The 72,089-nt window shown below is 37.3% G+C and overlaps 2 protein-coding genes across 3 annotated transcripts in view; one reads left to right on the plus strand and one right to left on the minus strand.

The window, feature by feature from the left end:
* Positions 1-1,735: 1,735 nt before the first annotated feature.
* On the minus strand, positions 1,736-46,233 carry LOC117306763. Of its 2 annotated transcripts, XM_033791261.1 has the most exons (23): positions 45,867-46,233; positions 45,675-45,830; positions 32,286-32,540; positions 28,419-28,556; positions 26,890-27,038; positions 26,297-26,413; positions 24,726-25,044; positions 22,915-23,101; positions 20,157-20,218; positions 19,087-19,728; positions 18,006-18,287; positions 15,894-16,003; positions 14,655-14,874; positions 13,661-13,774; positions 12,349-12,476; positions 10,736-10,894; positions 9,191-9,563; positions 8,420-8,619; positions 7,584-7,751; positions 6,559-6,668; positions 5,189-5,451; positions 3,928-3,994; positions 1,736-3,484 (listed from the first exon to the last, which is right to left on the minus strand). In XM_033791261.1, exons 1-23 carry the CDS (start codon positions 45,973-45,975, stop codon positions 2,995-2,997), a joined length of 4,818 nt encoding a protein of 1,605 aa, XP_033647152.1. In that variant the 5' UTR covers positions 45,976-46,233; the 3' UTR covers positions 1,736-2,994. The 2 variants fall into 2 exon arrangements, with proteins under 2 accessions (XP_033647152.1, XP_033647151.1); XM_033791260.1 differs by having other exon boundaries at positions 45,675-46,233.
* A 17,071-nt stretch (positions 46,234-63,304) lies between these two features.
* LOC117307164 overlaps positions 63,305-72,089 on the plus strand; it is a 13,976-nt gene continuing 5,191 nt past the window's right edge. Inside the window, exon 1 of the mRNA XM_033791835.1 lies at positions 63,305-63,486. Within this exon, the coding sequence (XP_033647726.1) occupies positions 63,367-63,486 (120 nt within the window). The 5' untranslated portion in view covers positions 63,305-63,366. The remainder of the gene's footprint in view (positions 63,487-72,089) is intronic.

Genomic DNA, 72,089 nt, shown 5'->3' on the forward strand with positions numbered 1-72,089 from the left:
GGAGACTTTGGAACACAAGGTGGCAGCAGACTTGCCAGCAAAATGTCCATTCTTTAACATAGGGTGCGCTCGTTTAACTTCCCTGGGTCTACCCCGCGGTGCTCACTCGGCTAAGCCCCTGACAAGAGCTAAACGAACGACCACTCACCGCTCTCATAGTGACGTCATGCACCTGGGGCCAGCCCCCAAGTGATCCACTCTACAAGCAGGGCACTGGGGGCTGTCCTGGGTGAGCCCCTGGAATGACGTCAAAGCTATTCGAACACAGCGGGGCAGACCGGGGATGACCCAGGGAGGCTAAACGAACGCACCCATAGTTCTGAGCTTGCGCAAAATTCTGAGACCAACGGGTTTACCTGGTCTGCTGTCCCTAAAAGTATCCCATTAACGTATTTAGTGTCGGCCTCTCGTTCGAGTCGGAAGTAAATGACAAAAAGGTGGTCGCCACTTAAATAAGTGGTGGTTGCCACATACTCATCATTATATAGCCGTCGACCTCCACGTGGCGGCCGCCTCTTACTAGCCACTTCACAAACCGGCGGTCGAGTGGAAGAGAAACGTACCAGTGTGAAAGAGAAACACTGAGGCTTTAGCTAACGTGAAAGAGATGTTCTACATTAACTTCGTACATGAAAAGTACCTTCTTTCACAATGTCATTCACACCCCAAGTTTTTGCCAGCTGAGGATTGAAAAGCAATAAATGCAAATCAAAAACAGATGGCCACAATTTTTAGAAATGTTAAACAAACATTTAAAAATATGTTGAATTCGTTGGAAACAAATCAAGAGATATTTCAGATCAGAAATTTTACAGTAAATATTTGGTCACAATTAATTGTGTTAAAAAACTATTGCAATTGTTTTTTAACACGACCAATCGGTCAGCCATGCCAACCGACACACTATCAACAGCGAAAAGGTCTATAAAGCGGTTTGGTATTTTAGTTAACTAGAAGTCACATTCTAGAGGGGGTGGGGGTGGGGAATTTCACTCTGAAACCTCAGAAATAAAAATGCATTTTTTGGAACTTTCAAAAGGACCTTTTCTATCGGAAACTGACTGTATGACAAAACTGAGTTTACGATTTCATGGTTTTATTTCACCTTACCATATATATGTAAGTTCTCATGTGTTTGAATTAGTATAAATTAATCGTATAGGTAAACATTTCAGGAAAAGTACATAATTCGCACACTATGGTTAAACTATAAAACAAACAGGACATGCAGGAGTACAAAGTTATACAAAATACACTTACCATGAAAATATCTCCTATAAAATATATGTTACTTTAACTATATGAACATGATAAATATGGCAAAAATACAATGATCCTGATAATACTACCATGAGTATACTTATGTGATCTTAACTACAATACTGATAAGAATATTAATGATATAGAACCTATATGAAAAAAAAAAAACATTTAAAAATACACTGTAACTGATTATACTAGATCAGAAGTATACTGCTGTGATCAGGCCCCAATTTCATAGAGCTGCTGGTAGTTGTCAAAGACCAGTCTTCTAACTTGATGTATCTCAACGTATGCATAAAATAACAAACCTATGAAAATTTTGACTCAATTGGTCGTCGAACGTGCGAAAGAATAATGGAAGAAACAACACCCTTGTCGTTCAGATGCCTTGAATTCGAGACCTCAGTAGCCGAGGTCTCGAATTCAATTCAAGTATTTCAGTGAGAAATTACTTCTTTCTCAAAAACTATGTTACTTCAGAGAGAGCCGTTTCTCACAATGCCTTATACTATCAACAGCTCTCCATTGCTCGTTACCAAGTATGTTTGAATGCTTACCTGCTAACCGTTATTTTGAGTAATTACCATTAGTGTACAGTGCCTTCAAGTACAAAAGTAGCTACGTAAGCACAAAATAATTATGTTTATTAGAATAAGGTTACCAGCCTTTACTATGTCACATGTACAATTTATGACCGGTGTCCTTCTCCTTTTTAACTAAGCAGAAAATTGTTAAGCAATATTTTCTGCTTAAGCAGCTCTATGAGATTGAGCCCTGGTGCTACTGTCTTTCACTGTACAGCCGTCTCAGGGCAACTGTGACATAACTTCTAATTCTTAATTTTGTTCACTTAGATTGAAAGACATATCAGTTCTATCTTTTTTTACTAAAATTAAAAGACATTTCTCCTATTTTTTTTCTTTACTCAGATTAAAAGACATAACTGCTATTTCTTTTTTCTTTCACTCAGATTAAAATATATAAGTTTTATTTCCCTTTTTTCATTCAGATTGAAAGACATAAGGTCTATTTCTCTTTTTTTTACTCAGATTAAAAAACATAAGTTCTACATCTTTTTTTCTTTAAGATTAAATGACATGTTCTAGTTTTTCTCGGGCATGCTTTAAATTGAGGATGGAGTACAATAGGGAAAAAAGAGTAGTTTAAGGAAAAGAGATTTTTAGATGAGACAATTTAATTGAGTGATGTGGAAAGGAAGGAGGGGAGCAGAGGCACAAGGGTGTGACTATTATTGGAGATGGGGGTGAGGGCAGGCAAAGTCATAATTAATACATCAGTCATAATTGCCCCAAAAGACCCTCTCCTTTTGTTCACCATTAGCACACAATACAATTGTTCATAATTACAATTGTAAAGTAGTTCAGTGGGAAATAGGGGAGTGGTGCAAAAAAGTACATTTTCAAAGGTGGGAAATGTGGGGGTATGATATCCACACCCCACGATTGGGAATGGAAATGGGGGAGTTAGGTGGCGTTGGGGATGAGTAAATTCAGAGTGAGGGATAGGGATGCAGTTGAGATGGGGAGAGCTTTGAGGTGAGGGGTAACAGGCACTTGTGTTCTGGTCCGCACAATAGAAACCGAAAGAGACAAAACCTCCAACTGAAACTGCACCCTGTCATGTCATTGCCAAGGAGACACAAGGGGTAGCAAATCAATCAACTACCAGAAAAAGGTTCCTGGCCCTATATTTGTGACCACTGTTTTGTATTTAACTGGTGCTCTTGGTGCTTTGATTGGTCAATGGTATGGTACCTTGGGTATTAGTCTCTGTATTGCCCCTGCTTTTAACGCCTGCTGTATTACTGTACTTGGCTTTGCGATCATCTCCGCATTTAAAGAATGCCATCCAAGCTTTGCGAATCTCTTGCTGTCTCAGACAGAACAAGATGAAGATCATTAACCCCTGGAGGGAATTGAAGATGCAGAAGAAGATCTGGAAGACAAAGTTGGCTGTCTCGATGAGAGACAAGAGTCCGAAGACCCAGGTCAGACCAAGGAGGACCGAGATAGCCATGGCGTTCTGGAGGCGTCGCAGTGTCTCCTGCCGCTTTCCCCTGTCTGAGGTAGAGTTGAGGCCCTTGCGGGCACAGGTCAATGTGCGCATGACCAAAGTGAAGATGACAAAGTTGAATAGCAGTACAAGTCCAATGATGAGGATCTGGCCAAAGTAAAATGCGTTACCGGGTTTCAGGAAGCAACTGTAAAAAATAAAGAAGATGGATTTGTTTTGATCAAAACATTCATTTCAAATTTTTGTGGGTCTCTCTCATGTTTCCAACCTTGAGGCTTCAATTTGGTAACGCAATTACAAAAACAACCGTGAAAAGATTTCATCCTCTACAAAATAGAGAACATAAACACACAAAAATAATCACGACGAAAGCTGTCCGATGATTTCTAGATACAGTCGAGTGAATTTCCATGGCGCGCTGAGGAGTGAATGACGCTATGTTTAATATTGCGTGAGTGCTAGAAAGGGTTAAACACTTGTGGGTGGTTTCCAGGTACTCAACTTCTTTTCTTTTACAACCATTGGAATTTAATCTGCTAATAAAGTGCGTATGCAATGTGGCTTCATTTACTGTGTCTTTATCCTGTCTAATAGAGGTGAAAAAAAGCCAAAACCCTGTCATGAACTTACTAATCGGCAGTTCCGTAATTGGTGTGGTCTACAGCAAGGATGATGACTACAATCAGAAGTGGCAAACCTGCAACCAAGAAAACACCAGAAAGTAGAATAAACAAAATATACAGTTTCTTTTCCACATTACAACCTAGAAATTTGGCATCCACTGGATGGTTTTAAAACACATACAATACAAAATGTTTAAGTAGCTACAAGACACAATTTCCAATTCTATGATATTTGGCAAGGTCTAAATAGGGAACTCCGAGTTCTTAAAATTTTGCAGACCACTTTTGTTGTTGGTTATTTTGGCAAAGTACATTGTACGGCATCATTGAGCGTTTACCCACTCTGGTTCGAAATCAGTGCTCCACTATCGTTTTTTTTGTTCATCCCCAAATTATTTAAAATTTACCCAGTGAGTTTTCCTTGTGGTTATAACAACTTGATATTTTGAAAAATATTGACGCAAGTTAGCCGTTGGCTACAAATCAAGTTAAACTTTACAAAACATTAATAATATTGTATTAATATTCTGCTGCTGTTGTTCATTGCTGTTGTTCATTGCTGTTGCTACTGCTTGGTAATCTGCTTAATGCTGCTGCTGCTTTCGCTTCTGATGTTGCTTAAAGGCAGTGGACACTATTGGTAATTACTAAAAATAATTATTAGCATAAAACCTTACTTGGTTTAAAAAAAAAGAAGGTGTGGGCTACAATTGTTTTTTTTCCAGAGGCCATTGCCACCTACTCCTAGGGCTAAAACAGGGTTACCTCTTTTAAGGTCCATACGGATGTAGGGTTGGGTTTATCAGTCCTAAGCCTGGCCGGTAGAGCAGAAAATACCTTCCCAATTTGAACTCAATTGGTCGTCGAAGTGGTATATACGAGTAATTGGGAGCTATTGATGGTTTAAAACATTGTGAGAAACGGCTCCCTCTGAAGTAACATAGTTTTTGGAAGAGAAGTAATTTTCCACGTTTGATTATGAGACCTCAGATTTAGATTTTTAGGTCTTGAAATCAAGCATCTGAAAGCACACAACTTCGTGTGATAAGGGTGTTTTTTTCTTTCATTATTATCTCGCAACTTCAACGACCAATTGAGATCAAAGTTTCACAGCTTTGTTGTTTTGTGCAAACGTTGAGATACACCAAGTGAGAAGACTTGATGGTCTTTAACAACTGCCAATAGTGTCAAGTGCCGTTGAGCTCCTGTTGCTAATAGGACCCATACATAATGTAAGTCTGCAAATCCAATAATGTTTGGATCCTTACCCCAGGCAGTGGCACACGCTATCAGCATGAAGTGTGACACATTGGCGTTGAGTACTTTGACAAAGAGAAAATACATATTCGTGGCTTCTACGGCCATCCAAGCCACTGAAGCTAGAGTGAAGAAATGAATCAACACCGCCACGATGGTACAGCCGACTGCAGGCTCTGTAGCTTCGATACCGGTCAGAAAGACGAGGTAAAGCCCCAAGAGGGAGAAGGAGAAGCAGATCAAGATCTGCTGAGGGCGCTTAGTGCGAAGTTTCCTGGGAGATAAAAGTGAAACAGAAAAATAATATTTGAACAAATCTCCATTAAAGCTGAATAGTTTTTAAGTTTAGATTATAGGAGTGGGGTTGACAGATAACTGAAAATGCACGCAGGTGAAGGACACGGCGTGGGAAAGACAGATCGTGAGTAAACACCCAAGTCCTTGATCTAATACTTTCCTCATTGCAATCTGGAATCCAACCACTGTAAGCTTGGGTATAATGTGGGCCACTTTGAGACAAAACTAATAGGCCTACTTTATAACAAGTCTTGAGTGTTGTTGTGTGTAATTTTAGAAAACTTAAAGGAACGTTACAGAATTGGTGGGAAACAAAAATCTTGATGATCACAGATTTACATAAAACTTACACGGTCTAATGATGACGACAGTAGAAAACATCCCTTGAAATATTTCTGTCTGAAATGTCATATTTGTTGAGAAATAAATAATCTAATTTCACGTTTGGAGTTTATCGCTCAGTGAGCAGTTTTATTCATGTTAGGTTGGGCATTGATGCAATGCAAAACTTGTAATCGGTTTTTCCTTATTCTCTTGTGATCTAGATGGCCGATCAGTCTCAAACTTCAACAGGTTTGTCAGTTAATGTATAGGGTGGATTACATAAAGTGCTTACACTGCCAGTGACTGTAATGTTCTGTAATGTCCTTTAAGTTTCTGTTGGGCCTCAAGCAGGGTACAGTGCATAGTTGACTTCAAAAGTTCCAATAGACCCTTCCCACATGAAGAATGTAAAGTGCACATAGCGCATGCGCACGACCATTTTGGTTGGCAAAATGAGGGAATAACGCGCTGTTTTGTAAATGGCTAATGGCTGCGCGCAGAGGCGATTGCGCGCCTGCTTAGTGCAAAACTCTATGGCGTTTGCAAACCAATAGGGTCTTACGCATGCAGTATATTTCATGGGAAGGGTCTATTATAGGGCTCAAGAAGGATAACACACAGTTGACTAAAGTTGCCATTGGGGCTCAAGCAGATCGTATCAGTGCTTGAGTCATCATTGGGGCTGAAGGGTGCAAAGTGTGAAAAAGGCACCAGACTTACACAGTTTCCTGTATGAGAGGAAGCCATTACCGGTACTTACTTGATGTAGAGGTACGTGATGATGGTGATAAGGAGGGCAATGACAGACACAGCACATCCAATTTTACTGATGATACTTAAAACAGTATTCTCCTGGTTGCCATAGATATCCTAGAAAAACAATAGCAGAAATTACATCAATAATCACAAGTGTTTGGTACCTCTCACTTGTCAGCAGCACCAAAATATGGTATACTTTTTCCATCAAGATCAAAGCTGGAAAAAGTTGAGACTATTAACAATCAAGGTAGGGCAATGAACTTTCCTGAATGATGGGGTAATAGTGTTCCCTCAAGGGTGTGTAACATACCAAACGGACAGCACAACCAACAATAATTTCAAAAGTTACTCAGTAAGTTACTCATTAGTTTCCTTTGTGGTTTATAACTTCAAAAGTTACTCAGTAACATAAAAGTTACTCATCAGTTTCCTTTGTGGTTTATTACTTCAAAAGTTACTCAGTAATATAAAAGTAACTCATTGATTTCCTTTGTGGTTTATTACTTCAAAAGTTACTCAGTAACATAAAAGTTACTCATCAGTTTCCTTTGTGGTTTATTACTTCAAAAGTTACTCAGTAACATAAAAGTTACTCATCGGTTTCCTTTGTGGTTTATTACTTCAAAAGTTACTCAGTTAAACATAAAAGTTACTCATCGGTTTCCTTTGTGATTATTACTTCAAAAGTTACTCAGTAACATAAAAGTTATTCATCAGTTTCCTTTGTGGTTTATTACTTCAAAAGTTACTCAGTAACATAAAAGTAACTCATCAGTTTCCTTTGTGGTTTATTACTTCAAAAGTTACTCATCAGTAACATAAATGTTACTCATCAGTTTCCTTTGTGGTTTATTACTTCAAAAGTTACTCAGTAACATAAAAGTTATTCATCAGTTTCCTTTGTGGTTTATTACTTCAAAAGTTACTCAGTAACATAACAGTTACTCACCAGTTTCCCTTGTGGTGTATTACCTGATATTAAAATAGAAAGTTACAAATAAAAGATAAGTTGAGCAATGTCCTTACCACAATCACAGCAAAACTCGTCAAGTGGTCACAGTGACACACCGTCCTGCTGTTGTTGACTAGGGCTTTACTGCAGCCCTCGCTTGACCAATCTCCAAAACCATCGTTCAACGAGAAATCCCAGAAGACGCACTGGGACCCATTGATCATCTCATCGGGGCCACTGACCTGAGGGTTGCACGGTGCAAGGGCAGGGTATGACAATAAGTAAATTGACAATGATAACTAGTTCTTGTGTATCACGTTACAAGGGTGAATCAATAGGTTTTACATTAGTGTCAGCCCGTCAATTTCATCAAAACTCTTCCTAACTTAGGATTATACATGTAACCTTAGGTTCGGACAGATAGATAGATAGATAGATAAAAGGTTTATTGACAATAGCCATCACAGCATAAAAACTGAATTGCAACTATGATACAATATTTTAAAAAGATTAAAAGGACATCATTAAGAGAACAACAACGAGTCCATACCTAATGCACTGTAGCTAATGCACTGTAGCATGTAAACCTTAGATTAATCCTAAGTTAGGACAATACTTGTCCTAGTGTTTTGTGAAATCGGCTACTGGTCGACATTGGGCCTATAACTTTCCTGTAATCTTTCTCAGCTCCCGGGGGAGTATACACAACCTGGGAAATGCATGATGCCTGTAAAGCGGCACGCACAGGAAAACTCACTCCCACAATGGTGCACGTAAGATATTGTGTACAGCCGTCAGGTAAATTGGGTCAACACAAAAATTAGTTTTGATTTCAATTGTTTTCTAAGTAGCCATGTAGGTCTATTGTTTTAAAATTCCAATTCATAAATAACTGTGAGGGAAGTCTTACATTCAGGGGGAGAAAAGCGCTGATGACAGGCTGATCCATTGGGAGATTCTCAATCTTAATGCCCTCAACGGTGGCAGCAATGACGCGACTGCCGACAGCACGACGAAACAACTTTGCCGGGTCCTTTGCCTCCTGTAGAGAGGGGGAACGGAACAGCTTGCTGGTCTGGTACAGGAAGAAGCTAATGGGTACCGTCTCGCCTGGACATCAGGAACAAACAAACAAACAATATTTGATTTACATTTATATATATATATGCAAATCAAACAATTAGCGCAATAACTGGATGAATAGAAATTTATTTTTTTATTATTTCTTTCTTTCCAGGTGAAACCTTTTAGTGAGAACACTAATATTCTTAGGTGCCAAGCACATCCATTAAAACGTTTTATAAATATAGCTAAAAAAAGAAACACTAGAAAAATAACTAAAGTCACACAAACGAAGTTGCAAGAACATAACGGAAGAAAAAAACACCAGATTCAGATGCTTGAAGTCGAGACCTCAAAATCTAATTCTGAGGTCTCTAAATCAAATTCAAATATTGAAGTGGAAAGTTACTTCTTTCTTGAAAACTATGTTATCAGAGGTAGCTGTTTCTTACAATGTTTTATACTATCAACAGCTCTGTATTGTGTGTTACCAATTAAGTTTTTATGCTAACAATTAACTTTGAGTGATTCCAGTAGGGTACAGTGTCTTTATTATGCTTTAAAACACAAAACCATTGCAATGAGGATTAATTAAAAGTCATCTTTAGAATACACGTACCTGGTGTGACGTAATCTAATACTGCAGCAGGCACCAAGATTGACGATTTCACCTCTGCAACTGGGATGCTATTGGGCTCATAATAAATTGAGATATCCTCCGTCTTCAGAGACCCCAGCCCGGATCCCTGAGTGATGGAGGCAAACCCCAGTCCAGTTTGGAGGGATTGCTGGGGTATAACGACTGCCACAACAGCGATGTTATCCTGTATTTCAGTAATGTTGGCTGGGTAGTCGCTCATCTGTAGCGCGGTGATGTAGGTTTCCAGGGCTAGTATGATGAGGGAAGGTGAGGTGTCATCGCCGAGATTGTCAAATGTCTCCTGGTCTACTTCCTGGACGTTGCTTACAATTTCAACAATGTCTGCTGCAATCTGTGGTGTACATGAAATCAGAAGTAACCATTAAAACAGCAAAAGATTATTTTCGAGTGTTACATAAAAGCCGGGAATTTCCAGAGGGCAAGTCCATTTTCATTTTGCAAAGGGAACTTACATTGAAAATCTAAACTTTGTTATATTAATCTTTCGTTAACCATTTTTTAAACTTTAATTAATTTTTGTTTGTATTATTGCATTTCAAAAACTTTTACTATTATAAATTTATCATTGTGTACCTTAAATTGTTACCATTATAACTATTATTACCATAATTTGTTTTCATTCCTTTTTTCTTCTCATTTTTAAACTAATTTCATTATATTTTTACTTTATTTTAGTTCTTATTTATTTAATAACTAATTTTTTTTATTTATAATCTGTTACTATTTATTGACTTATTTATTTATTTAATTATTCATGATTTTGTTTTCTTTATGTCCTCATACAATTTTCAGAAAAGGTATTTTTCGCTCTTGATAAAAAAAACTGCTTTTGCTCACCATGAATCGGCTAAATATTTTGCCATAAGCCAAGATCCACAATGCAAAGGGCAAAGCAAATTTTGCTCAAGAATGCAATTGAAAAAAATCAAAATAAACATACGATCGAGTCGAGTCAGGTACAACAATAAATGCAGGGCAAGAGTCCACTTCAATAAAGCTGTTCAGCCGAGAATTCTGCTTAGCAAATTTTTTGGCTAAGCAAGAAATGACTGGGGTACTAGTTGCAGCAATATGGTTCATGATAAAAATAATAACTTTTGATTTGTATAGAGCACAATAATTAACACTTAATTCTCTAAGCACTTTACAATAAAGGAGTACGCTAAACAATCTACATGTACATCAATGCATATAATGTGACAGGTAATACAACTACACTATAATAATAATAATAAAAGAACATTCATAAAGCACCTTATATGCAACTTCTCAAAGCGCTGTACACAAATAAAAAAAAAACTTACAATAAGCAGATAAGCACAATACATACTAATAACAAAAAAAAAGAATTTAAAAAGAGATGATAAAAAATCACAACGAGAATAGTTTGTTAACCGTTTGGCTTTCTGGCTGGTAAGCTATTTTTGCAAAGCCAACATTTGTTTGTGCTTAGCAAGTTTTTGTGCTTTACAGGCTTTATGAAGATGGGCCCTGGTGGCGTACCTCAGGTGAAGGGCTCTTTGAGACCGTCTCAACCGTGACGATGTTGTTCAAGATTTCAGCGATTGCCTTGATGCCAGTCTCGTCGATATCGGAGTAATTTGACGACAGACTGAGAGTCTCCATGGCTATCTCAATAACATTCTCAGGAGTGACCTCAACCTGGGGAAGGAAGAGCAGAAGTTTATTAAAGCCACTGGACACTGTGAACATTTGGACGCAGTTGGTCATCAAAGTTGCAAGAGCATTATGAACGAAAAAACACCCTTGTTGCACAAAATAATGTGTGTGCTTTCAGATGCCTGCAACAAATTCTTTGCTCGTTACGTAGTAAGTTTTTATGCTTACATTTATTTGGAGTAATTACCAATAGTGTCCAGTGCCTTTAAGACAAAACCAAAGAAAGGTGATGGCAAAAACTTTACATTGCAAAAAATGTTTAAAGACTGGCCGTGAAATATTTTAAGTTTGTAGAGACCAACAAAATGTAAGAAGAAAACAAAATGCAAAAAATAGTTAATGGCCTGACGTTTCGACCCTAGCAGAGTCTTTCTCGAAGGCTAAATGACAACACAACAAACATGAACAACTAACTAAGTGACCTGTTCATGTTTGTTGTGTTGTCATTTAGCCTTCGAGAAAGACTCTGCTAGGGTCGAAACGTCAGGCCATTAACTATTTTTTACTTTTATACCCTCGGTCCATTTGGTTGTTTGCAACAGCTAATTTTATTTTCTCAAAAAAGAAACATGTAAAAACAATTTAAAAAGTAAAAACAAATACACAGAGAAAATAAAACAAAAATTCTAAGTAGAAATTGAAACTCTGCATTGTGGAAGTTTATAACTAAGAGAGGTTTGCAGTAATACCATGTGAATATCTCTTGTTGATCAGAGAATACTGATTGAAACGTTGAGTCGTTAACCACTGATTATTTTAAGAACCAACACTACTCAAAAGAGATATTAAAGTAAAACTCACTTCACAAAGTTATATGAAATAATAAAGTTGTTTTTAACCATTTGTGGTATAAACCAGCCCCTTCCCCCCTCTGCCCCTTTTATTGTTCAGCCCTTGTTTTTTCTGTGTTATCTATCTATATCTATCTCTCTTTTCATTTTTTGTCCACTTGACTCTTCATGGTATACCAGTGGACCTTTGTTTGTGTGGTTGTCATCATTCAAGAGAGACTCTGCTATAAAATCTTTCAGTGCCAAAGTCGTACATGTCTGTTTTTTTTTTGTATGTAATCCAAAAGTGCTGATATCATACATGTACGATCTATTTTTGTTTTCATGTACTAAAAAAAGTGTCATCAATTATACAATACATGTTGTAACACAGGAAAACACTATTGGCAGTCCAAGACAACACAACAACCAGCTAGATACAACTTGTTCGGTGAGAAAGATTTTTCACTCCTTTTTTTGATACAGAAGCTTGAAAAACAAACTCAAAAAGCTGGGCAGTTTAGGTTCGAAGTGGGCACTGAAAGAGTTTAAGTAGGTTGAAAAACCAAGCCATTAACCATTCTTTGCATTTAAACAGAAATATAGAGATATACACATATATAAATATACAATTTATATTTTGTATAAATGACAACAATGACTTACATTAGCCAAGCCATCCAGAAGATTATTTACATCTCCGCCTTCAGAACAATCAATGATGACTGGTTCAAGCCACTCTGCCTCAGTCATCAGATCTCCGACACATTCTCTTGTTGCAAGAGGCTTCCCAGCTGAAACAAACAAACAAACAAACAAATAACACCATCCATGAAAGTACCCCGCAAGAAAATTCTAAACTTTTAAAATTGGTTTAATCACTGTTTAAAGGCACTGAACACATTTGTAATTAATTTTTGTCAAAGACATTCTCACCTGGTGTATCCCAACTGCCAATATGCATGATCAATTGGTCAACGAAGTTGCAAGAAAATAATGAACAAAAATAATACCCTTGATGCACACCATTGTGAATGTGTGCTTTCAGATGCATAGTCAAATACTTCATCTGAACACTTCTGTTATTTGATTGAGAAAATACCTCTTTCCCCAAAACATCATTACTTCAGAGGGAGTCGTTTCTCATAATGTTTTACACTATCAACAGCTCTCCGCGTATTTTTTCTGTTCCGAAAGTGTCCAATGGCTTTAAAGGAACATTACATAATTGTTTTTGGGTAACAAAACCATTGCTGGCAGTGTAAGCACTTTATGTAATCAACCATTTACATAAACTGACAAACCTGTAACAGTTTGAGATTGATCGGCCTCTGGGTCACGAGAAAATGGTGAAAACTAATTAAACATTTTGCATGACGTTGATTTAAAAAACAATTTGATAAAACGCTCACTGTGTGAAAATAACTCCAAATGGGAAATAAGTTTTATTTATTTCTCATCAAATATTACAATTCAGACAGAAACATTTCAAGGGATCTAGACTGTGTAAGGTTTATGTTAATCTTTGATCTTAAGACATGTTTTTTTCTCACCAATTCTGTTTAATGTTCCTTTATCACTCGAATGGATTTGAAGTTTGTGTGAAGATAGATACCGTGATCACTTGTTTGCTGTTCTACTCTCATTTGTGTACAGGGATATTTTGGTTCATCCCGGACTTTTGATAATATTTAGTCAAAATGGCCTTGAACTTTACCCTTTTGAATGACAAAAAATCCACTTAACTATGTTTCACTCTGAAAAAGTTGTAAATGAACCAAAAATACATAAATTTAGAGACCCATTTTTCGCAGAACGATGTTATCTGATTTTTTTGGGAAGTTGACAAAACCTTTTCTTAACGTGTAGTAAGAGACTTGTAATTGTTTTCCCACTCTCATGAGGACTCTATCTATTGGAAAAAATGAGTAAATCACAAAGTTGAGTTAATAATTTCCCTTCCTCTTCAAACACTTACCCCTAAATGAGAGCGACGAGCACTGCTCGACAGTTTGGGCTGTTTGTTCGATTCTAGTCTGTGGGAAAGTCAGGTTTCTACTTCCTGCAACGACTGACGACTGCACACAGGAACCTGTGGTGAGGAAGATCAGCATTCATGTTTTTTTTTTTTTTTTTTTTTTTTGGGGGGGGGGGGTTTCAATCATGATCAAAAATATTTTCAGCTCACATCAACATTTGTCTTTAGTGTCAGGCAACAATTTTCTTTTATTTGGGTTGAACAATGGAAAGTTGAAGCACACCTTGTGCCCTCCAGCAACTGAGCTATCTAACACTAATGTTATTACTATTATCATTTAATTTGGCAGTTCACATAAAAATTCAAATAATTTATTTGAAAAGAATAAAACTCTTTTTACGATTAGTGATCTCCCTGTTGTATCATCTTTGTTCAGGGTGTGTCAGAAGCCAAACAACCATAAGCTGGCATATAGCCAGGGATCACACCAAAGTTTACAATACAACCTATTGGAATTGGAAGCGATAGATAGGACAGGCATCAACTTAAGGATGCAACTTTTTATTTCAAATTTCAAGTAATAACCAGTAGGGAAACTGACTGGGCATATTTTAATCTATTTTGCGTCGAACAGTGAATGATTTAAATCTTTGACCAATCAGGTTGGAATTTTGATCAAGCCAAAATAATGCTTTACTTCACGCAAAGGCAGAGAGACTCGATCACTTTGCACAGCTTTTACCACTGCATGCTTTACATCAAAAAGTCAACCAATTTTGTTTATCTATTTGAACTCATCGACTATAATATTTGTTTTATAGACCTTTATCACGGTGCGGCCATCTTGATTTTACTCAATTCCAACTCATTGTAACCAAACTAAGGCTGGACAAAATAATAGTCTGGTGCCATGTTTGCGCAGTGAAAGTTAGCATTCATTACTGTTTTGAAAACAGGAAACATAACCAAGATGGTGACAGCATAACACGCTTACCTATGTTCAACACTGTAGTGTTTTCAGGAACAAGGGAGAGTCGAAATAGGGAGTTATTGGCCTGTGCTAACGCTAAGTAGATTTGATTCCCAAGTTCGGAATCTTGGAGGTTGGATTGCTGGAAGTACATGATGAGGTCTGTGATCACACTGCCTGGACGGAAGGCTATCACTTCAATGTTTGGAATCCCGGTCGGGCTCTCCAAAAACTGCCTCATAAACTAAGCAGGGAGACAGGTAGAAATGCCAGTGTTATATTCAAGCCAGTTTGCTTCAGGGTTTAACAAAATTCACAGAAATACAAAAACCAGTAATTACAAAACATCCGGTTTTTTACACAATGTGGAACATTTATCCCTCGAGCCACTGCTTTCCTTTTTGCAGAAAAATTCAAAAGCTTTAGAAGATTTTAAATAAATCTTGAAATTGAAATAAGAAAAATTCCTGAAATATGAAACGCCTTGGTTTAACCTTTTTAACTATTGGCGTGTCATTAATTTGAAGAATCATTATACATTCGATAAGGACTGTGAAAATTAATGGCAAAATACAAACTAACATTGTGAGAAGTACAGCAACTACAATTATACTATACATGTAAAGCATTTTGAGAAACATTTCACTTCAAAGTCTTATGATTATGGAAAAAGATATCACTTTTACGCCCCCAAATTTGACTATAAAGCTGTACTGCTAATCACTGTACCGTATTCCTCTGTAAAGATTACACTTCCTGCATGGACATACTGGTCTCTGGAGTTTCAAAGATTTTTTTTTTAAAACGCGACCAACTTAAATTTCACAGGTCACCTTTATTGTAACAAAGTATATTTATTTAGAATTAAAACAATTAAACAGTTCCAAAAACCGAAGGTATAGACCGTATTAAATAACCCCTTTTTGCCATGAAAAGTCACCATTTCGTAGGGCAAACCATATGCGCGTCCAAACGCGTACATCATCGAAGTACGCAGCACGCAACATTCCCGGTTTGATTTCTACGGCACATGCATGCACACACGCACGCACACGCACAGACGCCAGCTTGTAGGTCAGATATTTGAGCCGCTTGATGTCATATTCATAGTCTACTCTATACAATGCCTTGAAAGACACTATCTAACTCAAATTAGATCAAGAACAATTTCCTTTTAGGTTTTTTTTTTTGTGTACAAATGTTTAAGGTAAGCATTTTCAAATAGAAACATGAAGTGAAATTTGAAAAGTAAATGACTGTTACCTGCTCCTGCAGTATCACTTTATTATCCCTGAAAGCTCTGCTGTCTTGATCCAGCAAATCAGCTGTGAAGTTCATCACAAGACGCACTGTTACCTTAAAGATTGAAGCACCTTCCAGGAGAAAACACAAACATTGTAAACTTATGGGAAAATAATTTCTGACAGTTTCTGGCTTTCCTTTTATTTGAAGATGAAATTTTATATATTTTTTTATAGAAATGATAGTATATAAATTAGTCTCATAAATAAAACACTTCAAATAAACATGTGTTAAAAGTGTTTCTCTTATTACCAGTGCCAATAGAGTGCCTTATTGGTAGATATGTGCGCTCTACAAGACTCCAGCAGAATCATTACTCCAGGAAAGACAAAAAAAAAGCCATTCTCTCTGAACATTGGTCTGCTAGCCTTATACCAAACCAATTGAGCATTTTGAGAAACATTTCACTTAGATGTAACCTGATGATGTCCAAGACTACTGTACATCCGTATGTACTGTAAAAAGGGTAACAACCCTATTTCAGCCCTACGAGTAGGTAGCAACAGCCTCTGGAAAAAAAATCAATTGCAGCCCACACCTTGCAGTGGCCTTCAGGCATTGTGTGAAAAAAAAATGTAAACCTATAAAATGTGAAAATATATCAGTTTTGATAGATTGTGTATTTCTATTCCTACGTGCACTCATTCCCTGCGGATTTTTTAGTGCTATATCTCAACAATGCGATTTACATTTTGAAATACAATTTTCACAGGTTAGCTTGGTTGTATACATGCAAATCTACATTCTTAAAGGAATAAAACAATCACACAGTTCCAAAACCGAAGGTTAAACTAAGAGGAAACCTTAGAATTTATGGCCGAGTGCAAAAGCTGATTGACTAGTGAAATATTAAAGCCATTATACACTTTCGGAACAGAAAAGAGAAAAAAAATTCACAGATTTACAAATAACTTACAGGGTTTACAGAAGGTAATGGTAAAAGACTTCTCTTGAAATATTAGTCGATGAAATGCTTGTCTTTTTGAGAAAACATTAAAACAATTATCAATTCTCGACATCGAGAATTACGGATTTATAGTAAACACATGTCATGACACGGCGAAACGTGCGAAAACAAGGGTGGGTTTTCCCATTATTTTCTCCCGACTCCGATGACCGATTGAGGCTAAATTTTCACAGGTTTGTTATTTTATATATAAGTTGTGATACACGAAGTGTGGGCCTCGGACAATACTGTTTACTGAAACTTTGGTTGATTTTGGCGCTTTATAAGTTTCTCTGATTGATTGATTGAAAGTGTCCACTGGGCCAAATTTCATAGAGCTGCTTAAGCACAAAATTCTGCTAAAGCAAAATCATCAATGCTTAGTAAAATCAGAATACCGGCCAATATAGACTCCACTCAATTGTTATGCTAAGTAAACAACAGCTCAATACCAGTCACAAGCAACGTACATGTATATGGCATGAAATGTTGGCCAGTAATATGTGTAAAACAAGCGAGCTATTTTCGTGCTTAAGCAAATTTTTTGCTTAAGCAGCTCTATGAAATTGGCCCCTGGCTTTAAAGGGGGGGGGGGGGGGGGGGGCCTCCAAGGTCAAATGTTGCTTAGTAATGCACTAATTTATCTAAAGACAGAGTCTTTATGGAAGTCTCTAACTACTTGTTAAAATGGTGTAAAATGTCATTGTATTTTATATTCTTTTAGAACGAAACTTGAAAACGTGATTTCATTTGATTCGAACAACAGATAGGTCCTTACTCCCAAAGAGGCCTTTTCACTTCAGCCAAAAGTTCAAATTCAATGCCGTTTTAATTGAATATCATTAACATTCAAGAATGAAATAAAACCCCCATACAAAAAGATACAGACCCCCTTGAGAATTCAACATCGTTGGATGTTTTCTTTTCATAATCGATTTCATGCAAAACTTGTAATCTGTTTTTCTCATGACCCAGAGTAGATGGCCGATCGATCTCAAACGTCTACAGGTTTGTTAGTTATATGGTGGATTACACAAAGAGCTTACACTGCCAGCGCGTGTATTAGCAAAACCCAATTCTGTAATGTTCCTTGAACAGGTGGGGGAAATCCTTCTTGATGTTCTTACCTGCAATAGTGAGAAGTGCTGGTTTGGTCTCGACTGTCCTATCCATAAAAAGTCCTCCACCTGTCCCAGTGCAGATGTAGAATCCCTGGTCCAAATCGTCAATATTCTCAAAGGGAAGCACGTTCCCACTCTTAACAAGTTGTCGTCTGGGTGTGGGGGCAACCTTGTACCAATTGTACTCCACTGCATTTTCTATCTCACACACCAATGTTGTTGGCAAGGAATTATCAATCGACGTTGAGTTGACTTCTACAGATCTTGGGGGATTCGTGATCACAGGCTCTGTTGTCGTAAGTAAAAGAACGTCATCAGTTAAGAATCAAACAAACATTTGTCACCATCATCCTCTCTGACCAAAATGGTTTGGTAAAAAAAAAAAAACAGACAGTGACTGGTTTAACCATTTGAATGGTTAAAAGCACACATTTTCCCACAACATACTGTAGCTTGAGTTCAAAGGTCCATTTTACAATCTCTATTGCCAACTTAAGAAAAACAAACTGCCTTGCTGAATAAACAGCAGAGTGTGACTGAATTGAAACGTTAACATTAAAAGAAGAAAAAAAAAAAAATTGGTACAATTTGTTTTCATTGTATAAATATTTTTATTGTATATCTTTTTACAATTTGTAAATTTTATATTCAAATCTTCTCTATTTTTATAATCTCTTATTGTATATTTGCTAGGTTTTTGTACTCTTTGATGTCTGAATTGTATTTTTATATTGTTAACTTTGGATGCGAAAATTGATTTTTAATAAACCAATAATAACTTTGATAATAAATAATAACATAATAATGATTTTTAATAAACCAATAATAACTTTTTTCTCAATAATCTGGTTTTGCTTGTGTTTAAATGTTTTTTGTGTGATTTTTAAATGTTTCAGTGCAATCTCCTTTTATATTGTATAATTATATTTTTATCGTTGGCAGGAGTCTGATTTTACACATCTTTTGATGACAGTTTTTATACTTAAGTTTTCACCTTGACAGCCCCTGTATAACTTGTAACTATTGTGTATATGTCTCAAGATTTAAAATTAAAAAATAAATAAATAAAATAAATACTAATACAAACCGGTAGTTGCAAAATTCTGGCAGACTCTGTAAGCCTCGAGTGCATAGTTTGGCTCACTGCTACAGCCTGTTGCTTCAAACTCTTGCTGCTTGCGTGACCACGCATTAAAGTGACCGCTACAGATAGAATCGCTACTGTTCATACATCCAATAGTAGACACTGACACCTGCCCTTGTAATGACCCCTGCTGTTCACCCTCGGTCGGCTGGTTTAGAAACACTACAGACGCAGAAATGGTTTTGCTCTGATTCAACAACACGGGGGGATCCAATTTGAAGACGGTATCATCATACTGCGAAACGTAGACACCCTCATAATCGCGGCTGTATATGATGGTTTGAATGATGTTTCGTTTTCTTCTACTAGGTCTGATGAAGTCCTCCTCAAAGGTGACCCTGACGGGTGGTAGAATACTCACTTGCCCAGGAGCCGCTGCATTGGGGGGGCTGCTGCCCTCACTCATTTGATTACCACCCAGTGAGCTGAGCCTTAGCTCAAAGGCAAACTCATTCGGTCCTTGGAAGAACACATACAAACTTTGATCAACCTGAGAGCCGGGCCTCGAACCCTGAACAACACAGTCGGATGATTGCTCACCAAGGAAACTTTCCCTCTCCCTAAACAGTTGATCACATTCATCATCTATTTATAAGATACAAACAAATTATTAGGAAGTTAAAGTTATTCTCTTGGCAGGGAAAACACTTTTTTGGTTTTTCTCTTGAGGAAAGGCAGAAGGGGGTGGGAAAACTTTCTCAGACTGAATTTTGAAAAAGTTGAAGTTGAATTTGTTTTCTTTAATGAAACCTAAAAGTTATTAATTAAATATATAATACATGAACTTCTGGGACTTGTTTATTGTTTCAGTTTTATCTCTTTGCCTTGTTATCTACTTTTGATGATTTTCCTAAGCACTAAAAAAAGTTGTAAATATATATAGGTCGGTTGTCTGATTTGTGATACTTTTTGGGTACAGAAAATAGATCGAACATGTGCAATAAAGGCACTTTTGAAATACATGTACATAAAATAGATTGTTATTATATGAATATTTGTATTAAGTAACTTACTCCATGCAGCTACAATAACAGCCTGTTCAGATCGCACAATTTTGTCGAGGACACAGACGAAACTGCAATTGAATACACACGATTAATAATAATAATAATAATAATAATAATAAGACTTGTAATGAGCACATATCCACCCTGCTGGGTGTTCAAGGCGCAGTAAAACCAAATAACAAAACAAAAACAAAACACAAAGAAAAACAGACACAACAAAATTAGTCATTGAAAACCTGTGACATAAGATAAGTTTTGAGAAGAGACTTGAATTTTGCGGTACAAACACAAGATCAAAGATTAAGTGGTAGAGAGTTCCAGATGCGAGGCGCGGCTGAAGAAAAAGACCTGTCACCCCATGAGTGTCGAGACTTGGGTTCAATGAGGAGAAGCATGGAACTTGATCGAAGATTCCTTGATGGAGTGTAAACTTGAAGCAGTTCAGAAATATAGTGGGGAGCCTTGCCATTTAGAGCGTTGTGGACAATGAGCATCAGCTTGAAGATGATTCGTTGAGAGATAGGGAGCCAGTGTAGTTGTTTCAGAATGGGGGTGATAGCACAGGATTTTCTAGACAGTGTCACAATGCGGGCAGCAGTATTTTGGAGCCGTTGAAGTCGGGAAATCTGGTTGTTAGGAAGACTGTATAGAAGAGCATTGCCGTTGGCAAGACGAGAAGTAACAAATGCGTGAATGACCTTTTCAGTGGCACTTTTGTCCAAGTACTTGCGAATCTTACCTATATTCCTGATGTAATATGATGATAAACGAACAATATTGTTGATGTGTGGCTGAAGTGTCATCGATGAATCAAAAATAACCCCCAAGTTCCGAGCTTTTAGCGAGGGAGCTATCCGAGCATCACCGATGGAGATGTATGGCACTGAAACCTTAGTTAACTGTTGACGTGACCCAAATAAAAGGAACTCTGTCTTATCATCATTTAACTTCAGGAAGTTTTGTTGTGTCCAACGTCGAATCTCTTGGATGCATTTCTCAAGTCTTGCAATAGATGCATTGGCGTTTTCTTGAGAAGATTTAAACGTGATGTATAGCTGAGTGTCGTCTGCGTACACATGTTAATTCAGATTAAATTTGAGGATGTCACGAATCGGTAAAGTGTACAGCCTAAACCACTGCGGGCCGAGTACCGACCCCTGTGGCACAGAGTAGTTCAAAACAACAGGGTCGGATATCGCAGTGCCAATACACACATGCTGAGTTCTATTGTGGAGATACGATTTGCACCATGCTAGGGCTGTGTCCTCTATGCCAAGGTGATTCTGGAGCCGAGAGAGAAGGATGTTATGATCAACAGTGTCAAAAGCAGCACTCAAGTCTAGCAGGACTAGTGCTGTAAGGTTACCATTGTCCATAGAAGAGAGAATATCGTTGCTCACACGGACTAGTGCAGCCTCGGTCCCATGGAAAGGCTTGTATGCTGTAGACTGGAACACGTCGGACAGGTTGAAAGTATGAATGTGATCAGAAATACGTGATGACACTACTCGTTCGATGACTTTTCCAAGATATTTTAAGTTTGCAACCGGTCTGTAGTTTTTGAATATCTCCTTGTCCAGGTTTGGTTTCTTGATGAGCGGCCTGATGTAGGAAACTTTAAGGCTATCGGGGAAACAACCGGAACTGAGAGATTCGTTTACAAGCTTAGTGATGTAGGGTACAAATATATCAATGTTTTGCTTTATCACGGATGTTGATACTGGATCCAGCTCACAGGATTTTGAAGGAGATTTCATAATAACCCTTTGAATCTCAGCAACAGTGGCAGGCTCAAACACAGATAGTCTACACTCTGGTTGAAGATGTGGCAATGTCTGCGGCACGTTGTAAGGGACTGATGAAAATGATGAGCGGATGTCTGAAATCTTGGTGACAAAGAATTTCTGGAACTCATTTGCTAAGTCCTGGTTATTGTAGGTGGATGGAAGGACAGGGGTTTTGGGTTTGAGCAACAACTTACCAATTATCTTGAAGAGCTTCTTTTGATCTCCTGAGGATTCTTGTACTTGAGATGAATAATGGATGATCTTTGCCTGGTTGATCAAATTCCTAACTACTTTACATTGGTTGCGATATTCTTGTCGTTGTATTGCCAATTTGCCATTTTTCCGCCACTTCCGCTCCAGTTGACGACAGATCTTTCTCGCTGTACGAATATCATCTTTGAACAAGGAGACTTCAGTTCGGACCTTGACTGATCTCCTTTTCCAAGGTGCGTATTTATCCAAGATGTCACTGACTGTACTCTCATATTGGCTGACATAGGAATCCAAGCAGTCATGATCAACTTCTAGATTTGCTAAATGAGTGCCTATGTCGTGGAACACTTCGGGAGAATTCACATAACAACTCGATCAAACATACCTCAAATAATTAGATTTCAATGCCATGAATTACTTTTGGTGACTATTACGTATGTGGGAAGTAACCATTGAGCGGTCCTTTGCTTGAGCTCTGAATGTTTAAGCTTGGGACCAGAAGCTGTTTACCCAAAAGTAAATTTGTGAGTTAGTAGCAGAATTTTTTTTCTAAAAATGGGCACGGAATTTGCTCCAGAAATACCAACATGAATAGTTTAAGAGTAACTATAAATATGAATAGAAGATTTGCAGGTACAACCATGTGTAAATCTCTTTTGAGGAAGTGCTAGCTCTGAGAAGAGCCGGTTCGGTCTTGATGTTTCGAACAGTATACTCTGCTCGTCTTCAGGAGAATGGAGTGTTAATTAAAGAGTTTAACATACCTTTGTTCTTGTTCGGAAACGAATAAGGAATGAACAGCAACTCCTAAGCCAGATGCAACAAGCAGCATCTCTGAGTCATACCATTCAACCAGTGTTGCCAGCTGGCCTGATGCCTCACATCGTATCCTGACCATGTCCTCAACGAAAGAATACTGACTGGGACTTATAAAGCTAAACTCTGGCGGAGCTGAAACAAAAACATAGAACAAGTAGTCAAATCAGGGCTTTCTTGCAAATCAATAAAAGTACAACATTTTAAAAATATTGACCACTCCAAACCCAATCTTTGTACTGGGCTCAATCAATCACAAGAACCAGCTAGATCTGCCCTCAAAGGTACCCATTTCCCCCTTGGTGGAGAGAAGCAATTATACTTAAGTGTCTTGCTCAGGGACACAAGTGTCACAACCAGGATTCGAACCCACACTCTGCTGAACAGAAGCACCAGAGCTTGAGTCTGGTGCTCTTACCTGCTCGGCCACGACACCCTAGTTGAGCCATTATACAAACACCCTGTGCAGTTGACTTGTTTCAAAATTTCAAGAGTAGAGCACTTTAAAAATGATATTCATTTACCACTAAGTTCCGGTAACCCTATTGTTACCGAATTGTTTTGACAAAAACAACCATTGGTGACCAAAAAGACAGATATTGTCAATTGACATACAATGGGTCTTACCAAACCCCTTACAAAAATTCAGCCTTTTTTATTGGTCCAAGATCGCGTCACAAGATATGTCTCATTTCTATCTAGCAGACGGTCATGCAGACAAGATAATATACCTGTGCGTAGCAACTTATGTACTATCCTTTGACAACCAATGACGAAGATTGTATCATTTACAGCAAATGAAAAGCAAACATTTTCTCTGAGTTAAATTGTAAAAGTACTACACCACACAGGCATTTAAAAACAAGCCTTTCTAGCTTCTGTATGCCCCCCATGCAGATTTGCTTAGTATCCATGATACATTTTTTCTTTCCAATTTTAATTAATTAATTTATTCTTGACTGCGTTATACAACAAAAATGTTCAATTGAAAAAAATTGTACTTAATTGTTTTATTATTCTCCTTTTTTTATCAAAAAGGAAATGAATATTGATTGAATTGGAATTGAACATTTATTATTGGTTTGATATCTAAACTAAAAACAATTTATTTTACACATGGTGCTCAACAGTTCTTGACCTCTGGCACTTCGGAACTTTCCACCCCAAGCTGAAGGAATTGCAAATTTTATTTTACCATCATGGAAATCATTTTATATCAAACCTTTTTCTTGCCAATGCTGATAAGTTTGAGTATTGAGGGTGCACACGGACAAACTAGAGCTATGTTATAAAATGGTCTTTTTGCTCATCACCTGGAGCACTTTTTCGTTTGTACGTGTATCAAGCTTGGATCGACTAGGTTCCCTAAAGAAAGGAAGACACTAGACACTTTTGGAAATTGTCAAAGACTCAAAGTTGGTGTATCTCAACATATGCATAAAATAACAAACCTTTGAGCTCAATCGGTCGTCGAAGTTGTGAGATAATAATGAAAGAAAAAAACACCCATGTCGCACGAAGTTGTGTGCTTTCAGATGCTTGATTTCGTGACCACAAATTCTTAATCTGATGTCGCGAAATCAAATTCGTGGAAAACTGCTTCTTTCTCGAAAACTACTTCACTTCAGAAGGAGCTGTTTCTCACAATGTTTTATCAACCTCTCCCCATTACTCGTAATCAAGAAAGGTTTTATGATAATAATTATTTTGAGTAACTACCAACAGTGTCCAATGCCTTTATAAATAAGATAATACTCACAGAAACAACTCATGTACAACTCGTCATAAAGATTATTCCGTTCAGGAATACCACACTGTGCAGAAGAGGTGCCTACCAAGCCTATAACCTCCGTTTTCCAATTGTTGTACTGACTAAGACAAGTAGCGTCCCCACAGCCGCTCACAAAGGTCGTGAAGTTAACTGAGACACAGTCGAGGCAAGGTGTCTGGACGGGGAACATCGTGGGATTGGTTAAGACGTTATCCGTGTACTCTATGCTCAGTAGAATCTCTTCATTTGGCAAGACTCGAAGGGGGACACGGAATTCCCTTTGCACCAATGAGGATCTTGGAGACAGCTGTTTGAATAAATGGAAAAGTAACATTGAATGGTGAGGTATCAATATATATTTTGTTGAAGATCACCATGTGTGAATCTACTTGCCAGGTAGAGTTTGTTCTTTATAGAGCTGTCTTTTTATATTCTACTACCACGAAGTAGAATTTAGCGGATTGTTCGGGAGACTTCTCAGTTCTGAAAAGAACTGTCCTGCTTTTTAACTACTACCTGGGCGGAAGGTATAATATTGGCAACTTTAGCTTACGGGACCGCTATTAACTGCACTTCCAGAGTGAGTTCTTAAATGGGTCTTAATGTTTGACTAGCTTGCTATAGTCATCGTCTGGAAACATTTAATCACTTCATGTCAAATGATATTATCTCCGCAGGGGCAGGTTGCCAACTAACTCTTGGGCCGAAACAGGCTTAATAATAGTAATAATAATAATAACAATAATAATAATAATAATAATAATAATAATAATAATAATAATAATAATAATAATAATAATAATAATAATAATAATAATAATATAATAATAATAATAATAATAATAATAATAATAAATAATAATAATAATAATAATAATAATAATAATAATAATAATAATAATAATAATAATAATAATAATAATAATAATAATAATAATAATAATAATAATAATAATAATAAAATAATAATAATAATAATAATAATAATAATAATAATAATAATAATAATAATAATAATAATAATAATAATAATAATAATAATAATAATAATAATAATAATAATAATAATAATAATAATAATAATAATAAATAATAATAAGATTTGTAATGCGCATATTATATCCACCCTGCTGGGTGTTCAAGGGGCAGTAAAACCACAAAACAAAACAAAAACAAAGAAAAAACAGACACAACAAAATTAGTCCTTGAAAACCTGTGACAAAAGATAAGTTTGAAGTTTAGATTTGAATTTTGTGGTACAAAGACAAGATCGAAGATTAGGTGGTAGAGAGTTCCAGACGCATGGCACAGCTGAAGAAAAAGACCTGTCACCCCATGAGTGTCGAGACTTGGGTTCAATGAGGAGAAGCATGGAACTTGATCCAAGATTCCTTGATAGAGTGTAAACTTGAAGCATTTCAGATAAAATAGTGGGGAGGCTACCCCCTTTACGTGACAGTTCGTATGGGCGTAGCCAGGAGCAGAATACACTTCCTTCCGAAAAAAAGGGTTTACCTGCGAGCTGACCACCAACAAAAGGTAACATGAAATCAACTTACGAATATCCTGACTGTATCGGTTTGTTTCGACTCTGTCAAATTGACTGTTATAAAAGCAGTAGCCCTTTCGAGCCCAGCTTCTCCAATGTTGACAAGGTTGTTCAACTGTAGGTTAATCTGTGTATCGGTGAAAAAGAAAAATCACTTGATAAAGCCCGGTTCATACTTCCTGCGAATGCGAATGCGATACGAATGTTGACGTCACAAATTTCGCACCAAATAATTTGCAGCAGTTCAACTCTGCTCAACCCACTTGCGAATACTGGTGCGAAAGGAGGTTGTGACGTCAAATTCGCTTCGCATTTGCTTCGCAGGAAGTATGAACGGGGCTTAAGTGGGAAAACAAAAATTGAAAGCAACTTTTTCTGAAATATTTCACTGAAAATTAAAAACACGATAGGGATTTGCTGACTGCAATATATCCTAAGATCATTCAAAATTGCAGACTCAAATGGCATGTTTACTGGTCCTGCTGCTGGCTACCCACTGAAAAAGTAACGAGCAAATCCTGATTGGTCCTTTATCGAAACTGCTCCATTTCAAAATTACACCTATCCAGGACGATTTTCATTCATTTGTTTTCATTCACTCACCCCAAACAGGAATGTGTTAGAAGTAGCATCAGATGGTGCAGTGTATCTAAGGATTGTACTTGAGTTCTCTCGGGTTTCAGCACCTGTTGCATTTATCTGGCTGCTTAGCTGCGAACATGCCGTGACAAAGACAGAATCGTCGCAACTCCCTAAAAAAGCAAACGGATTGCTTTATAGGAAGAAACTATACAATTGTCTGTTGAAAACTGAAAAATTAATTTCACTCAAACCACAACATAAAATATTAAATTAATTCTGAAAGCAGAACTTGAGCTTGAATTACACACTGAACACAAAGGTTAGCCTCTGTTGCATGCCCCTGGTAATAGACCTTTTCACACATACTCAATGCCCAAGCGTTTATGTGTGGAATAAGGTGCATGCGAATATAACTAGAGATCAAGTTAGATCGAGATCTGTTGTGTTAGACTAGCATGCATCTCAATTAACAGTTAGCACTTCCGCAATGGGTATTCGTGAAAAAGTTTACGGCCTAAAGTTTCTAATAGCAGCTGAATTTGCTTCACGGATGCATCAAACGTGATTGCCTCCATGCCCTAGAAATGCTCCAGTAGAAATTTACAACTTCCTCATAGGGGGTCTAGAATGCCCTTTATACCAAAGGGAAAATATACATGCCCCCTGCCCTTTCAAAACCGAAGCATACAGGCCTGTAACAGAATTCAATGGAAGTTTCCAAGGAAAACGGCTTTGCCCTCTTAAGATGAATTCCGGGCCTGTTCAAATTTGCATCGGTGATTAAGAATATAAATGAGTACTATATGTATATGTACAGATGAGTATAAGCATTGCAGTACTCATAGACTACTTTTCTGAGTTCTGTGAAGAAAAAAAACAGGCATATTATTACATGTATATACTCAAGTGGGATTCGAAGCACGCGCCATTGGCCAATCTAGAGCAGATTCCAATTTCATGGCTCTGCTTACACAACTGAATTCTGCGCTAGTTGTTTAAGCGCAGATTGATAGATCTTGGAGTACACATGCCTTAAGCAACAATTCCCTGCTAAGCTGCTCTCTTAATGTTAAAGAGTGAAAAATAAAACCACTTGTTTTGTCCGCCATCTCTTGCAAAGAGCCATATGGCGGACAACTCTTTGTAGACTGAAAGGCGGGTACTTTCAACTCGATGTAGAGTGAAATTCGTTCCAATTTCACTCAAAAAGAGTTACAGTGTTGACTTTCACTCTCATAACAGCGAAACTGACACCACCCCTGACACCACTCAGACAAGAGAGTGGAATGTTCATTCCTTTACAATAAGAGAGTGTGAAATATGCTTATAAATCGTAAGCAGGGAATTCCCTGCTTCTGGAAGTGTTTGCTTATGGTAAGCAGGAAGCCATGAAATTGGGCCCAGATGTCTTACCAACTACATGTAGACCAGCGACCATAGACTGGTGCTAGAGGCAGTTCCAATCCTATAGTTTGGCAGATATGGGTTCATTCAGTTAAAGGACCCAGCAAAAAGAGAATTTCCCCGTACAAACCCTCTATTGTACTTACCTCTGGGAAATCCGCAACCTTCCCCGTACAACTCGTCAACCCTGGACCCATCCCCGCAGTCATTGTATCCGTCACACAAAGTATTTCTCGGCAGACAGACACCATTTGAACATGCTATTTCTTCTGAATTTGAACACTCTGCAAAAAGAAGAAATTAAATTAAATTTTTACATTTTTTTTCCTTCATTTTATTGTTTGACCAGAAGTTCAATTCAATTAAGTTAAACACATTAAAATCAAATTAGCAACCACTGGCAACACTTGGGCTCAAAATACCAAAAAAACCTCTTATTCATTGTAGTTTATTACTGTCAGGTATAATACTTTATAGGGTGTCCTGGTCAAGTGATTTACAACATTGAAATAAGTTCCCATAACCATAGAGCTAGGACCCAGCTCTATGCCATAACGAAGTCATTGGAGTGTGGGTTCTGGTCATGGCAGTACACTTACGTCCTTGAGCAAGATACTTTGCATAATTGCTTCACTTCACCAAGGAGTACAAATGGGTACCTGTGAGGGAGAGGCAGAAAAAGCCCCTTAGCACCATGGCAGCCCAGGAGCCCAAGGGCTATAGGCCCTATACTCCCCCATTTATTTTTGAATTAGTTTTGACTTTAGTTCTGCTTTGGTCTAATTTGTTTACCTTTCTTGCCAGATGCTGAGGATCTTGGCAAAGACTAACTATTGTTTTGATTTTAGCTCTAATCTACTCATTTTCTATACAGTATTCGTATTTTAAGTATTTTTAGTATTTTTATCCATCTCATTTGCCGAGGTTCTCAACATTTGGGGTAAGGTGCTGGCAACCTCTCACCTCTAGTATTTTGTAATTTATTTAATTAAGTTAATTTTGTATAAGTACAAACAAAAACAGTTTTTGTTTTTGCTCCTTGTGGTTTTGTTTAGTTGTTATACGAGTTTTTCTTCTATGTCTTTTAACTGCACTTTCTCCATTTCCTGTTGTTTTTATGAAATGTATTTTTATTTTGTGTTAAGCGCCCAGCTAACATGTATACGTCGGCCCAACATTGGCAAACGTACAAATTTTGGGTAGGGCAACCGTTGGCAAGTGACGTTATGGTGACGTTATTTTTTCCATCGGGCCAACGTTGAGGACGTTGGGCCAACGTAAGCCCAACCCCATTCAGACGTCGGCAACTTGTTAGCTGACGTCTGCACGTCTAACGTTCGTTGGACGTCTTGGTAAAACGTCAGGACAACATACTATTTCTTAATTGCCCCAACGTCGGCAGCTGACGTCGTGTTTGCGTTTATTTTCAACATTGGAACAATGTCAAAGATTACAAGAATCGAAAAGACATTTAACCAACTTACGAAAAATCTAAAACCATGTTAAAAGGTTAAGTGTTTGTTAATGCAGTTAACGCGCTGTGTACTTAATTCAAGTAATTAGTTTACGTTAATCAATACTTATCAGTTATGTTATTTACAAGTAATTAATGATACTAATTAGTAATAACTACATACTATCTAACTTCAACTTATACAAGCCCATACACCTATGTGCACGGCATGTCTTGTATTTATATAGTCAAGAATCCACAGACTTTCCAGATGCATGGTTTACAACTTTATAAAAATTAATAAAAATGGTTAACTTCTAAATTCAAATACTTTTTTTGTATTGTTAATGTACATATTTTCTTACAGACAAATTATCAACAAAAGTACACACACTTGCCTTGGAAATTCTTAAATTCTTGTTAATACACACTTCTAAACCATGCCCACAAATTTGCATTTATTTCAACGTTGGCCCAACGTTGGCCCAACGTATGAATGTTATCTTGGTTGGAAAGTGACCCTTTGGACTGTACAACATTTCCTGACGTTGGCACGACCGTAGGACGCCGATGTTAGGTTGCCCACATCATAACTACGTTATGCCAACGTTGGATATCGACCGGTTATTACTGCACAACATTTCCCGACGTTGGTATAACCTAAGAATGCAGACATTAGGTTGCCAGTATTTTAACTACGTTTAACCAACGTTGGAATTTACCTGTTATACTGCACAACGTTTCCGACGTTGACACAACCTAAGGATGCAGACGTTAGGTTGCCCGTGTTTTAACTACATGTACATTGAGCCAATTTTGGAAATTGACCGGTCATTACTGCACAACATTTCCCGACACTGGCACAATCTAAGGATGCAGACGTTAGGTTTGTTGACATAAATGACATGTTTCACTGCATAACATTTCCCAGTTGTTGGCACAACCTATATATTAGCCGACGTTAAGTTGCCCCTATCATAATTAAGTTGTGACAACGTTGTAATTCTAACTGTTGTATTTCATAATGTTTACCAACATTCGTACAACATTTACAAACTTACTCTGACCTTTTTTTTTTCTTTTGCAATGCTCAAGTTTACACATACACTAAACAAATACCTGTTTTAGCTATTACTATTATTATTATTTAAAACAAATTCAAAAGGATTGTAATCTTTGTACAATCAACGACAACGATTGCGTCTTGAGACACCCAGCAGGGTGGATACGTGCGCATTACAAGTCTTATTATTATTATTTTTTATTATTATTATTATTTATAATTATTATTATTATTATCATTGTCGTTGTCGTTGCCGTTGCCGTTGCCGTTGCCGTTGCCGTTGTCGTTGTTGTTATTGTTATTGTTATTTTTATTATTTATTATTATTTTTATTATTTATTATTATTATTATTATTATTATTATTATTTATTATTATTATTATTATTATCATTGTCGTTGTCGTTGCCGTTGCCGTTGCCGTTGTCGTTGTCGTTGTTGTTATTGTTATTGTTATTTTTATTATTTATTATTATTTTTATTATTTATTATTATTATTATTATTATTTTTATTATTTATTATTATTATTATTATTATTATTATTATTATCGTTATCGTTGTCGTTGTCGTTGTCGTTGTCGTTGCCGTTGCCGTTGCCGTTGCCAATGCCGTTGCCGTTGCCGTTGCCGTTGCCGTTGCCGTTGCCGTTGCCGTTGCCGTTGCCGTTGCCGTTGCCGTTGCCGTTGCCGTTGCCGTTGCCGTTGCCGTTGCCGTTGCCGTTGCCGTTGCCGTTGCCGTTGCCGTTGCCGTTGCCGTTGCCGTTGTCGTTGTCGTTGTCGTTGTCGTTGTCGTTGTCGTTGTCGTTGTCGTTGTCGTTGTCGTTGTCGTTGTCGTTGTCGTTGTCGTTGTCGTTATTGTTATCGTTATCGTTATTGTTATTGTTATTGTTATTGTTATTATTTATTATTATTTTTATTATTTATTATTATTATTATTATTAACGAGCATGCAAGCCTACATGTACATCACTCGCCATCTGATTTAATTAATACTAATATTCTACTTAAGAGAAAATTCTACTTAAGTAATCAACCAAACTGTTTTTCATGAGCGCAGTGAAGTAGCACTAGCATCTAATAACTCTTTCAGTCCCAGGGAAAAAAATGTACGATCTTTTTTATATGTATGAAAATGAATACCAAGAATATCCTTTGTGTTTTATGTCATTTATTGTTCATGGCGTTATTTAATGAGCGCAGCAAAGATAGCATGGTATAACTCTTTAAGTCCCAAGATCGAAAATGTATGATCTTTGAATACCAAGAATATCCATGTCCTTTTATGCCATTTATTTATTCTGGTGGTATTCATTAAACCAAACTGTTTTTTCATGAACATAGCAAAGTAGCATGTAATAACTCTTCCAGTGCCAATGTCGAAAATGTACAATCTATTTTACACACTAAAAGAGGGTTAGCAATCGTACGACCCATAATATAATGTTATCAGGAGAGGGATTACCCTAATGAGAAATACTATTAAATAAAGTTATACTTACGTGGTTGCACAGATACATTGAATGCACAAATGGCTTTGTTGTTCCTGTTGTTCAAATCAGTGAAGGTGTACACAACTTCAAAACTGTCTCCGACATTTAAATATATCCCTGATGATGATCCCAACTCTTCATTTTTTTCTCTCTCGATCTGCCCTTCAGCATATGGTTCTGCCCAACTTATGTATCGCCCTGGTTCTCCTGTAAACTCAACGATATCCTCCGTTGGACAATCCTCTATAATGATGGGGGTCGACACTGAAAGTTAAAAAGAATAATTATAAGAATAAAAATATTATGGAAGTGACGTGGCCGAGCGGTTAAGAGCACCGAATTCAAACTCTGGTGTTTCTGATCAGCTGAGTGTGGGTTCGAATCCCCAGCCGTGACACCTGTGTCCTTAAGCAAGAAACTTAACCATTGCTTCGTCCTTCGGATTGGACGTAAAGCCGTTGGTCCCATGTGTTGTGTAACGCATGTAAAAGAACCCAGTGCACTTTTCTAAAAGAGAAGGGGTTCGCCCTGGTGTTCCTGGCTGTGGCTGCTTAAGGCGCCATAGCGCCTTAAGCAGCCATCAGTTTAAGCAGCCATCAGGTAAACATAGAGTTTACCTTTGGACTGTATGATAGCAGCACCATAGCGCCATCTCATAAGACAATGGCCATTATGGGGTGTCGTGGCCGAGCGGATAAGAGCACCGAATTCGAGCTCTGGTGCTTCTGTGGGTATGAATCCCGGTCGTGACACTTCTGTCCCTGCATGAGCAAGATAATTGCTATAATTGCTTCTCTCCCCCAGTGGGTACCTGTGAGGGCAGAGATGGTTCTTGTGATTGATTTAGCCGAGTAGCGCATACTAATATTGCACAAGGCTATAAACTCCCCACCAGGAGTAATCTTGGCCCAAGACTATGGTGCTTGATTCTGGATAGTGTACTACGCGCGGTTGAATCGCTAAAGCGCGCCCGCCACGGTATGATTTAGTTAATTGGACGACTTGAAATCTAGACTACGCTTGCCAGTGTAGTCTAGATTTCAAGCCGTCCAATTAACTAAATCATACCGTGGCGGGCGCGCTTTGGCGATTCAACCACGTGTAGTACACTATCCAGGCCCAAGACTACACCAGGAGCTGAGATGGTTTAAGGAGTGAATTAAGGCCCAGTGACCAGAGGTAATAATGTGAAGCGCTTTGGAACGCCCTCCGGGTGTGAAAAGTGCTATATAAAATGGGTCATTGCTGTTATTATTACAAATGAGTCTCTATGCGCTTCTGTGCTTAAAAAGATGTGTTTTAAGTTTAGATTTAAATAGTTTAGAATATTCGTTTTTACCTAATCGTATCTACAGCGTGTCAATTTTATTGAGTATTATTTATTAAACATTGACCCTAAACATTGAGCGATTTTTATATATATGTAGCGCTTTATCACAAACCGAAGAGCGTCTCTGAGCTCTTCCACCATCATTACCCCTGGTCACTGGGCTTTAAACCATTCCTTAAACCATCGCAGCTCCCTGCGGAGTATACAGCAGGTGCTGCGAGTTACCACGCTCCAAGTTAATCGTTCACATAAACCATCTCTGCCCTCACAGGTACCCGTTTTACCCCTGGGTTGAGAGAAGCAATTGTTAAGTGTCTTGCTCAAGGACACAAGTGTGACAACCTGGATTTGAACCGACATCCCATTGAACCACCAAATATTGAGTCTCTTGCTCATACCTAACGTGGTTTTGGTCCATTCAAGACTGTGCACGTCTCGCTCGCGCCGTCGACAACTAATTTATTTTTCTATGAAATATTCAGTTTAATTAGTTTATCATGAAAAAATCATTAAATGTTTTTATAAAGGCCTAATATTAACAATTCATGTCTCAATTTTGATTTTACTGTCTCAACTTTATGAACACAACTTTAGGTAGGCCTAGATCAGACAAAGCAATTCAATGTGGTCATTTCCATTTTATTTCTAGAACAAGCTAATGATTTTATTGTTTCCATAGTTCTAGAACAAGCTAATGATTTTATTGTTTCCATAGTTCTAGAACAAGCTAATGATTGTATTGTTTCCATAGTTCTAGGACAAGCTAATGATTTTATTGTTTCCATAGTTCTAGAACAAGCTAATGATTGTATTGTTTCCATAGTTCTAGAACAAGCTAATGATTTTACTGTTTCCATAGTTCTAGAACAAGCTAATGATTTTATTGTTTCCATAGTTCTAGAACAAGCTAATGATTTTACTGTTTCCATTATTGAACTCCTAGAACAAGCTAATGATTTTATTGTTTCCATAGTTCTAGGACAAGCTAATGATTTTATTGTTTCCATAGTTCTAGAACAACCTAATGATTTTATTGTTTCCATAGTTCTAGAACAACCTAATGATTTTATTGTTTCCATAGTTCTAGGACAAGCTAATGATTTTATTGTTTCCATAGTTCTAGAACAACCTAATGATTTTATTGTTTCCATAGTTCTAGAACAAGCTAATGATTTTACTGTTTCCATTATTGAACTCCTAGAACAAGCTAATGATTTTATTGTTTCCATATAGTTCTAGAACAAGCTAATGATTTTATTGTTTCCATAGTTCTAGAACAAGCTTATGATTTATTGTTTCCAAAGTTCTAGAACAAGCTAATGATTTTGCTGTTTCCATTATTGAACTCCTAGAACAAGCTAATGATTTTATTGTTTCCATAGTTCTAGAACAAGCTAATGATTTTACTGTTTCCATTATTGAACTTCTAGAACAAGCTAATGATTTTATTGTTTCCATAGTTCTAGAACAACCTAATGATTTTATTGTTTCCATAGTTCTAGAACAAGATAATGATTTTACTGTTTCCATTATTGAACTCCTAGAACAAGCTAATGATTTTATTGTTTCCATATAGTTCTAGAACAAGCTAATGATTTTATTGTTTCCATAGTTCTAGAAAAAGCTTATGATTTTATTGTTTCCAAAGTTCTAGAACAAGCTAATGATTTTGCTGTTTCCATTATTGAACTCCTAGAACAAGCTAATGATTTTATTGTTTCCACAGTTCTAGAACAAGCTAATGATTTTATTGTTTCCATAGTTCTAGAACAAGCTAATGGTTTTATTGTTTCCATAGTTCTAGAACAAGCTAATGATTTTATTGTTTCCATAGTTCTAGAACAAGCTTATGATTTTATTGTTTCCATAGTTCTAGAACAACCTAATGATTTTATTGTTTCCATAGTTCTAGAACAAGCTTATGATTTTATTGTTTCCATAGTTCTAGAACAAGCTAATGATTTTACTGTTTCCATAATATTGAACTTCTAGAACAAGCTAATGAGTTTATTGTTTCCATAGTTCTAGAACAAGCTAATGATTTTACTCTTTCCATTATTGAACTGCTAGAACAAGCTAATGATTTTATTGTTTCCATATAGTTCTAGAACAAGGTAATGATTTTTTTGTTTCCATAGTTCTAGAACAAGCTTATGATTTTATTGTTTCCATAGTTCTAGAACAACCTAATGATTTTATTGTTTCCATAGTTCTAGAACAAGCTTATGATTTTATTGTTTCCATAGTTCTAGAACAAGCTAATGATTTTACTGTTTCCATAGTTCTAGAACAAGCTAATGAGTTTATTGTTTCCATAGTTCTAGAACAAGCTAATGATTTTACTGTTTCCATAATATTGAACTTCTAGAACAAGCTAATGAGTTTATTGTTTCCATAGTTCTAGAACAAGCTAATGATTTTACTGTTTCCATAATATTGAACTTCTAGAACAAGCTAATGAGTTTATTATTTCCATAGTTCTAGGACAAGCTAATGATTTTATTGTTTCCATAGTTCTAGAACAAGCTTATGATTTTATTGTTTCCATAGTTCTAGAACAAGCTAATGATTTTACTGTTTCCATTATTGAACTCCTAGAACAAGCTAATGATTTTATTATTTCCATATAGTTCTAGAACAAGCTAATGATTTTATTGTTTCCATAGTTCTAGAACAAGCTTATGATTTTATTGTTTCCAAAGTTCTAGAACAAGCTAATGATTTTGCTGTTTCCATTATTGAACTCCTAGAACAAGCTAATGATTTTATTGTTTCCATAGTTCTAGAACAAGCTTATGATTTTATTGTTTCCATAGTTCTAGAACAACCTAATGATTTTATTGTTTCCATAGTTCTAGAACAAGCTAATGATTTTACTGTTTCCATAATATTGAACTTCTAGAACAAGCTAATGAGTTTATTGTTTCCATAGTTCTAGAACAAGCTAATGATTTTACTGTTTCCATTATTGAACTCCTAGAACAAGCTAATGATTTTATTGTTTCCATAGTTCTAGAACAAGCTTATGATTTTATTGTTTCCATAGTTCTAGAACAACCTAATGATTTTATTGTTTCCATAGTTCTAGAACAAGGTTATGATTTTATTGTTTCCATAGTTCTAGAACAAGCTAATGATTTTACTGTTTCCATAATATTGAACTTCTAGAACAAGCTAATGAGTTTATTGTTTCCATAGTTCTAGAACAAGCTAATGATTTTACTGTTTCCATTATTGAACTCCTAGAACAAGCTAATGATTTTATTGTTTCCATAGTTCTAGAACAAGCTAATGATTTTATTGTTTCCATAGTTCTAGAACAAGCTAATGATTTGATTGTTACCATAGTTCTAGAACAAGCTAATGATATATTTTTTCCATAGTTCTAGAACAAGCTAATGACTTTAAGAACTAGACAAATACAGCAAACAAAAGACACAAACAAAATCTACGTCCCGTTACAGTCATTTAACCATTCAAGGTCACATATTTTTTTTACCACAGGTTTTGTAAATCTGTGGTTTTACTCAACCATCTGCTTTAAAAGGTATGTCTACTTCCTGCACCAACACTTCAGAGGCCATCCTTCCTCCATGATTGATTGTACATTATGTAATTTAATTAGTTCTGGAACAAGCTTATGTTCGTATTTTGACTGTAGTTCTAGAACAAGCTAATGATTTTATTGTTTCCATAGTTCTAGAACAAGCTAATGATTTTATTGTTTCCATAGTTCTAGAACAACCTAATGATTTTATTATTTCCATAGTTCTAGAACAACCTAATGATTTTATTGTTTCCATAGTTCTAGAACAACCTAATGATTTTATTATTTCCATAGTTCTAGAACAAGCTAATGATTTTATTGTTTCCATATAGTTCTAGAACAAGCTAATGATTTTATTATTTCCATAGTTCTAGGACAAGCTAATGATTTTATTGTTTCCATAGTTCTAGAACAACCTAATGATTTTATTATTTCCATAGTTCTAGAACAACCTAATGATTTTATTGTTTCCATAGTTCTAGAACAAGCTAATGATTGTATTGTTTCCATACTTCTAGAACAACCTAATGATTTTATTGTTTCCATAGTTCTAGAACAAGCTAATGATTTTATTGTTTCCATAGTTCTAGGACAAGCTAATGATTGTATTGTTTCCATAGTTCTAGAACAAGCTAATGATTTTACTGTTTCCATAGTTCTAGAACAAGCTAATGATTTTACTGTTTCCATAGTTCTAGAACAAGCTAATGATTTTACTGTTTCCATTATTGAACTGCTAGAACAACCTAATGATTTTATTATTTCCATAGTTCTAGAACAAGCTAATGATTTTATTGTTTCCATACTTCTAGAACAAGCTAATGATTTATTGTTTCCATAGTTCTAGGACAAGCTAATGATTTTATTGTTTCCATACTTCTAGAACAACCTAATGATTTTATTGTTTCCATAGTTCTAGGACAAGCTAATGATTTTATTGTTTCCATACTTCTAGAACAAGCTAATGATTTTACTGTTTCCATAATATTGAACTTCTAGAACAAGCTAATGAGTTTATTGTTTCCATAGTTCTAGAACAAGCTAATGATTTTACTGTTTCCATTATTGAACTCCTAGAACAAGCTAATGATTTTATTGTTTCCATAGTTCTAGAACAAGCTTATGATTTAATTGTTTCCATAGTTCTAGAACAAGCTAATGATTTTACTGTTTCCATTATTGAACTTCTAGAACAACCTAATGATTTTATTGTTTCCATAGTTCTAGAACAAGCTAATGATTTTATTGTTTCCATACTTCTAGAACAAGCTAATGATTTTACTGTTTCCATAATATTGAACTTCTAGAACAAGCTAATGAGTTTATTGTTTCCATAGTTCTAGAACAAGCTAATGATTTTACTGTTTCAATTATTGAACTCCTAGAACAAGCTAATGATTTTATTGTTTCCATAGTTCTAGAACAAGCTTATGATTTTTTTGTTTCCATAGTTCTAGAACAAGCTTATGATTTTATTGTTTCCATAGTTCTAGAACAACCTAATGATTTTATTGTTTCCATAGTTCTAGAACAAGCTTATGATTTTATTGTTTCCATAGTTCTAGAACAAGCTAATGATTTTACTGTTTCCATTATTGAACTTCTAGAACAAGCTAATGATTGTACTGTTTCCACAGTTCTAGAACAAGCTAATGATTGTATTGTTTCCATAGTTCTAGAACAAGCTAATGATTTTACTGTTTCCATTATTGAACTTCTAGAACAAGCTAATGATTTTATTGTTTCCATAGTTCTAGAACAAGCTAATGATTGTATTGTTACCATAGTTCTAGAACAAGCTAATGATTGTATTGTTTCCATAGTTCTAGAACAAGCTAATGATTGTATTGTTACCATAGTTCTAGAACAAGCTAATGATATATTTTTTCCATAGTTCTAGATTGGCATGCAACTGCCCGATGAAAAAAAAAGAGGAAACTTTTCGAGACCCACAATGGTACCCTAAAAAGTGTTGAGCTTTTTTATGCTCTTAGGATCAATCTTAGCATGTATGACAAAGACAAAGTGAAGTGTTTTATACAACTAAAATAACATGGAAAAACACCTTGCCTATGTATGCACCGTAATTCTAAGGTGGCAAAGCATCGGGAGTTGATTAAGTTGAGGAAAACTAACTATTGTTTCCCAGGTAGTTATGAAATTTGCATAAAATTATTATTCCCCCCCCCCCAAAAAAAAAAAAAAAAAAATCTGATTTTTTTTTTTTTTCTTTTTTTTTTTTGGGGGGGGGGGGGAATAATAATTTTATGCAAATTTCATAAACAATAGTTAGTTTTCCTCAACTTAATCAACTCCCGATGCTTTGCCGCCTTACAATGTTCGGTGAGAGCCACTTGTTCCCGCTTGCCGTCTTGCACATCACACAATATGCCATTCCTGGCTTGTCCACTTTCCGGACGGTTTCGGAGAGCAGTTTACCGTCTACGTCTTATTTTTCCAACCAGAACCACTTCAAGGTATTTTTTACTCTTTTATCTATGGCTTTAATTTGGCCAGGTACCACTCGGTCCCCCTCTAAAATATCTTTTCTTTTGGATGTCATTTTGACGGACGTTTGAAGATGCGACTGTTTCGTAGCGCAATGTGAGACTCGCACACAGCAGCTGTACACATGTACGTTTGGTAACTAACTCACACACACACACATACATACATGTACAATACGTGTATACTATTGCAAAATAGCGGGACCAGACGAAGACATGACCTTAGACTCATTTCAAGGCTGTATAATAACTTGGTTTAGCACACAACTCGCCTGCGCCACGGGGTGCGTTCCACTGTTCCACATTTTTTATTGTTTCCATACTTCTAGAACAAGCTAATGATTTTACTGTTTCCATAATATTGAACTTCTAGAACAAGCTAATGATTTTATTGTTTCCATAGTTCTAGAACAAGCTAATGATTTTACTGTTTCCATTATTGAACTTCTAGAACAAGCTAATGATTTTATTGTTTCCATAGTTCTAGAACAAGCTAATGATTGTATTGTTTCCATAGTTCTAGAACAAGCTAATGATTTTATTGTTTCCATAGTTCTAGAACAACCTAATGATTTTATTGTTTCCATAGTTCTAGAACAAGGTTATGATTTTATTGTTTCCATAGTTCTAGAACAAGCTAATGATTTTACTGTTTCCATAATATTGAACTTCTAGAACAAGCTAATGAGTTTATTGTTTCCATAGTTCTAGAACAAGCTAATGATTTTACTGTTTCCATTATTGAACTCCTAGAACAAGCTAATGATTTTATTGTTTCCATAGTTCTAGAACAAGCTAATGATTTTATTGTTTCCATAGTTCTAGAACAAGCTAATGATTTGATTGTTACCATAGTTCTAGAACAAGCTAATGATATATTTTTTCCATAGTTCTAGAACAAGCTAATGACTTTAAGAACTAGACAAATACAGCAAACAAAAGACACAAACAAAATCTACGTCCCGTTACAGTCATTTAACCATTCAAGGTCACATATTTTTTTTACCACAGGTTTTGTAAATCTGTGGTTTTACTCAACCATCTGCTTTAAAAGGTATGTCTACTTCCTGCACCAACACTTCAGAGGCCATCCTTCCTCCATGATTGATTGTACATTATGTAATTTAATTAGTTCTGGAACAAGCTTATGTTCGTATTTTGACTGTAGTTCTAGAACAAGCTAATGATTTTATTGTTTCCATAGTTCTAGAACAAGCTAATGATTTTATTGTTTCCATATAGTTCTAGAACAAGCTAATGATTTTATTATTTCCATAGTTCTAGGACAAGCTAATGATTTTATTGTTTCCATAGTTCTAGAACAACCTAATGATTTTATTATTTCCATAGTTCTAGAACAACCTAATGATTTTATTGTTTCCATAGTTCTAGAACAACCTAATGATTTTATTATTTCCATAGTTCTAGAACAAGCTAATGATTTTATTGTTTCCATATAGTTCTAGAACAAGCTAATGATTTTATTATTTCCATAGTTCTAGGACAAGCTAATGATTTTATTGTTTCCATAGTTCTAGAACAACCTAATGATTTTATTATTTCCATAGTTCTAGAACAACCTAATGATTTTATTGTTTCCATAGTTCTAGAACAAGCTAATGATTGTATTGTTTCCATACTTCTAGAACAACCTAATGATTTTATTGTTTCCATAGTTCTAGAACAAGCTAATGATTTTATTGTTTCCATAGTTCTAGGACAAGCTAATGATTGTATTGTTTCCATAGTTCTAGAACAAGCTAATGATTTTACTGTTTCCATAGTTCTAGAACAAGCTAATGATTTTACTGTTTCCATAGTTCTAGAACAAGCTAATGATTTTACTGTTTCCATTATTGAACTGCTAGAACAACCTAATGATTTATTATTTCCATAGTTCTAGAACAAGCTAATGATTTTATTGTTTCCATACTTCTAGAACAAGCTAATGATTTTATTGTTTCCATAGTTCTAGGACAAGCTAATGATTTTATTGTTTCCATACTTCTAGAACAACCTAATGATTTTATTGTTTCCATAGTTCTAGAACAAGCTAATGATTTTATTGTTTCCATACTTCTAGAACAAGCTAATGATTTTACTGTTTCCATAATATTGAACTTCTAGAACAAGCTAATGAGTTTATTGTTTCCATAGTTCTAGAACAAGCTAATGATTTTACTGTTTCCATTATTGAACTCCTAGAACAAGCTAATGATTTTATTGTTTCCATAGTTCTAGAACAAGCTTATGATTTAATTGTTTCCATAGTTCTAGAACAAGCTAATGATTTTACTGTTTCCATTATTGAACTTCTAGAACAACCTAATGATTTTATTGTTTCCATAGTTCTAGAACAAGCTAATGATTTTATTGTTTCCATACTTCTAGAACAAGCTAATGATTTTACTGTTTCCATAATATTGAACTTCTAGAACAAGCTAATGAGTTTATTGTTTCCATAGTTCTAGAACAAGCTAATGATTTTACTGTTTCAATTATTGAACTCCTAGAACAAGCTAATGATTTTAGTGTTTCCATAGTTCTAGAACAAGCTTATGATTTTATTGTTTCCATAGTTCTAGAACAAGCTTATGATTTTATTGTTTCCATAGTTCTAGAACAAGCTAATGATTTTATTGTTTCCATAGTTCTAGAACAAGCTTATGATTTTATTGTTTCCATAGTTCTAGAACAAGCTAATGATTTTACTGTTTCCATTATTGAACTTCTAGAACAAGCTAATGATTGTACTGTTTCCACAGTTCTAGAACAAGCTAATGATTGTATTGTTTCCATAGTTCTAGAACAAGCTAATGATTTTACTGTTTCCATTATTGAACTTCTAGAACAAGCTAATGATTTTATTGTTTCCATAGTTCTAGAACAAGCTAATGATTTTATTGTTTCCATAGTTCTAGAACAAGCTAATGATTGTATTGTTTCCATAGTTCTAGAACAAGCTAATGATTGTATTGTTACCATAGTTCTAGAACAAGCTAATGATATATTTTTTCCATAGTTCTAGATTGGCATGCAACTGCCCGATGAAAAAAAAAGAGGAAACTTTTCGAGACCCACAATGGTACCCTAAAAAGTGTTGAGCTTTTTTATGCTCTTAGGATCAATCTTAGCATGTATGACAAAGACAAAGTGAAGTGTTTTATACAACTAAAATAACATGGAAAAACACCTTGCCTATGTATGCACCGTAATTCTAAGGTGGCAAAGCATCGGGAGTTGATTAAGTTGAGGAAAACTAACTATTGTTTCCCAGGTAGTTATGAAATTTGCATAAAATTATTATTCCCCCCCCCCAAAAAAAAAAAAAAAAAAATCTGATTTTTTTTTTTTTTTTTTTTTTTTTGGGGGGGGGGAATAATAATTTTATGCAAATTTCATAAACAATAGTTAGTTTTCCTCAACTTAATCAACTCCCGATGCTTTGCCGCCTTACAATGTTCGGTGAGAGCCACTTGTTCCCGCTTGCCGTCTTGCACATCACACAATATGCCATTCCTGGCTTGTCCACTTTCCGGACGGTTTCGGAGAGCAGTTTACCGTCTACGTCTTATTTTTCCAACCAGAACCACTTCAAGGTATTTTTTACTCTTTTATCTATGGCTTTAATTTGGCCAGGTACCACTCGGTCCCCCTCTAAAATATCTTTTCTTTTGGATGTCATTTTGACGGACGTTTGAAGATGCGACTGTTTCGTAGCGCAATGTGAGACTCGCACACAGCAGCTGTACACATGTACGTTTGGTAACTAACTCACACACACACACATACATACATGTACAATACGTGTATACTATTGCAAAATAGCGGGACCAGACGAAGACATGACCTTAGACTCATTTCAAGGCTGTATAATAACTTGGTTTAGCACACAACTCGCCTGCGCCACGGGGTGCGTTCCACTGTTCCACATTTTTCGACCGTACACACGGCTATTAATGACCGCACGCAGTGTGTAAACGTATGCATTGCTTGCTGTGGGCTTTAGATTGACCATGCAGTAGAATGGATTGCGTGCCGCGGCAGAGGCCAGACCATGCGTTACTATGCATTGTTGTAAATTGTCTTAAGATCGCGCTAACCGCGGAATGTTTTTCTTAGCGCTAAACAGTTTTTTAAAAACGCGGAATTCCGCGGAAACGCGGAAGAGTTGCATGCTTGCTAGAACAAGCTAATGACTTTAAGAACTAGACAAATACAGCAAACAAAAGACACAAACAAAATCTACGTCCTGTTACAGTCATTTAACCATTCAAGGTCACATATTTTTTTACCACAGGTTTTGTAAATCTGTGGTTTTACTCAACCATCTGCTTTAAAAGGTATGTCTACTTCCTGCACAAACACTTCAGAGGCCATCCTTCCTCCATGATTGATTGTACATTATGTAATTTAATTAGTTCTGAAACAAGCTTATGTTCGTATTTTGACTGTAGTTCTAGAACAAGCTAATGATTTTATTGTTTCCATAGTTCTAGAACAAGCTAATGATTTTATTGTTTCCATATAGTTCTAGAACAAGCTAATGATTTTATTATTTCCATAGTTCTAGGACAAGCTAATGATTTTATTGTTTCCATAGTTCTAGAACAAGCTAATGATTTTACTGTTTCCATTATTGAACTTCTAGAACAAGCTAATGATTTTATTGTTTCCATAGTTCTATAACAAGCTAATGATTTTATTGTTTCCATAGTTCTAGAACAAGCTAATGATTTTACTGTTTCCATTATTGAACTCCTAGAACAAGCTAATGATTTTATTGTTTCCATAGTTCTAGAACAAGCTAATGATTGTATTGTTTCCATAGTTCTAGAACAAGCTAATGATTTTACTGTTTCCATTATTGAACTTCTAGAACAAGCTAATGATTTTATTGTTTCCATACTTCTAGAACAAGCTAATGATTTTATTGTTTCCATAGTTCTAGAACAAGCTAATGATTTTACTGTTTCCATTATTGAACTTCTAGAACAAGCTAATGATTGTATTGTTTCCATAGTTCTAGAACAAGCTAATGATTTTATTGTTTCCATAGTTCTAGAACAAGCTAATGATTTTATTGTTTCCATAGTTCTAGAACAAGCTAATGATTTTATTGTTTCCATAGTTCTAGAACAAGCTAATGATTTTACTGTTTCCATTATTGAACTTCTAGAACAAGCTAATGGTTTTATTGTTTCCATAGTTCTAGAACAAGCTAATGATTTTACTGTTTCCATAGTTCTAGAACAAGCTAATGATTTTACTGTTTCCATTATTGAACTTCTAGAACAAGCTAATGATTTTATTGTTTCCATAGTTCTAGAACAAGCTAATGATTGTATTGTTTCCATAATATTGAACTTCTAGAACAAGCTAATGATTTTACTGTTTCCATTATTGAACTTCTAGAACAAGCTAATGATTTTATTGTTTCCATACTTCTAGAACAAGCTAATGATTTTACTGTTTCCATAATATTGAACTTCTAGAACAAGCTAATGATTTTATTGTTTCCATAGTTCTAGAACAAGCTAATGATTTTACTGTTTCCATTATTGAACTTCTAGAACAAGCTAATGATTTTATTGTTTCCATAGTTCTAGAACAAGCTAATGATTGTATTGTTTCCATACTTCTAGAACAAGCTAATGATTTTATTGTTGTTACCTCAATGCCTACTACTTCCTAGCCCTATAGTAATCACGGACTCCTTTCGTTTTTAGCGACTCGAAAGAAGTCCGCGATAAGGGCTACCTATAGCCCTGGTAGGACGCCGGTCAGTGCCCCCTGTGAACCTACTTCTTGAAGCTAAAGGGGGGGGGGGGCTTATTATAATTTCTAGAAGTACATGTACTGTGAACCTAAATGGTGCCACTGATGAGTCCAACCCAGGCTAAAGGCATAATGTTTCTTCTTCCTCCATGATTCTTCCTAATGGAGGTACTCCTAGACGGATAGCGGAACGAAACCGCATCTCTAGGAGTACCGTGGAGGATCACTGTACGTACCTGTTGGTTGAACCCTTAATCTATGCGTTGACGAAGGAGTCTGTGTACTTGTATCCACCGTAGTCATGAGAGTCTGTGTCGTACTTGTATCCACCGTAGTCATGAGAGTCTGTGTCGTACTTGTATCCACCGTAGTCATGAGAGTCTGTGTCGTACTTGTATCCACCGTAGTCATGAGAGTCTGTGTCGTACTTGTATCCACCGTAGTCATGAGAGTCTGTGTCGGCGGTGTCACCTGTGACTGTCCACCGGCCAGCACCATCACCAATATTGCCAGACCCAAAAGACACCCCCGCTGCATAGTTTTAATAAGTCGCGATCCCGTGAGTGAAGTCACTGTGTTGGGTTGCTTTATTATCTTCTACTACTGACAAGTTCCTTCTGACTCACGTCAGTCAATCGTCAACATAAGTTTGGAAAAGACTCCAGTGAAAGTACGAAAAGATATCTCCTAATTGATTGTTGAGTAATTCCTAACTGTCACTAAACTCATGCCACCTGCAAGGGAGTTTGTCTTTACTGGACAGGACTCAACTGTGTGTATGTGTCAGAGGGGAGTTTCTACCCAGTACACACTTGCTACCTGCTGTGTTGTGTGGTACACAACACGTATACCGTACGGTGTGTGTGCACTCAACTGTGTCCGCCTGTGATGACCCTGGCCGCCTCGAGGCCCCAATTCGCTTCCCACAAACAAAATAACAAAAGCCTACAACAAAAATTCCGGTGAAGTCACAATACTTTTTATGACTCATCACTGTTCACACAAAGAAAGGAACACCCCCATGCTCAACATTATTCCTCCACACTTCATCGGCCTCGTGATTTATTGATAGTATAGTAACTTTAATTATTCGTGGTCAATTACTTCTTTCTCGAAAACTGTGGCACTTCAGAGGGAGCCGTTTCTCACAATGTTTAATACAACTGTAACGTGTTTACAGATAACATGAATGTGATGTTAAGTCGGCTTAATGCCGAGAACAAAAAATGTTATATTATGGGTGATTATAACGTAAATTTGCTGCAATCTGATACCGATAATGCTGTGCAACATTTCATGTCAATTCTTGATTCTCAGTCATTTTATCCCACCATAAACAAGCCTACTAGGATTACTACTGATAGTGCAACTTTAATTGACAATATATTGACAAATGATTGTTTAAACCACACTGGAGGGGTTCTAATAACTGACATCAGTGACCACCTACCTGTTTTTTAATTATTGATAATCTTAGAGAGAGTTCACAGACTAATGTGAAATGTAAAAGGCGGGTTTATGGTAACGATTATATTGAAAAATTTATTTGTGATCTGAATGCGACAGATTGGGATTTTATACTGTCGGTGAATGATATCAACTGTATGTACAACACTTTTTTAACTTATGTTAAACAACTCTATGACAGACATTTTCCAGTGATTGATGTTAAATATCGTTATGATAAATCTGAGTCTCCTTGGATGTCCGAGGGTATCTACAATTCTATTAGAAGGAAAAATCACTTGTACAAGAAGTTTCTTAAAACCCGTACTTTACACAATAAATCCATTTATACATTGTATAAAAATAGATTGAACAGATATTAAATAGATGTAAACCATTTTTCAGTTGGTATTTTTTTGGACTTATCTAAAGCATTTGATACAGTTAACCATGCTATCTTGATGCGTAAATTAGAACATTTTGGTGACCGAGGAATAGCGCTTGACTTGTTTAAAAGTTACTTATGTGATAGATCCCAATATGTTTTGTACAATTCTGTAAAATCTACTGAACGGCCTATTACTTGCGGTGTACCTCAAGAATCCGTTCTGGGTCCCTTATTATTTATCTTGTACATTAATGACATCTGCAATACATCAGAAAAAAATACATTTTGTTCGTTTGCAGATGACACAAGTTTGTTGTATTCAGATAAAAATGTAGACTTAGCTGTGCAGAACCTTAATATTGAGCTCAGGGTAATCACTTCTTGGCTTTTAGCAAATACATTAAATTATGTATAAACGTTCTCAAATCAAATTATATTATATTTTGTGCTAGCCAGTTCAAGTACACTCAGTCTGTTCCCTTAATTCTAAATAATGCCAATCTTGAGCAGGTTAAGGGTACTAAATTTCTGGGAATTCATATTGATGAAAATTTGACTTGGAAGAAGCATATTGGCACTAGCAGTTAAAATATCTAGAAATATAGGTATAATGAATCGGCTTAAAAATTTCCTTCCATGTAGCATATTACTGACCTTGTACAACTCTTTTATTTTACCTTATCTTTATTACGCAATTTTGACATGGGGAAGTCCAACTCCTAAATGTAATAAACTTCTCAATCTTCAGAAACGTGCAGTTCGGGTTATTTCCAAAGCGGACTATTGTGAGCACTCTGGGCCTCTCTTTTGTAATTTAAAACTGTTAAAATTCGTTGACCTTTATCATCTTAACTTAGGAAAGTTTATGTATAAATATATGAATAATCTTTTACCTGCTTGTTTCAACTCCAGTTTTACACTTACCTCAAACATCCACTCCTATTATACCCGTAGCGCTGCTAGGAAAAATCTGTATGTTAACTATCGTAGAACCTCGTTGTCTAACAATGGTGTTGTCCAGCGTGGCACTTTATTTTGGAATAGTCTGGATGACTCTTTTAAATCATTGCGTACTCTCTCAACTTTTACCAAAAAACTTTAAACTCGTTTTCTTAATGAATACTAAGATTCTGATGTTATTTTTGTATGTAGAAATTGTAACGGCTTTATTTTCTGTCTTACACCTGTCAATTTTGTCCTGTTAGTTTTGTCCTGTATTTTTAATGTCTGTCTGGTTTTTTTGGTTTGTCTGTTCATAGGCTGGGGAACAAAAGCTGTGCTTCTCCCCGGACCTAGATGTTGCCTTTTGTTTATTGTTTCATCTTTTAATATATTTTATATTTACTTTTATTTTGTCCATATTACTCTATATTATACACTATTTGCAACATTGAATAAACGTTTATATCTATCTATCTATCAACCTCTCCCCATTACTCGTCAACAAGAAAGGTTTTACGCCAATAGTTATTTTGAGTTATTACCAATAGTGTCCACTGCCTTTCGCTTAAAATTCTACTTTTTCAGTGACTTAAAATTCCAAACAATGTCCAGCAGTCGATTTCACGAAACGCTTGGATCAATCCTATTTCGAGTTAGGACGAGTAACCCGTCCTAACTTGATAAGTTCAATGCGTACTACGTATTTGGATACGGAATTGAATCCGTCCTAAGTCCAGGATTAATGCTAATTCAGGAAGATCTTTAGTGAAGGCGACGGCTGATATCATGAATGAAGGATGGTCCGAACAAGCACACTGCATACTTCAACCAGTGGTATAAATCATTATTCATAAATACACAAAACATGATCGGTATGTAACAGGTTTGAGTGCGGCTAGCGCACTCTGTGCTGAAACATAATAAATTTTACAAGGGACACGCTGTTTTAGTGGTGTTGTAAAATATGAAGAAAGTTTTATTCAAATCCCGACTACTATAAAGGGAGAGGCGAATTTAAAACGCTGTATTTATACAGTGCAAGTGAGATAATAATAAAATCTCAAATACAAAAGAGGCGAAAACGAACCCGGCGGGTCTCGACAATTAAAATGCAACGAAAATAACAATGAAACTTTATACAATGGAAATATAAAACAAAAATAAATGAATGGCCTATCTGTTGGTGTTGGACTTGTACGGACGCTGACGATAACTTGAATTGAAGATACTTGAATTGAAGATGGTGTGACAATGAAAAAGTTCTTCCAGCAAAGTTGAAGATATTGGGGCTGTGAAGATTATGATGACAAACTTGAAGACTTCAGAACCAGTTCCTTGTCCTTGATCAGGGGACAGGATTACTGTTCTGGTACAAGTGGGTATGACGAAAATGCAGTGAAGATAAATAGGCTACAGTTGATGACACGCTGTCCTGCTGGCTCTCTTGATTTGGATTCGGCCTAGAGCAGGACAGGGGATGAATATATACAATTATTGTGGTGATAAAGCTGGGCTGGCGCAATCCAACGTAGATGTCCGACAGAGGCAAAGTGTAATTATTGAAGGAACTTGGAGGGTTAATTCTAACACTATCCGTCCTCTGTCGGTGTCCAGTGGCCAAGTTTAAAATTAATACTATGCCATTCAAAAATATAAACTACACTAAAATTAAATACCTAATAATAAACCTTATAATCCTTTAACAGAAATCACTAATCTTGAAAGTAAATTAAGTGTGAAACAATAACAGCTGTGTGAGACTGTTACACTAGCCAGTGCAGTATGGGTGCTAAAAGGTCACACTATTCCCCAGACCAGTGCATGCCTGAGGCAAAATGATGGACAGGGTATTTAAACCAATTAAGGAAACTACACCCCTTGCATAGTTTGTGGTATTTAAGACATTTCATGGAACAATGACTCCTTGGTGCCATGAAATCAGGATGTTTACAATAAACAATGAAAAACCGTGGGAATTGGTTTTGACTGCAATGTATTATATACAATGATAAACTTTAAAGAAGTCTTAATAAAAGTAAATGCAAAACATTAAAAACCAAACAAGAAGTTAAAAAGCAAAGATATATGTATGAAACCATAGAGCAAAACTATGATAAAGTAATCACTGGCTGAAAAGTATAGTTTCAGTAAATACAAGAAAGAAAGATGCATAAAACTAAATCAAAGAAACTTCAAATACAAAACTAGTCTTTGTCTCTTGCCAAACTCATATCAAAAAGTACTATTAGAAATAAGTTGTTCTAATAATCCACAGGTGGAATCAAACAAATCAACCACTCAATAAAACAGACGCTAATAAAAGTATCTGGTCTTGGGCAAAGTAGACAATGAAATTGAACCATGAAACAAATAAGTACTGAATAATGCAGAAACTAAACCAACATTAAATAAATCAAGTTAAAAGCTAAATAATACTGAGACAAAATGTAATATGACAATTCACATTTTGTAAGCATCAAAAGTCAAAAGAGCATGGAAAACAACAAGTCAACAATTATCAATTCAAAATAAGAGCATGTAAAAAGGAACTTCTTTTCTAGAACTTCAGTCATCAAAATCTAAAACACTATCCTTACACAATTGAAAGTATGCAGTGATTGTTCAAATTAAATGTTACGCGACACGCCGATCTTTACTTTAACTTTTAAACCTAGCTAGGCTCACAAGAAAGATAAAAGTAAAATCAAACTCACCTAGAGCAGGACAGGGGATGAATATATACAATTATTGTGGTGATAAAGCTGGGCTGGCGCAATCCAACGTAGATGTCCGACAGAGGCAAAGTGTAATTATTGAAGGAACTTGGAGGGTTAATTCTAACACTATCCGTCCTCTGTCGGTGTCCAGTGGCCAAGTGTCAAACCACTTCCTTGGGTTTGGGCACTGACCCCTGAGACATCCCTTCCTCAATAGCCGTGATTGGTTGCAAAGCCTGCTACCAATCACCCACTCATCACACACCACCAGGCAACCACCCACCCCTAGACTCGCCCTAGTCCGAGCAGGACATAGGTAAACTAGGGGTAACAAAAAAAAGGGGGGCTGCAATTTCATCCCATTACAGGTATACCACATTTTAAAGGCACTATGACACCATCTGTAATTGACCATTGCATCTACAATACATGTACATCTTTAATACATCTACATGCACATGTATGAAGATGGTCCTATTCGAAGTTACATTTACAACTGAGAGGTCTATTGAGATAGCGCTCGCACCGCCCAGCAAGATCATAGCGGTCGTGTAAATAAAAAGTATAGTAAATACTGGCAAGTAAGGAAAGTACCAGCGACACTTTTGTTACTTAAAATAAATCATTTCGAAGTAAAAGCATTTTCTCAATACCGTATTAATAAATTACTGCAAATACTTATGATACCAAGCTGTCCGCCATGGCTTAAGGGCTGTTTAGGTGACGTGGACGACCACCTATTGGCAAAATTATGGTGAATTTAGTGGAAAATAAGTCTTGCAATTGTATAAAACATTGTTAAAAACGTCACCCTCTGAAGTAACGCAGTTTTGGGGAGGTAGTTTCTCACTCAAATACTTCAGGCAGTATGAGACCTTTTATTGTGCATCTGAAAGCATGCATACAGTTATGCAACAAGGGTGTTGTTTCTTTATTATTCTCTTGCAAATTCGATGACTAAATATGAAGTTGTGGTTTCTATTCAGTCGTACATAGTCGTGACAGTTGCAGAGGGAGCAACAAAATGACACTATTGTTGAAGTTTCAGTTTTTAGTTTCAGTTTTATCATGCCATTATGTGCAACGCCGGTTGTGGCATGTGTGCGTGTGCTTGCGCTGCAACTGTCACGACTGTGTACAACAACTGAACAGGAAACAAACAGCATTTAGTTGAAAACTAACCTTCCAAAGCATATACAAACCACTGAGCACCCTCTCGATTTTGAGAGAGATGCCAAGGCCTTGGAAGGTCACAGCTCACCACCGTTTGCCATAGTGGAAATAATATTTTCTACGCCTGGTTGTATGACGTATCACAGAAGAAACTGTAAATCAAAGGGTTAAATACATTCACCATTTGTTGGATACCACCGAAAAGGGTTAAATCATCAATAAAATCATCGCCCAATAAGTGGGTTATTGATAATGTATTAAATACCCAGAAAATGGGTAAACCAAAAATTACCCAACCGTTGGTTACCAAAATATACCCAACTATTGATGAGGAAATATTACCCAATTATTTGGCAATCAGAGTGCCTAACTTTGATGGGTAATATTTTGCCCAAAAGTTGGAGGAGTTCACTATTCGCCCTTAATTGGGTAAAAAGTTGGGAATTTTTTTACCCAATTTGTTTGCAGTGCGAGTTGTACATTTTTGCTGGTGTCGGAGGGGCAGTCACGTTCAATATATGGCATGGACGTTGTTACCAAGATTTGTATCATATTACTTTGGCACTGGGTTTAAAAGTGAAATTTGAAACCGGCAGCCGCAGGTTTAACGGGAAATCGTCGTACTTATTCGAGACATAAGAATTTGTAGTTTGTAACAGGAAGTTTCACGGATCTTGTTATGTCCTTGGCTGCCGAGTAAAGTCACCTGGAAATAAATACATATTGTTTTACTTCAAACATTAGAGTACATGTTCCTGAACAGTAAAATAATTTTTGGAGCAATTGTTTTTAACGACTTATATGTTAAAAAAAATAATAAAGTTGTGGGGTGACTCCGCCTATCCCTTTTGTGACGTCAATCGAGGCAGACATTTTTGTATTCCTTTGGAACGTCTAAGCACCTTTGGATTATCTAAGCACCTTTATTATGTAACAAAAAGTTGTTTTTTTTTTTTGGGGGGGGGGTTGAGACCCCCCAAAAAAGGAATAAATAAATAAATAAATAAAAAATAAATAAAAATTCGAAGGCTTTGGCCAAGCTGTTGCAAGGACTATTAGTAACCACTCTGTATAGATGACCTTAGTTTGGTTTCGCTAGTCGACTATTTGGAACCAGCCTTCATGCTGACCTTGGAAAAACAGCCCAACTCAAAAATGATGTTTTTTTAAAATCATTTCTGAGGTTAAGTTTTTTTTTTTTTTTGAATGTTTAGAATAAACATATCCCATCTCAGCCTCTTTTTTAACTTTCATTCCCGCTTTTATGGCAGCACAGAGTTTCCGCCTGTACTTATACTTTCTCAAAATGCCATCTTTGAGTTGGCTGTTGCCATGGAAGGCAGTAAACCTTGAAAACCTTGAACCTCGAAACCCTTGAAGGGACTGATGGGCATGGTCGCATTGCTGGTTGTCAGCATCCGTTTTTAGAGCACTGAGTGCACAGCTCCAGAGTGGGCAAGAAGTTATCAGAATAATAACGTACGCAAGTCGCTGGTCGTGTTGACATGTCATGACTACTTACTAGGCCCATAATGCCACACGAGGCAATTTACAGGCATCCAGTTCCAGTCAATCTCCAAGAAGAGAATCCTTCCACATTTGAATGTTCTCGAGTCTTTCTTGGGAATCGTAAGACACGTACCGTGTGTGTGCTACAACAAGGGCCTTGTCCGCACTACAATTTTTGAGCACGTGTACATACTACGTCACCAACACAACTACTCGTTACAACCGCTGGCCCAGTTGGTAAGTGCACTACTGCTCAATAATTGTGAAGGTCGTGGGTTTGATTCCCACCCGAGTAATTATGCCTGTGATTTGTTCACTGGCCTCGGGAAAGTACTGAGGGACACAGTGGTAACATCGGTGTATTGGTGTATGGTAAAACCAAAAAATAATATTCTGTATCCCCGATGCATATTTCCATCTATTAAATCGGTGGTCCTTGCACGAACTTGGCTATTGTATCCCTTTAAAGGCAGTGGACACTATTGGTAAAACATAATTATTATCATAAAACCTTTCTTGATAACGTGCAATGGGGAGAGGTTGATGGTATAAAACACTGTGAGAAACGGCCCCCTTGAAGTGCCATAGTTTTCGAGAAAGATGTAATTTTCCCATGAATTTGATTTCGAGACCTCTCTTGGAACTCAAAGTCTTGAAATCAACCATCTAAACGCACACAACTTTACGTGACAAGGGTGTTTTTCTTTTTCTTTCATTATTATCTGGCAACTTCGATGACCGATTGAGCTCAAATTTTCACAGGTTTGTTATTTTATGCATATGTTGAGATACACCAACTGTGAAGGCTAGTCTCTGACAATTACCAATAGTGTCCACTGCCTTTAAGTTAAAATCTGATACATTAAATCCCTGTCTTCGAACCCGGACTTGTGGCGATGGGCTTCCGATGTTGATAATGCTATAGCCGCGGAGGGGAAAAACCTTCATATCACTGTCGATAGAGGATGTCAATGAAACCAGAGTCAGGGACACTTCAACCACGATGCCTTCCGTCCACGTTTTGCTAAACCACAAACAAATGGGATAATACTTAGAAATTAGAAAGAAAATGGCGCTGTTTTGGTGATGACTCAGAGGGGAAAGTATGGAAAGGTTTTAACATTAAAATTTTTTCCCCGTTCAACTCTGTGAACTCCATCACGACATTAAACTTCGGAGCCCCTAAAGGGACATAGTTTTTTTCGTTATTTTTGTTTCGTTCCTTTGAAATAATATTTCGTTCCCTCGTTCGTTTCCTCGAAATAATTATTTCGTTCCCTCGAAATAATTATTTCGTTCCCTCAAATGTACAAACTAATCCTGACAGCGCCCTCTTTTGGTTCCTCCTCCTCCTCAGCCCATGTTAATTCCCCATAGAGGCCCGAATCTCCGGCGGACAGAATTCCCCGGGACACCGGCATTGTCGTGACCTTTTGGGCGCTTTCAGGCAAATGAATGGCGCAATACAGCTTTGTAATCAAGGCTAACAAAACCCAGCCGACCGAGAGCGCAATGCAAACCCGGCCGCCACCGGACAGAATCTAGCCTTTGCTCAAGGCGGTCGTAGTTTTCCCCTCGAAAAAAAAACTGGCATGAACCCACATGTATATTTGTATTACCGAAGGGTGGGAAAAGTAGACTAAAGGAACACACAACGGACAATGCTCTAGCGTCACATTGTAATATTTTGTATTTTTTGTGTCAGAGGGGAGTTTCTACCCAGTACACACTTGCTACCTGCTGTGTTGTGTGGTACACAACACGTACGGTGTGTGTGCACTCAACTGTGTCAAGACTTTTTATGACTCATCACTGTTCACACAAAGAAAGGAACACCCCCATGCTCAACATTATTCCTCCACACTTCATCGGCCTCGTGATTTATTGATAGTATAGTAACTTTAATTATTCGTGGTCAATTACTTCTTTCTCGAAAACTGTGGCACTTCAGAGGGAGCCGTTTCTCACAATGTTTATTACCACTGTAACGTTTTTACAGATGACATGAATGTGATGTTAGGTCGGCTTAATGCCGAGAACAAAAAATGTTATATTATGGGTGATTATAAACGTAAATTTGCTGCAATCTGATACCGATAATGCTGTGCAACATTTCATGTCAATTCTTGATTCTCAGTCATGTTATCCCACCATAAACAAGCCTACTAGGATTACTACTGATAGTGCAACTTTAATTGATAATATATTGACAAATGATTATTCAAACCACACTGGAGGGGTTCTAATAACTGACATCAGTGACCACCTACCTGTTTTTTTTAGTTATTGATAATCTTAGAGAGAGTTCACAGACTAATGTGAAATGTAAAAGGCGGGTTTATGGTAACGATAATATTGAACAATTTATTTGTTTGATGGGTAATATTTTGCCCAAAAGTTGGAGGAGTTCACTATTCGCCCTTAATTGGGTAAAAAGTTGGGAATTTTTTTACCCAATTTGTTTACAGTGCGAGTTGTACATTTTTGCTGGTGTCGGAGGGGCAGTCACGTTCAATATATGGCATGAACGTTGTTACCAAGATTTGTATCATATTACTTTGGCACTGGGTTTAAAAGTGAAATTTGAAACCGGCAGCCGCAGGTTTAACGGGAAATCGTCGTACTTATTCGAGACATAAGAATTTGTAGTTTGTAACAGGAAGTTTCACGGATCTTGTTATGTCCTTGGCTGCCGAGTAAAGTCACCTGGAAATAAATATATATTGTTTTACTTCAAACATTAGAGTACATGTTTCTGAACAGTAAAATAATATTTGGAGCAATTGTTTTTAACGATTTATATGTTAAAAAAAATAATAAAGTTGTGGGGTGACTCCGCCTATCCCTTTTGTGACGTCAATCGAGGCAGACATGTATTCCTTTGGAACGTCTAAGCACCTTTGGATTATCTAAGCACCTTTATTATGTAACAAAAAGTTGTTTTTTTGGGGGGGGTTGAGACCCCCCCCCCAAAAAAAGGAATAAATAAATAAATAAATAAAAAATAAATAAAAATTCGAAGGCTTTGGCCAAGCTGTTGCAAGGACTATTAGTAACCACTCTGTATAGATAACCTTAGTTGGGTTTCGCTAGTCGACTATTTGGAACCAGCCTTCTGCTGACCTTGGAAAAACAGCCCAACTCAAAAATGATGTCTTTTTAAAATCATTTCTGAGGTTAAGTTTTTTTTTTTTTTTTTTGAATGTTTAGAATAAACATATCCCATCTCAGCCTCTTTTTAACTTTCATTCCCGCTTTTATGGCAGCACAGAGTTTCCGCCTGTACTTATACTTTCTCAAAATGCCATCTTTCAGTTGGCTGTTGCCATGGAGAGCAGTAAACCTTGAAAACCTTGAACCTCGAAACCCTTGAAGGGACTGATGGGCATGGTCGCATTGCTGGTTGTCAGCATCCGTTTTTAGAGCACTGAGTGCAAAGCTCCAGAGTGGGCAAGAAGTTATCAGAATAATAACGTACGCAAGTCGCTGGTCGTGTTGACATGTCATGACTTCTTACTAGGCCCATAATGCCACACGAGGCAATTTACAGGCATCCAGTTCCAGTCAATCTCCAAGAAGAGAATTCTTTCACATTTGAATGTTCTCGAGTCTTTCTTGGGAATCGTAAGACACGTACCGTGTGTGTGCTACAACAAGGGCCTTGTCCGCACTACAATTTTTGAGCACATGTACATACTACGTCACCAACACAACTACTCGTTACAACCGCTGGCCCAGTTGGTAAGTGCACTACTGCTCAATAATTGTGAAGGTCGTGGGTTTGATTCCCACCCGAGTAATTATGCCTGTGATTTGTTCACTGGTCTCTCGGGAAAGTACTGAGGGACACAGTGGTAACATCGGTGTATTGGTGTATGGTAAAACCAAAAAATAATATTCTGTATCCCCGATGCATATTTCCATCTATTAAATCGGTGGTCCTTGCGCGAACTTGGCTATTGTATCCCTTTAAAGGCAGTGGACACTATTGGTAAAACGTAATTATTATCATAAAACCTTTCTTGATAACGAGCAATGGGGAGAGGTTGATGGTATAAAACACCGTGAGAAACGGCTCCCTCTGAAGTGCCATAGTTTTCGAGAAAGATGTAATTTTCCCATGAATTTGATTTCGAGACCTCTCTTGGAACTCAAAGTCTTGAAATCAACCATCTAAACGCACACAACTTTACGTGACAAGGGTGTTTTTCTTTTTCTTTCATTATTATCTGGCAACTTCGATGACCGATTGAGCTCAAATTTTCACAGGTTTGTTTTTTTATGCATATGTTGAGATACACCAACTGTGAAGGCTAGTCTCTGACAATTACCAATAGTGTCCACTGCCTTTAAGTTAAAATCTGATACATTAAATCCCTGTCTTCGAACCCGGACTTGTGGCGATGGGCTTCCGATGTTGATAATGCTATAGCCGCGGAGGGGAAAAACCTTCATATCACTGTCGATAGAGGATGTCAATGAAACCAGAGTCAGGGACACTTCAACCACGATGCCTTCCGTCCACGTTTTGCTAAACCACAAACAAATGGGATAATACTTAGAAATTAGAAAGAAAATGGCGCTGTTTTGGTGATGACTCAGAGGGGAAAGTATGGAAAGGTTTTAACATTAAAATTTTTCCCCGTTCAACTCTGTGAACTCCATCACGACATTAAACTTCGGAGCCCCTAAAGGGACATAGTTTTTTTCGTTATTTTTGTTTCGTTCCTTTGAAATAATATTTCGTTCCCTCGTTCGTTTCCTCGAAATAATTATTTCGTTCCCTCGAAATAATTATTTCGTTCCCTCAAATGTACAAACTAATCCTGACAGCGCCCTCTTTTGGTTCCTCCTCCTCCTCAGCCCATGTTAATTCCCCATAGAGGCCCGAATCTCCGGCGGACAGAATTCCCCGGGACACCGGCATTGTCGTGACCTTTTGGGCGCTTTCAGGCAAATGAATGGCGCAATACAGCTTTGTAATCAAGGCTAACAAAACCCAGCCGACCGAGAGCGCAATGCAAACCCGGCCGCCACCGGACAGAATCTAGCCTTTGCTCAAGGCGGTCGTAGTTTTCCCCTCGAAAAAAAAACTGGCATGAACCCATATGTATATTTGTATTACCGAAGGGTGGGAAAAGTAGACTAAAGGAACACACAACGGACAATGCTCTAGCGTCACATTGTAATATTTTGTATTTTTTGTGTTATCACATTTGTCTTCTTCCCACGCTTACCTACGTATGGGTTAAGCTAGAGGAACAAAAGAAAGTCCTCACACAGATAGCAATAATTGATAGTTTGGTTTCTATGCAGATTATTTTCAACGCGATCCTTGTTATTGGGTCACGTTCATGGTAAAATACCACCAGCGTGGCCGCTGTCCCACATCACACCCAGCCAGGCAGCGGCAGCCGGGCAGCAGGAACCGCCTTTAGTCAAGGCCTTCATGGACTGACAGCTTCTCAGAGCTGCGATCCCATGCGACTTGTAGGATGGGACCAGAACGCGTGTGGCGCGCTTGGTCTTCCCTCCCAGTCACTTGTAGACTTGATTCAAGTCTTAGATCGCGGTTATTCTTCTGCATCTCAGCCACGATTCGAAAACGGCCCTACATTATTAGGGTGCGTTCGTTTAGCTTCCCCGGGTCGACCCCGGTGTGTGGTTTTTTTTTCCCAGGACGAACGTGTGCAGATAATTACCCACGTTCGTCATAGAAAAAGAAGAAAAAAAACACACACCGGGGTCGACCTAGGGAAGCTAAACGAACGCACCCTTAGCTATCACGCGCCTAGACTGGGCCCTGTCTTTATTCGGCTATTGTATCCCTTTAAAGGCAGTGGACACTATTGGTAAAACGTAATTATTATCATAAAACCTTTCTTGATAACGAGCAATGGGGAGAGGTTGATGGTATAAAACACCGTGAGAAACGGCTCCCTCTGAAGTGCCATAGTTTTCGAGAAAGATGTAATTTTCCCATGAATTTGATTTCGAGACCTCTCTTGGAACTCAAAGTCTTGAAATCAACCATCTAAACGCACACAACTTTACGTGACAAGGGTGTTTTTCTTTTTCTTTCATTATTATCTGGCAACTTCGATGACCGATTGAGCTCAAATTTTCACAGGTTTGTTTTTTTATGCATATGTTGAGATACACCAACTGTGAAGGCTAGTCTCTGACAATTACCAATAGTGTCCACTGCCTTTAAGTTAAAATCTGATACATTAAATCCCTGTCTTCGAACCCGGACTTGTGGCGATGGGCTTCCGATGTTGATAATGCTATAGCCGCGGAGGGGAAAAACCTTCATATCACTGTCGATAGAGGATGTCAATGAAACCAGAGTCAGGGACACTTCAACCACGATGCCTTCCGTCCACGTTTTGCTAAACCACAAACAAATGGGACAATACATAGAAATTAGAAAGAAAATGGCGCTGTTTTGGTGATGACTCAGAGGGGAAAGTATGGAAAGGTTTTAACATTAAAATTTTTCCCCGTTCAACTCTGTGAACTCCATCACGACATTAAACTTCGGAGCCCCTAAAGGGACATAGTTTTTTTCGTTATTTTTGTTTCGTTCCTTTGAAATAATATTTCGTTCCCTCGTTCGTTTCCTCGAAATAATTATTTCGTTCCCTCGAAATAATTATTTCGTTCCCTCAAATGTACAAACTAATCCTGACAGCGCCCTCTTTTGGTTCCTCCTCCTCCTCAGCCCATGTTAATTCCCCATAGAGGCCCGAATCTCCGGCGGACAGAATTCCCCGGGACACCGGCATTGTCGTGACCTTTTGGGCGCTTTCAGGCAAATGCATGGCGCAATACAGCTTTGTAATCAAGGCTAACAAAACCCAGCCGACCGAGAGCGCAATGCAAACCCGGCCGCCACCGGACAGAATCTAGCCTTTGCTCAAGGCGGTCGCAGTTTTCCCCTCGAAAAAAAAACTGGCATGAACCCACATGTATATTTGTATTACCGAAGGGTGGGAAAAGTAGACTAAAGGAACACACAACGGACAATGCTCTAGCGTCACATTGTAATATTTTGTATTTTTTGTGTTATCACATTAATTTGTCTTCTTCCCACGCTTACCTACGTATGGGTTAAGCTAGAGGAACAAAAGAAAGTCCTCACACAGATAGCAATAATTGATAGTTTGGTTTCTATGCAGATTATTTTCAACGCGTTCCTTGTTATTGGGTCACGTTCATGGTAAAATACCACCAGCGTGGCCGCTGTCCCACATCACACCCAGCCAGGCAGCGGCAGCCGGGCAGCAGGAACCGCCTTTAGTCAAGGCCTTCATGGACTGACAGCTTCTCAGAGCTGCGATCCCATGCGACTTGTAGGATGGGACCAGAACGCGTGTGGCGCGCTTGGTCTTCCCTCCCAGTCACTTGTAGACTTGATTCAAGTCTTAGATCGCGGTTATTCTTCTGCATCTCAGCCACGATTCGAAAACGGCCCTACATTATTAGGGTGCGTTCGTTTAGCTTCCCCGGGTCGACCCCGGTGTGTGGTTTTTTTTCCCAGGACGAACGTGTGCAGATAATTACCCACGTTCGTCATAGAAAAAGAAGAAAAAAACACACACCGGGGTCGACCTAGGGAAGCTAAACGAACGCACCCTTAGCTATCACGCGCCTAGACTGGGCCCTGTCTTTATTCGCAAAGATAAAGGCAGGTATGCCAGCTATTCAGATCCAGTGATTCTATGGGTATATAACATTGGATAAATGCAATGACTGAAAGCTACCGTACCTGGGTTTGTTTTGATTGGTCTGAGGTTACCTCGGTTGGCCAATCAAAACACATGGAAAGCTTACTTTCGGTCCTCCGCGCCGCACGTGCGTGGTAGTATGTGTATACAGTACATGCATGGTGGATACGGTATAATACTTGCTTGGTTGGTGTAGAATTTGTGTGTGTAGAATTTGTGCGTATCTCTATAAGAGGTCAAAGGTCAAACAACACGCCGGTTTTTGGCCGGTCTCTAGCGTTATTCACGAGCCTCGAAGAATGACGTCAGACGTTCAGGCTGTCACGCGCCCTTACTCTAAATGACAAAGAAAGATCACAAGAGGGCACTGTTTGTAGCAGCTATCAGGACGACTAATTTGTGTCACCTTTAATTAAAGCAATTATACACTTTCGGTACAGAAAAAAAAAAATTGTTTCACGACATTGCATACGTATGCGCACATTCGCGAATTGTTTCACGACATTGCATACGTGTGCGCACATGTTTACGATGTGTGATGTCCCTTCAGGGCCTCCATAAGTATGCTATACTAACATTAGAGTCATGGTCCAATGTCTTTTTCACGTACATGGAAAGTGACGTCATTTTGCACCCTACGGATCAGTTATAGGGCTCATAGTAGACCTTGGACTCGAGATTGTTCGGGTATCTGCAGGGACCTGAGTTGCAAAGCGCCAACCCCACCGGAAAACCTCTGTTAAGGCCTCCATCATTACCAACGATCTTCAAACTTTCATAGAATAATAAATCCACAGCAGGGAAACACAAATTCAAGGTTGGCAGTTTTCTATTATATTGAGAAAAAGTCTACATCTACAATTTTTCTACAATGACTATTATGCGATGTTGGCTGCGTTATCTTTCTGTGTGCTTGTGTCGTTCTATGTTATTTATTCTCCGGTAGTTCATGGTTCAAAGAGGAATTTGAAAAGTATTTTTTACATAACGGATGGTAAAGTGGTGGCAGAGCACGGACACATTTCCGCTTTTATCCCCATGACCTAAAAACATTCGGGTTTGACAACTTACTATAAAGCAACGTAACAATGACAGAGACTAGATAAAAACATGTGAGATGACTGATCAAACAACCTTTGTACCCTGGTCACTTTGTACCTCGTAAAGGGTGCGATGCGAAAAATGTACGGAATTGACTTTGGACAACAGACAACACACGGGACCAGTGGCTTTACCTCCCATCCGAGGAACGATGCGATGGTGAAGTGTCTTGCGTATAAGGATACAAGTTTCACGACAGGGGATTGGAACCCACATTCTGCTTGTCAGAAACACAATAGTTTGAATTCGGTGATCTTTAACCGCTCGGCCACGACACTTCCAATGCAAACTCAGCCGCCGGACACAATTAAGGTTTTGCACATCAAGGCGGTCGCATTTTTTTCTGCGAAATAAACGAGCCAGCGTGAACCATGACATGAAGTGTAAAAAATAAAATGGTTAAAGATGCGTCAGATTTTTGGCCCAAAACACACAAAAAAAGTATATTTTTTTGAGTGAATGGTTTTTCAAAGAGTATATCACCCGCTCTAACAAAAACAAGTTTAACTTGTCCATGACAAAAATTTAAAACGTTTCTTATAAAACACATAAGAATTGGTCACGTGATATATTGTTGGGAACCCGACACTGCTACTAATAATTGGCGGGCTTTTTCGAGCAATGGCTCAAATTAAAGCTTGTAACTTTCTCGACCCCCATCAAAATACCTATATTGAATTTTAAATCACAAATTTCGGGTCAAATCGGCCAAAAATATGACATAGCATCTTTAAAGTAAAACAATGGACCACGGCGCAGGGTGCAGCATGCCGCGCAATAAACACGGGGGGGGGGGATAAAGAAATATAAACGAATAAACCTTATGTCATATCAGTATCTCCATTGTTTAAAAGGTCATCTCTGCCAGTGCCAAAACCAAACATTAAAGTTCAAACATGACTGCTTTGGTGTATGGATAGCTATGGAGTACGATCTGTGTATAGTTGGGACTGGACTGTGGGGTTCGGCAGCATCAAGACATGCTAGCAAATCAACAGGAAGAAAAGTCTGCCTCATTGGACCGAGTGAACCAACGCAACATGTAAGTTTCTTGTCTGAGAGTCAGGGAGACAGTCAAGGCGCACCGGTCAGAAAAACCTATCATTTCATTTGTTTCGTATTCATGACCGTCGCGGCTATGGATATATAATGAGCTCGGAGGACACATTTTAAAAAATCCAATTCGGGAATATTATATACTGTAACAGACAAAAACTCTTGTAACACGGAGCAACAGGGTTTTATTGTACCTACAAAAATTATTTCATCATTTTATATATCGAAAAATAAGAAATATGAGACAAAAAACGTTACCCTCTTTGTGCAGAAATACGGGTCTCCAAAAACGTCATTTTTTAAATATTTAACGAAGTCGTGCAGAAGAATTTTACAGATGGACTGTTAGGTAAACTATTAATGTAGTCTTTCGCTGTATTCGTTATTTCTAAGGTCACTTGAAACAGTCAAGTTCACCAAAAGAATCCGTCTTCGTCAGCGTGACCGTTCAGAATCGAGAAGTCCGCCATGTCTCGCTTGAAAAATGAGAGCCCACACGTGATTGGTCGAAACATGGACAATGCTCACTGTCCTATGTAACCAGTGTAACCAATCAGCTGCTGTGTAAGGAAACGCTAGGCATTTGCCTAGCGTTTCCGTACATAGCAGTCATGTCTTGTTCCCTACTTCAAACGTCACACTGATTAATGCGGTGTTGGGTAAACATTGAGGTGCCAGGCTTTTCAAATGGTTGTGAATTTGTCTAAAAGGGATTCGTTTAAAGTAGGTCTGCCGTACAATGGCCAAGCCCATTACAATTATATTTGGAAGCATTTTATTATGCCATTCCTCCGAAAATAATAGTAGATATGCGCCGTGGTTTACACCTTTATTTCAGAAACACTATTGCCTTCAAAGTACCACCATTACTTGCCCATTCTCACATGCTTTTATCCTGTCAAGATTGGTCAATTGTTCACAACATTTTTATTAAAACACTGCAACATTATTTTCTTGTTTCATGAATTAATTTATTTATTTGATTTCTTCTTTCAGCTGCAGGAATTTCTCATGCAATTATCCACATTTTACAGAGTCTTGATTATTTAAATAAATGTTTAATGCTAGGTCAGCACGGAGAATTAATAACAAAAAAGTTGTTACAGGAACACCAAGGTAATTAGGAGATCTGTAAACATTATACTTTCTAATTCAACTAGTTTCTTATTTTCCCTATTATCTCTAAATATCACAAGCAACTTGCAATACAACATTAAGTATTCTTTTGGTCTGTCGTTGAATATTGATTAAAACAATGTAATGTATCTTGATGAGAACCCCGTAATGCAATAATTGAACAATGCTTACTCTTTACGTTAAAATTATTTTACATAAAATACAGTACTATTGGCAAAGATATTTTTGTCGAAAAGCTGGTTCACATTTTAACTATCTTTTTTCTGTCTCTGTTTGTTAATATCAAGAACTACATGAATGACAACATATCATCGGCAACTGAGCAAAACATACCTAATGTTGTTAAAAAAAAAATTACCTGAACGTTCCTATCTAGATTGTTTTTTTTTTTTTCAAGTAAAGCCTGGTTTATGAATATTTTTTTTTATTTAAATCTAAAGCCTCAAGCCTGGTTCATACTTCCTGCGAATGTGAATGAGATACGAATGTTGATATCAAAAGTTCACAAATAATTTGCAGAGGTTGAATTGTGCGAATATTGCTTTACGTGCGAAAATTGCGTTACGTGCGAATATTGAGATGTGCGAATATCCCAGCGAAAACAGAGTTGTGATGTAAAATTCGCAGGAAGTATGAACTAGGCTTGAGGCTTTAGATTTAAATTAAAAAAACATTCATAAAGATAAAGTCACAAGCATGCAAACTGAATTTGCAGGGTCTGTTAGCTTGAGAAAAAAAAAACCACCAAGACCTTTTACTTAGTACGAGGTTCTTAAGTGTCTTGTAAGAAGGTACGAAGTGTCCAAGATACGAAATGTTCAAGGTACGAAGTGTCCAAGGTACAAAGTGTCCAAGGTACGAAATGTCCAAAGTCACATCGTACCTTGCAAAGGTACGAAGCGCCAAGGGTGCGAAGTGCCAAAGGTACGAAGTGTCCCGCACCTTTCATCTCGGAAGACTGTTTTTTGACCCATCCATGCCTAGCGGTAACTACATCTCTGAGCACGGCATTCCTGAACAGGCATCATTACACCACCCCGTAGAAATCTGGCTGGGTTACAACATCAGGAAGAAACCATGCAGTCAATGTTCAACTTCACGTTCTCCGACAAGTACTTTGTGATGGAATTATCCAAAAAAAAGAAACAACGGTAGGTCATCAAGGGTAGGCCTGAGGTTCGGAGGAAAAAAAAGTAACATAATATTTTAATTTTACATTGTTTAGATCCCATCATACAGTTTATTTAAAAAAATATTTGACAAAAATATCCAGGCTAATTCTCATTGTACACGGACCTAAACTGGGGGCGCTGTACTCCGTAGCACGTTAATATAAGGTTTGCGGTATAAACACATCCGGTTATTAAATATTAAACTTCAAATAAGAGGACAACTAACACAAAACAAAAGAAACAAATCAACTGCAATCATAAAATATAACTGAAAAAAAGGTTTCAAAAAAGTTGTGTAGCTCTTGTTATAAGGTTTTACTTCCCGGTTGACCCGTAAGTAAAGGTCAACATGGGCCCACAGCTACCAAAGATTAATCTGCAATGCCAAGGAGTCTATAAAATCGGTTGTGTAGATCTTGATATATAGTCCCACTTCCGGTTGACCCAGAAGTAGAGGTCAACTTGGGGTCACAGTTTTCCAAAGCTAATATTTATTGCCTAAGAGTCTACAACTGAAGTTTGAACATTAGCTTTGTACTTTTTTAGATATGGGTTCACTTCCGGTTGACCCGGAAGTAAAGGTCAACATGGGGTCAAAGTTGTTTCAAACTAATCTTGAATGCCCAAGGAGTCTATAACTGAACCAACATTGATAATCTGTTGTATAGTTCTTGAGATATGGTCCCACTTCCGGTTGACCAGGAAGTAGGGGTCAACTTGAGGTCACGGTTTTTTAAAGTTAATATTTTATGCCTAAGGAGTTTATAACTGAAAATATTTTGAAAATCTGCTGTATATAGTTCTTGAGATATGGTGACACTTCCGGTTGACGCGGAAGTAGAGGTCAACTTGAGGTCACAGATTTTTCAAATTAATCTCCAACCCCCAAGGAGTCTTTAAAAACAAACAGTTGAAAAGTCGGCCGTGAAGTTCTTGAGATATGATGCTGCAAAGATTTCCTAATTAATATGCATATGAGGGTCACTGGTGGTTAATTAATAAATAATTTTAATATGTTTTATGATAGGAATTAAGCTAAACATCCTAAAGCTTCCATTTGATATTATTTTACGTGTTTAAAAACACATAATTAATTTGTAGGATACTCCTTTATTTTCCTACTCCTGCCGATAGGGGGCGCTCTTATGAGACATTTCAATTGCACGATTTCTGCACCGTAACGTCTGTATCTGACTCTTTTTTGTATGTGTACGTTGCAGAGACCAAAACTGTCACAAAATGTCAAGCTATAATTTCCCCTATAGAACACGGCCCAGTTTTATGGCTCTGTCTGCTTCAACCAAACTCTGCCCATTTATTATACAACCACCATTCTCCGCTTACTGTGCAGGTGCTGAAATATCTGTACAATTAGTTCAAAGCAAATAATACATATGATAAGTTTCCCCGCGCACAAGCAAAAATATCCCTGCTTAGCTGTGAAATATGCTTTAAGTTAGCGATAATATCCGCGCTTCTGATGTGACAATTCTTTGCTTACGCAGTGAAGCAGAGTCAAATTGGACCAGTTTCACAAGATTTCCCCTCATGTACTAACAATCTTTTTTGACTTTACATGTTTGAAGTGTAGGCCTTACCAAACCTACTTACAGGGCAAAATTACATGGTTCTCATGACCACCAAAGTCTGCGCTTACGATCACCATTTTCGCTTTACTGTGATGTGCAAGCTTGGAAAATAATGTGCGAACTTGGAAGCACACTAACAAAAGAAATCCCTGCTATAAGCAGTCTATTTCGCTTGACGTAAGCGCAGAATTCAATGCTTCTGCAGAGCACTGAATCTTTTTCATTAAGCAAGTTCCCATCATGACTCGACTAGTCGAACCTCAAAACTAACTACGACACTTGTCGAGATAAAATTAATACAGATTCTCAAGATTTGTGCCGCTATGTGCCGCAAAGGCAATATTAATTATGTTGCGAATGGGTGACTAGTGAATTTTACTACTCGACTAGTCGCACCTCAAACCTGCCTACGACACTTGTCGAGATAAAATACGGATTCTCAAGATTTGTACCGCTATGTGCCGCAAGGGCAATATTAATTATGTTGCGAATGGGTGTGACTAGTGAAATTTACTACTCGACTAGGTGCACTTCAAACCTAACTACGACACTTGTCGAGATAAAGTACGGATTCTCAAGATCTGTGCCGCTATGCCGCAAGGGCAATATAAATTATGTTGCGAATATAAGCAACACAACTGGTTCACCAAACAGGTAGTCGGGACAAATTTTGAATTATGTTGCGAATGGGTGTGACTAGTGAAATTTACTACTCGACTAGTCGCACTTCAAACCTAACTATGACACTTGTCGAGATAAAGTACAGATTCTCAAGATTTGTGCCGCTATGCCGCAAGGGCAATATTAATTATGTTGCGAATAGTAGTAAGCAACACAACTGGTTCACCAAACAGGTAGTCGGGACAAATTTTGTAGTCGATGTGTGGACACGATTATAACGGAGTAGAGAAAAACAGTAGTCGCGACTCAAATAATAATTTGTAGTCGCGACTTTAACACTAAAGCACACTAGTCGCCCCTGCCTACTTTTGTCTCAAGTAAAGCACGGTTTTTCCTGCGAATGTAAATCAAATTTTTAAGTCACTGTTTTCACAGTGAAAGTTTCGCAGGAGTTGAGCACAATTAGTCAACTGTAGCAAATTTTTTGATGCGACTTGTGACGTGAAGAACACATTCCCTGCTATGCTGTAAAATACGCTTAGCGTAAGCACAGTTCCCTGATTACGTAAGCGCTGCGATTCTTTCCTTTAAAAGCCATTGGCCCAGGACCAAACTACATAATAGCTTTTTAAACACAAAAAGCAGCTTAACCATGCCTAATGTTCAAGTTGTGAATCCAGGTAGTCTGCTCAATTTCTGCAATTTTGTAAAGCGAAATGTTTTGCCTGTTTATTATAAGCAGCTCTATAAAACTGAGCCACTCAACCACCAGAGAAACGTCAGCATAATAAAATCTCTGCTTCTGTATTCCTGTCAAAGAGTTTTTGTTTGTCATAGTCTAATTTCCGAACGTAACGCGAAATACTGGAATTAGTTTAGGCAAATGGTCACCGGCGCGAACAAGGTGACTTTACCCGTAAATAATTCCAAATCCCGGGCGGTCTATTTTCGTCGTCCACGCTCGTTGGCTGAAATGAACCCGGTCCACGACGCACCACGCTCAGGCTTGTCAAATTTTGGGAACAAGTTTAGACTTGTGCTAGTCGGTTACCGTAAGAAATCTATGTATATTAAACAAAAAAACGCAATAACACCGGTCGAAATTGGTATAACGACCTGGTCAGGTTAACAGTTTTACAATTTTGACTATTCAAATCAAGTTTTACGCCGTACCCATGATCTTTGAAAAAACATCCCCGGAAATACAGGTTTTTTTTAAATAATTACACTGTTTCTATAAGTTTTGATGCTTTTAAAATGACCATCAATAAAATATATCTTAATCTAAAGCAGTTTTGGGAAGTGTACAACATGTAATTTAATTTTAATCGAATAAATTATGTTTCGGAAAGCTGGGTTTGTTTACACTTCAAGAGCCATTGTGTTTGTGCACAGACACAAAACGTGCATTACATGACGTCATGGTGACGTCGTCCAGAATTTTATGTCGGAAATCACATTAACAGGACCTCACTAGTGTATAGCTGAAAAAAGTTTCAGGATCAGCGGTCTACTTTTTGAGATATGGTGTTAACTTGGTTTGCTAATTAAACATTCACAAGCTTAATTAAGGCTTATTAATTAACAATTTTAACATTTTTTTACGATAAGAATTAAGCTTATGTTCTAAGCTTCAATTTGGTATAATAAACTCACTCTTTCGTATTATGGTTTAGGAGATTAGGCTGCCGCAAAAACGTGTACAAACACTATGGGATTTAGGGAGAAACAAAGAATAATAATAACTAGACATTAAGTGTTTGTGAACAAACACGAAGCTGTTCCTTGTTGTTTTGCTTGGATTACGTGCTTCATTGCCCAAGGAATATATAACTGAAAAAAAGGTTTCAAAAAAGTTGTGTAGCTCTTGGTATTAGGTCACACTTCCCGGTTGACCCGCAAGTAAAGGTGAAAATGGGCCCACAGCTACCAAAGACTAATCTGCAATGCCAAGGAGTCTATAACTGAAAAAGTTAAAGCAATCGGTTGTGAAGATCTTGATATATAGTCCCACTTCCGGTTGACCCAGAAGTAGAGGTCAACATAGGGTCACAGTTTTCCAAAGTTAATATTTATTGCCTTAGAGTCTATAACCGAAGTTTCAACATTGGTTTTGTACTTCTTGAGATATGGGCCCACTTCCGGTCGACCCGGAAGTAAAGGTCAACATGGGGTCAAATGTGTTTCAAACTAATCTTGAATGTCCAAGGAGTCTATAACTGAAAAAAGTTTGAAAATCGGTTGTATATTTCTTGAGATATGGTCCCACTTCCGGTTGACCCGGAAGTAGAGGTCAACTTGAGGTCACGGTTTGTCAAAAGTTATATTTTTATGCCTAAGGAGTTTATAACTGAAAAAAGTTTTATAATGTGTTGTATAGTTCTTGAGATATGGTCCCACTTCCGGCCGACCCGGAAGTAGGGGTCAACTTGAGGTCACGATTTTTCAAAATTAATCTCCAATCCCCAAAGAGTCTTTAGCAACAAACAGTCTTAAATTCGGCTGTATACTTCTTGAGATATGGTGCTGCAAAGATTTTCTGATTGAATATGCAAATGAGGGTCATGTGGTTAATTAGTTACTAGTTGCCATTTTTCAAAAACAAATTAAAGATGCAAACATCACGACATCGTCTTCTCAGACTCTCCCCAAGAGTCCTCAACCCATACAGGTCCGCAGTGTGCTGCAAGAGCCATAGAGATGTTTCAACATAGCAAAGAAAGTGACTGCACCCAAATTATGAAGTACTACGTTGTACCCATGATGCCAAGATTCTAATTGATTAATTAATTAATAGACGAACATTGATTGCTTTTATGGACTGAAACAAATCTTATTAGAATCAGTGTATTTTTCTACACATAAAATGATATTTAGGAAACTAACAAATAAATTATTTAGAAGTTATTGTGTTTTTGACCAGTTTAAAGTATAGATTTGTAGAGCCATTGTGTTTGTGCACAGACACAAAACGTGCATTACATGACGTCATGGTGACGTCGTCCAGAATTTTATGTTGGAAATCACATTAACAGGACCTGACTAGTGTATAGCTGAAAAAAGTTTCAGGATCGGCGATCTAATTTTTGAGATATGGTGTTAACTAGGTTTGCTACTTAAATATTCACAAGCTTAATTAAGGCTTATTAATTAAATTTTTTTACATTTTTTACGATAAGAATTAAGCTTATGTTCTAAGCTTCAATTTGGTATAATAAATTCACTCTTTCGTATTATGGTTTAGGAGATTAGGCTGCCGCAAAAACGTGTACAAACACTATGGGATTTAGGGAGAAACAAAGAATAATAATAACTAGACATTAAGTGTTTGTGAACAAACACGAAGCTGTTCCTTGTTGTTTTACTTGGATTATGTGCTTCATTGCCCAAGGAATATATAACTGAAAAAAAGGTTTCAAAAAAGTTGTGTAGCTCTTGGTATTAGGTCACACTTCCCGGTTGACACGCAAGTAAAGGTCAAAATGGGCCCACAGCTACCAAAGACTAATCTGCAATGCCAAGGAGTCTATAACTGAAAAAGTTAAAGCAATCGGTTGTGAAGATCTTGATATATAGTCCCACTTCCGGTTGACCCAGAAGTAGAGGTCAACATAGGGTCACAGTTTTCCAAAGTTAATATTTATTGCCTTAGAGTCTATAACTGAAGTTTCAACATTGGTTTTGTACTTCTTGAGATATGGGCCCACTTCCGGTCGACCCGGAAGTAAAAGTCAACATGGGGTCAAATGTGTTTCAAACTAATCTTGAATGTCCAAGGAGTCTATAACTGAAAAAAGTTTGAAAATCGGTTGTATATTTCTTGAGATATGGTCCCACTTCCGGTTGACCCGGAAGTAGAGGTCAACTTGAGGTCACGGTTTGTCAAAAGTTATATTTTATGCCTAAGGAGTTTATAACTGAAAAAAGTTTTATAATCTGTTGTATAGTTCTTGAGATATGGTCCCACTTCCGGTCGACCCGGAAGTAGGGGTCAACTTGAGGTCACGATTTTTCAAAATTAATTTCCAATCCCCAAAGAGTCTTTAGCAACAAACAGTCTTAAAATCGGC

The sequence above is a fragment of the Asterias rubens genome, chromosome 2 (assembly GCF_902459465.1).
Source record: "Asterias rubens chromosome 2, eAstRub1.3, whole genome shotgun sequence".
Lineage (NCBI taxonomy): Eukaryota > Metazoa > Echinodermata > Asteroidea > Forcipulatida > Asteriidae > Asterias > Asterias rubens.

Bases quoted from the DNA above. Each gene is read 5' to 3' on its own strand.
- LOC117306763 (XM_033791260.1), bottom strand. From the start codon at position 45,975: ATGCAGCGGGGGTGTCTTTTGGGTCTGGCAATATTGGTGATGGTGCTG. The intron at 27,039-28,418 runs GTAAGTACAATA...TTGCTTTTTTAG, and splicing joins AGGTTGCGGATTTCCCAGAG to GGAGTTGCGACGATTCTGTC. The intron at 6,669-7,583 runs GTAAGGACATTG...TTGTTTTTCTAG, and splicing joins CGAGTTTTGCTGTGATTGTG to GATATCTATGGCAACCAGGA.